Raw genomic sequence first — 72,089 nt, 5'->3', positions numbered from 1 at the left:
TATGCCAATAATTGACTCTCATTTTGAATGATAACTTCTGAATAATACTGAATAAGGTTTTATAAAAATATAAGAATACTTTGTCACTGGCCAATGAGTGTCAATAATTATTTTAAATATGTCGTATGTCACTTGAATGATGAAAACTGTTTTGTACTATTCAATACTTGCTATATGTTTTGTAACTGGCCAATGAGTGCCAATGATTACTATAACTAAGTGAATTATGTTAATACTATGCCATTCATTAGCTCCTCTTTCGAATGATGACTTCTGATGTTTTGTAACTGGCCAATGAGTGCCAATGATTACTATAACTAAGTGAATTATGTTAATACTATGCCATTCATTAGCTCCTGTTTTCAATGATGACTTCTGATGGTTTGTAACTGGCCAATGAGTGCCAATGTTCACTGTAATCAGATGATTTATGAACATTATTCTGTAATACTTCATACATGCTACAGAAATGTTCAGTAACTGGGCGATGAGTGCCACCAATTACTCAAATCAGTTGTTAGACTAGTGTAATTCTCAATGAAGACTAGTATGTGACTTAATGTCCTTCACCTTCTGACCTAATTACCAGAAATTACTGCAATATCCGTTTGTCCTGTCTATCCTCATGATCATGGAACACTATATTTGGTTTTTTGCACTAATTCTACGTTGGTGTACCTTACAAGAACGTGGTGTTGACACGACATGCTGTCCACCACCTTGAGCGATGGAGATGTTATTATGGTCCCACTGTTTGGTATACCTGATGTACTACCAAAATGATAACATCGAATATTACTACGACATTTCAGTGTCTTGGCTACACTGATTAATATTTTAAGGAAAAGAACTTCAGATTGTCTCACTTGGTGTTGTGCTTCTGTAGAAAGATATGGACTTTCAGTGCAGCTGCGTGCAACCTAAAGTGCTACAACCATGATGCAATCCTTCCCTTTCCTATCCTAGTTCTTGTTAAATAGTAAAAAAAAGTATATACAGTGTGTGTGCACTTTTTTCATTTTGTTAACATGATTTGTATTCATTGCATATACATTTGTGATTCCCTGATATGTTCAGTATTACAGTGCGTGTGCACTTTATGTCATTTGTTAATATGATTTGTACTCATTCTGTATACATTTTGTGATTTGCTGATATATTCTGAACTACAGTGCGTGTGCACTTTTGTCATTTGTTAATATGATTTGTACTCATTGCCTATACATTTGTGATTTCCTGATATGTTCAGTACTACAGTGCGTGTGCACTTTATGTTGATTTGTACTCATTCCGTATACATTTTGTGATTTCCTGATATGTTCAGTACTACAACGGGTGTGCACTTTATGTTATTTGCTAATATGATTTGTACTCATTGTGTATACATTTTGTCTTTGCTTGGTATGTTCTGTACTCAGTGCATGTGCACTATATTTTATTTCGTGTTCTGCACTTATATATATGTATATATTCTGTGATTGTAAACTTAGTTAATTAAGAAAAATTTGTTGCTCATGGCAAGTCCAATTGACTCACCATCGCTGCCAAATTTTTGCCCCCCCCCCAGTGGACGGTTATGTAAGACGTATGCGTTGCCGGCGATGGGCGAGGCATGGCAGAGTCTCTGACCAGAGAATAGTATGTAGTTAGTTGTTGCTTGTCGCTAGTCGGCAGTAGTCTTGAGTAGTCTGCAGTAGTCGACAGGAGTCGGCGCGTGCCTGCGCGTGTTGGCAGTCTGCTCTGGTCGGGATTTTGGAGGATGAGTATTATTGTTGAAGGTAAAGAAGCAGCCTTGCGCATATCTAGCAATGTATATTAACTGTCATTAATTTCTTTTTTAAAAAAATGCGTCAATAATAATTTTTATAATATAAAGTAATATTTTTTAAAAAAAGCATTCATTTCAATTTAAAGAATATTTCCAATCCATGATCATTCCTTCCAAGAATCAGAAAAAATATAGGCCAGCATTGCACGAAGCTGTGCCGAAAAATTTTTACGTAACAGCAGATATATTCGCAGTTTTTATTGAGGTAAGAATTTTTCCTTTTTTATTCAGAATACAGGGCCGAGGTGCAGCGCTGCTGTCGTCATAAAATTTACCAGGTTACTGAATTTTTTTATTATTTTGGTGCTTAGGAATTTTTCTGTTTCGAACTTAGCATTAAATGAGAAAAGAATTTTGTGGTTACATTAAATGTGAATGGATTTCTGCACGGAGACTATAAATGGGAACTAATTTTGTTCAGAGGTTACAATAATTATAAAAATCATTTAATTATTATTTTGTGCCGAGGTTACACTTGGTTCTTGGTTTCATATTTAAATTATTTTGCGTGGGGAGGTTACAAGCTGATTTGTATGACGTTGAGATTCGCCAAAAAATGTGTGTGTTCTTGCCGCTAATCATGAACAGTGTTTCAGTGCTCTTCTCGTTCTCCTCTCATAAGGTTTCCCTCAGCCCACTATAAATTGTTGAGGGTGGTGACAAGTAAAATCTCCTTCTGTGGTTGTATCAAAAGTATGATTCAACAGCTGGCGTTGAGGAAAGAAAGGATCTGCATAAGCAACAGGTTCAGTTTTTGTTTCTGCCCACCGACCCACAACTGTTGTTGTTTTGGTCTTCAATCCTGAGACTGGTTTGATGCAGCTCTCCATGCTACTCTATCCTGTGCAAGCTTCTTCATCTCCCAGTACTTACTGCAACCTATATCCTTCTGAATCTGCTTAGTGTATTCATCTCTGGTCTCCCTCTACGATTTTTGCCCTCCACGCTGCCCTCCAGTGCTAAATTTGTGATCCCTTGATGCCTCAGAACATGTCCTACCAACCGGTCCCTTCTTCTTGTCAAGTTGTGCCACAAACTCATCTTCTCCCCAATTCTATTCAATACGTCCTCATTAGTTATGTGATCTACCCATCTAATCTTCAGCATTCTTCTGTAGCACCACATTTCGGAAGCTTGTATTCTCTTCTTGTCCAAACTATTTATCGTCCATGTTTCACTTCCATAGATGGCTACACTCCACACAAATACTTTCAGAAAAGACTTCCTGACACTTAAATCTATACTCGATGTTAACAAATTTCTCTTCTTCAGAAACGCTTTCCTTGCCATTGCCAGTCCTCATTTTATATCCTCTCTACTTCGACCATCATCAGTTATTTTGCTCCCCAAATATCAAAACTCCTTTCTCCTTTAAGTGCCTCATTTCCTAATCTAATTCCCTCAGCATCACCCGACTTAATTCGACTACATTCCATGATCCTCGTTTTGCTTTTGTTGATCTTCATCTTATATCCTCCTTTCAAGACACTGTCCATTCCGTTCAACTGCTCTTCCAAGTACTTTGCTGTCTCTGACAGAATTACAATGTCATCGGCAAACCTCAAAGTTTTTATTTCTTCTCCATGGATTTTAATACCTACTCCGAATTTTTCTTTTGTTTCCTTTACTGCTTGCTCAATATACAGATATTCAGTTGCAGAGGGAACAAATTCAGCAGTTGCTGCAAGCCGTGACGCAGAGAACACAACAGCAGTATCTACAAGCAGCACAGAAGCTTCAGCCACAGCCTCCATCAGCCATTCCACCATTCTGCAGTTTCAACAAACAGCATGAGGACTGGTTGGAATACTTAGCTCCATTGATAAATCATATGGAGGCATGCCAGTTGCAAGGTACAAGTGCTAAGCATTTTTTCTTTCCACAGTGGGCGCGGAAGTTTACAGGATCATAGTGAAATTGTTTCCTTACAAACATCCAGAACAGTTAGTTTTAGACTTTAGATAGCAAGTTAACAACTTACTTTGATGACCAACCCTCATGGCTGCTGCGAGGTTCAAGTTTTTTCCGCCTTGATCAAATTCTTAAACAGTTTAACTATAGTACGTTTAAAATAAGTTGCGACTTTCGACGGTTCAGTACTGAACGAGTGGGGGGAAGCGTAGTTGCCAGCGCGTACTGGGCGCGTCGGTAGGTGACCACAGTGTAATAATGCCAGGCCTAATAGGAGCGGAACTTGCGATCGGTGTCAAACTTTTTGAAACATACTGTTCGATAATAAACTTTTACAGTTTAATTCGTCAGCTTCATGATGAACTGGCTATCATTTCGTTAATGGCCATGGTTATTGTGATATTTCGATAGTAGGTAAAGTACAGCGAGGAATTCTTAGTTTGTAGTGAAAAATATGCATAGCTTTGAATTTGTGTTTGGTGCGTGATAGGTTACATGCTGCTGCGTATTAAATGTAGATGATATATTGAATTATTCTTTAAACTTGTAAGGATGTCGCTGTCTGTTTCCAATTTCGAGAAAATTTAATGTACATAAAGCGCTCCGTGACGAATTAGTGCGTCAGTGAAAAAACTACAATAAAATATTCATAAATTCCTCGTATCTCATCCAAACAAGATTTTGGCAAATGACCTGACTAGCACTCAGTTGTTAGTTTAATAATACACTATATAAGGGCCGGCCGCGGTGGTCTAGCGGTTCTGGCGCTGCAGTACGGAACCACGGGACTGCTACGGTCGCAGGTTCGAATTCTGCCTCGGGCATGGGTGTGTGTGATGTCCTTAGGTTAGTTAGGTTTAAGTAGTTCTAAGTTCTAGGGGACTTATGACCTAAGATGTTGAGTCCCATAGTGCTCAGAGCCATTTGAACCACTATATAAGGATTCTGTCGCAGTTTCAACTGCATCAGAATGATAGTGAGAAGAATATTTCTAAACTCTGTTGTGTTTTGACAAAAGAAACAGATTTTAAACATGGCAATAAGAGAAGCTACGTATTAGTCAAAACTCGTCAAAGTCCTTCATGAATCAATGTCCCCTCAACTGCCTTCTCGGTATGGCTGACAAATCGAGACCAGTCCTGATTAACATTTTCAGTGGCTTCTTTTGTCAGCATTTCAGCCTTACTGAGCGTAACGTCTTGTTTTTTGCCACATTACTTTACGCCTATGCTTATATAATCTGACGGATTTAAATGAGCACGATACGGAGGAAGTCTGGTTAAACTATTGCCTTTACCGTTAGCCAGTTCGTCGACCCGGAAGCATGAAGTTTTGGCCTGTACGGTGCATCACCTAAAATTCTATAACCTTCATCTTATACATGCTAGGTTCACCTTTATCTCAGGGAACATTTCTTTACACCCGCAAAAAATCTGCTTTCCTTCACGGCATTGTTGGAGCTTTATGCATCACAACAGAGTGACAATCTATTTTGTCCATTACTGATGTAGAAGTCCGAGGAATGTTTTGCAGCAGAACTTGTCTCGGATGACTTTTTTAATTGGAAATCTAGTATTCAGATCACTGCACTGATAATGCAACACCAACATACAACTCTTGTTCACCATACCTCACGACTACAGAACACTTCATCATCTGAAAGTACAACGTTACAGCGAGAGTTGACACACGTTGATGAATCTAATGCGTGCTGTTTTATTTCTGGTGTGCCAACAGGGGCGCGTTTCCAGCCGATCCGCTGGAGGCGTGGTAGGGAAAGCCGACTCACCATTAGTGTTTCCAGGGCAACAGGACGTCCCCCTACGGTCAGCCAAACGTCAAAAGTCGCAACAAATTTGAATGCACTATAGGCCCTGCAAATTTTTGTGTCGCTGTGGACAATCATACAGTGATATCATGCTGTGTGACATGATAACTCAAAATATTTGTAACTGTAGAACTCGTGCTGCTATTTTGAAACAACCTGATACTTCTTTAGGTACAGTGTTACAGTTGCTTGAGGCTCAGGACACTTACGATTTAGCTAAGTATGAGATTCAAGTGTCAGATATTACCGAACTGCACAGTGGCAGTGGCAGTAGCGCTGTAGTACGTAAACAGTCCCATGCCCACACAACCGTGTTACACAGTGTGTGACGTCACGTAAAGAGATGAATAGTGTCTTGCGATGCCGGCAGAACGCAGGTAGACAGAAAAACACAGCAAAGTCTTGCCCAAAGTTTTTTAGTTGCCATGAGTTTGCTTGGTGTCCAAGTCGCGACGGTATTTGTTATTTTTGCAATGCAAAGATCATGTTCAGTCAGTCTGCATGAAAAGACCATGGACAGCAATTGTCACTACACCAGTTCCAATTATTAATATGTGTGCATCTGCACAGAAGAAGAAGATCATGGACGGTATTGCCAGAACTATATACTTATATGGATATGGTGTCTGTTCTTTCGGACATGTCTGAAAGAACAGACACCATTGATGACCTGGAGCTGTCTAGAACGAAATTAGAATTATATCAATACCTTCAGCTGCTGAAGAGCGTTGATATATATCAACAGGGACAGGTGAAAATGTGTGCCCCGACCGGGACTTAAGCCCAGGGTCTCCTGCTTACATGGCAAACGCTCTACCCATCTGAGCCACCGAGGGCACAGAGAACAATGCGACTGCAGGGACTATCTCTAGCACGCCTCCCGCGAGACCCACATTCTCACCTTATATGTCCACACACTACATTAGTAATGTCCCTACCCAACATGTCCGAAAGAACAGACACCATATCCATATAAGTATATAGTTCTGGAAATACCGGCCATGACCTCCTTCCTCTGTGCAGATGCACACATATTCCCCGAACTCTTACGGGACTTGGTAAGAATGTCTTCCACGGGTAATGAGTGTGTTGGGGTGGGACACTACGAATGTAGTGTGTGGAGATACAAGATGAGACTGTGGGTCTCGCTGGAGGCGTGCGCGAGATAATTCCTGCAGTCGCACTATCCTCTATGCCCTCGGTGGCTCAGATAGTTAGAGCGTCTGCCATGTAAGCAGGAGATCTGGGGTTCGAGTCCCGGTTGGGGCACACATTTTCACCTGTTCCCGTTGATATATATCAACACCCGTCAACTCCTCAAGGTATTAATATAATTCTAATTTCGTTCTAGATGGCTGCAGGTCATCAATGGTGTCTGTTCTATCCTGTCTGTCTATCCTGTCCTGTCTGTTATATCCATATAAATTATTAATGTTGTCACAGCACAGCCAGGCACGGAAAACACTGCGATCCGATGGCTGTAGTAAATGTAGTGAAACGTAGTCCAAGTACAAACCTTAGCAAACACCAGCTGGATGATTTTCACGTACCAAACAAGTCACAATGACGCAAACACAAATCCACTTCATCTGCCACGCGTTGTAGTTGCTTACAGCAACAGGCAGGAAGCGATAGTTTTCTCTTAGATGTGCAACAGAGTCGGTACAAGATGTTTGTTACTTTGACAGTAGCTAAGAAAGACGTCAAATAGCAACAGGACACTGATGCTTCAGTTTCACTTCTGAACAAACTTAGTTATGAACGATGAGGTTCACCAATACTGAGTCCAGCTACGCATGTGTTGTCACCTCATAATGGACAGAGGAGACTCAGAATCAGAATTATTATTGCCTCATAACACACAGAGTTTACTCACAAGATTTAATGTACAGGGGACTAGTCAATACTGCAATTACTATGTGATCACACCCTCAAAAACTGACGTTTTCCATATTAGGTGCATTGTGCTGCCACCTATTGCCAGGTACTCCATATCAGCGACGTCAGTAGTCATTAGACATCGCGAGAGAGGAGAATGGGGAGCTCTGCAGAACTTATGGACTTCGAACATGGTCAGCTGGTTGGGTGTCACTTGTGTCATAGCCTGTACGCGAAATTTCCAAGCTCCTAAACATTCCTAGGTCCACTGTTTCCGATGTGATAGTGAAGTGGAAATGTGAAGGGACATGTACAGCACGAAAGACTACAGGCCGCCCTCGTCTCTTGGCTGACAGAGACCGACAATTGAAGAGGGTCGTAATGTGTAATACACAGACATCTATCCAGACCATCACACAGGAAATAAAAACTGCATTAGAATCCACACCAAGTACTATGACAGGCGGGAGGTGAGAAAATTTGGATTTCATGGTTGAGCGGGTGCTCACAAGCCACACATCTCGCCGGTAAATGCCAAACGACACCTCGCTTGGTGTAAGGAACGTAAACATTGGACCATTGAAGAGTGGAAAAACGTGGTGTGGAGTGACAAATCACGGTAAACAATGTGGTGATCCGATGGCAGGCTGTGGGTATGGCCAATGCCTGGTGAACGTCATCTGCCAGCATGTTTAGTGCCAACAGTAAAATTCGGAGGCGGTAGTGTTATTGTGTGGTTGTGTTTTTCATGGAGGGGGCTTGCACCCCTTGCTGTTTCGCGTGGCACTATCACAGCACAGGCCTACATGATGTTGTAAGCATATTCTTGCTTCCCACTGTTGAACAGCAATTAGGGATGGCGACTGCAACTTTCAACACGATTGGGCACCTGTTCATAATGCACGGCCTGTGGCGGAGTGATTACATGACAATAACATCACTGTATTGGACTGGAATTCGAGAGTAGGAAAATGGAGAGAAGGAAACATAGTAGGTGAATATGGATGGGTTATGAACTGTAGATTAAAACTGAAGAAACTGCAAAGAGGTGGGAATTTAAGGAGATGGGACCGGGATAAACTGACTAAACCAGAGGTTGTACAGAGTTTCAGGGAGAGCATAAGGGAACAATATACAGGAATGGGGGAAAGAAATACAGTACATGAAGAATGGATAGCTCTGAGGGATGACGTAGTGAAGGCGGCAGAGGATCAAGTAGGTAAAAAGATGAGTGCTAGTAGAAATCTTTGGGTAACAGAAGAAATATTGAATTTAATTGATGGAAGGAGAAAATATAAAAATGCAGTAAATGCAGCAGGCAAAAAGGAATACAAACATCTCAAAAATGAGATCGACAGGAAGTGCAAAATGGCTAAGCAGGCTTATCTCACTAGGGGCACGATAGATACTGCCTACAGGAAAATTAAAGAGACCTTTGGAGGAAAGAGAGCCACTTGTATGAATATCAAGGGCTCAGATGGAAACCCAGTTCTAAGCAAAGAAGGGAATGCAGAAAGGTGGAAGGAGTATACAGAGGGTCTATACAAGGGCGATGTACTTTGTACTTGAGGACAATATTATGGAAATGGAAGAGGGTGTAGATGAAGATGAAATGGGAGATATGATACTGCGTGAAGAGTTTGACAGGGCACTGAAAGACCTGACTCGAAACAAGGCCCCGGGAGTAGACAACATTCCATTAGAATTACTGACGGCCTTGGGTAAGCCAGTCCTGACAAAACTGTACCATCTGGTGAGCAAGATGTATGATACAGGTGAAATACCCTCAGACTTCAAGAAGAAAATAATAATTCCAATCCCAAAGGAAGCAGGTGTTGACAGATGTGAAAATTACCCAACTATCAGTTTAATAAGTCACAGCTACAAAATACTAACGCAAATTCTTTACAGACGAATGCAAAAACTGGTAGAATCCGAACTCGGGGAAGACCAGTTTGGATTCTGTAGAAATTTTGGAACACGTGAGGCAATACTGACCTTACGGTTTATCTTAGAAGAAATATTAAGGAAAGGCAATCCTACGTTTCCAGCATTTGTAGACTTCGAGAAAGCTTTTGACAATATTGATTGGAATACTCTCTTTCACATTCTAAAGGTGTCAGGGGTAAAATATAGGGAGCGAAAGGCGACTTACAGTTTGTATAGAAACCAGATGGCAGTTATAAGAGTCAAGAGGCATGAAAGGGAACCAGTAGTTGTGAAGGGAGTGAGACAGGGTTGTAGCCCCCCCCCCCCCCCCCCCCCCCCGATGTTATTCAATCTGTATGTTGAGTACGCAGTAAAGGAAACAAAAGAAAAATTCGGAGTAGGTATTAAAATCCATGGAGAAGAAATAAAAACTTTGAGGTTCGCCGATGACATTGTAATTCTGTCAGAGACAGCAAAGGACTTGGAAGAGTAGTAGAACGGAATGGGCAATGTCTTGAAAGGAGGATATAAGATGAACATTAACAAAATCAAAACGAGGATAATGGAATATAGTCGAATTAAGTCGGGTGATGCTGAGGGAATTAGATTAGGAAATGAGACACTTAAAGTAGTAAAGGAGTTTTGATATTTGGGGAGCAAAATAACTGATGATGGTTGAAGTAGAGAGGACATAAAATATAGACTGGAAATGGTAAGGGAAGCGTTTCTGAAGAAGAGAAATTAGCTAACATCAAGTATAGATTTAAGTATTAGGAAGTCTTTTCTGAAAGTATTTGTATGGAGTGTAGCCATGTATGGAAGTGAAACATGGACGATAAATAGTATGGACAAGAAGAGAATACAAGCTTTCGAAATGTGGTGCTACAGAAGAATGCTGAAGATTAGATGGGTAGATCACATAACTAATGAGGACGTATTGAATAGAATTGGGGAGAAGATGAGTTTGTGGCACAACTTGACAAGAAGAAGGGGCCGGTTGGTAGGACATGTTCTGAGGCATCAGGGGATCACAGATTTAGCATTGGAGGGCAAAAATTGTAGTGGGAGACCAAGAGCTGCTTAGTGTACTAAGCAGATTCAGAAGGATGTAGGTTGCAATAAGTACTGGGAGATGAAGAAGCTTGCACAGGATAGAGTAGCATGGAGAGCTGCATCAAACCAGTCTCAGGACTGAAGACCACAACAGCAACATGAAGACCAGGACAGATTTTGGTCCAAATGCATGCATAAAAATTTAACACAGTCCGTTTATCCCAGTTCTTGGTTTCTATGACTAATGTTGAATTCTTTTACCTTACAGTTTGCAGTTTAAAACTGCAGCAAATGTGTTTTCTCAATATTCAATTTCAGCCCATTTAGCTGGAAACAGTTTTCCAAACTGTCTAATAGTTTTGTGACAGTTGAAGGAATTTGTTCAGGTTAATTGCTTTCACAAGGCCAGAAATAATGACAGCGAATACAATTGGTTGTGAATTTAGGTTCAGGGTTAGATCATTTATATAAAGTAAAAACAAAATTGGACCCAGAATTGAGTATTTTGGAATGCCTTGTGAAATAACCATCCATTCAGAGATAGAATCCTTTTATTTTCTGTTCGTGAGGTGTGACCTAAACCCTAAAACCCAACACCCAATTCCGTATCTTCCCATTTTATACAGGAGCAAGTGATGATTTACACGATCAAATGCTTTTGAGAGGTCATAGAATAATCCTGCAACTTCTCTTGACTTGTTTATTAGTAGTAGTAGTAGTAGTAGTAGTAGTAGTAGTAGTAGCTTTATTCAACGGTAGATCTCCTGTTGCAAGGATATAGGACATGTCACAGTATTTACAAGTTTAGATCAATTTAAAATAAGCTAATTCATATACACATATATTTACAGACTTCTAGCTAGAGACAATCATTAGATTTACTCCTGGTATACAATCCTCTCTTTACAAATAACTTATTAAATAATGTAATGCCACACTGTTCACTCATATCTCACTCTCAGTCACTGCACACACTATACACACATTGTTATTTTCTGTACCGCAACCTCCCATTTACTACCCTGAAAAACTGAGTCAGCATCCCTCCATAATGAGTGAGATGTTCGCTCAGAAAGAGGAAGAGGTGTTAGTATTGTGCTATGCATAGCTTGGGGTGAAGTATTTCTAGAAAGGAAGAAAGAAGGAAAAAAACACAAAGTGAAGGTGTTATGTGGAATGTTGGATGTTTTGTAATCATTGTTATTATTATTTATTGTATAACATTTTTTTATCAAACCCCTACTCTGTTTTATCTAAGTAATACTTCAATGTATAAAATGTATTCCATAACAGGTACTTTTTAGCTGCCTTTTTAAATAAGTGTACTTTTGCAATTTCTTTCATCTCTTTTGGTAATTTATTGTACAGTTTTATTCCTTGGTAGAAAATGCTGATTTGAGTTTTTTCTTAGTAAATGTAAGTCGAGCCTATCTCTTGTTGCATGGTCATGGACAGAGCTGTTTGTGCAGTAATTATCAATGTTATTGTTGATGAGTACAGGTGACTGGTAAATGTATTCACATGGAGCAGTTAAAATCCCCAGTGTTTTGAACAGATCTCTACAATGAGCTCGACTAGTATTTTTGGTTATTATTATTATCGCTCTTTTCTGGTGTTTGAAAACTGTGTTCATATTTCGTGGGTTTGTTCACCAAAAAAGAATGCCATAGCTAAGCATTCAATGTACATATGAATAATATGTAACTAAAAGACACTGTGATCCCGGGAGCGGAAAGACTTACCATAGGGGGAAAAAAGGACAGGTATACACTCGCACACACACACATATCCATCCACACATATACAGACACAAGCAGACATATGTCTGCTTGTGTCTGTATATGTGTGTGTGTGTGCGAGTGTATACCTGTACTTTTTCCCCCCTAAGGTAAGTCTTTCCGCTCCCGGGATTGGAATGACTCCTTACCCTCTCCCTTAAAACCCACATCCTTCCATCTTTCCCTCTCCTTCCCTCTTTTCTGACGAAGCAACTGTGGGTTGCGAAAGCTCGAAATTTTGTGTGTGTGTTTGTGTGTTTTTTTATTGTGCCTATATACCAGCGCTTTCCCGTTTGGTAAGTCATGGAATCTATGTTTTTAATATATTTTTCCCATGTGGAATGTTTCTTTCTATTTTATTTATAAAAGACACTGTGTGTAAGACACTGATCACAGGATTCTCAGGGCATAACATGCTGATGACATTCTGTTTGCAAGTACCTTTGTGTGTTCACACCACTTCAACTGAGAATCAATATTCATTCCTAGAAATTTTGCACTTGTTACACAGTCTATAGAGGTGCCGTCTACATTTAAATTAACATTGTCATTTTTGCTCTTCAAACTGAAATCCATGGCATTAGTTTTCTTTATCTTTGATATCACTTAATTGCTTATTGACCAATCATAAACTTCCCTGAGAGTTTCAGTTGCTTCTTGGCAAGGAGTGACTATAATATTGCTGGGATCAGCGAAGAGAATTTTTTCACCATATGTAACACTGTTGGAAAAGTCATTGATGTATATCAGGAATAGTATTGGTCCTAATACGCTACCTTGCAGAACCCCTATATTAATTTGGATTCTGGTAAGTGTTTTACTAAATGTTTAGATCTATTTGAAGTATGTACCCTATCTGATAGTTATGATCGAAACCAGTCATTAGCTACCCCTCTTACCCCTAATTTATTTACTAGAATCTTGTGATCGACTGTATCCAACACCTTAGAAAGATCCAAAAATATGCCTGTGACACACTCATCTTTATCAAGGTCATCAAGTACAACTTTTATGAATTCTACTATGGCTGACTCCGTATTTTTGGCACTTCAGAAACCAATCTGTGATCCCCTTAAAAGATAGTATTTATTCAAGTAATTCATTAATCTGTTGTTCAGTGTTGCTTCTGGTAGTTTTGAGAATGCTGACAGCAGGGAAATGGGCTGGTAATTTTTATGTCTTCTGCATTACCTTTCTTAAGCAAAGGTACAACTCCTACCTGTTTTAACTGCTCTGGAAATGTCCCTGATGTGAAGGATTCGTTTATTATATTTGTTAAGGGGCCTTGTATAATCCCTATGCATTATTTCAGTACACACATAGGTACTTCATCTAAGCCTACTGACTTTTTATTTTTTGAACAGTTTTATTGACTTCATTCTCTGTGGTTGGAAGTAACATCATTGTATTTAGTGCAACATTATTTACAGGTGTTATATTTGTTTTGGGGAATTTTTGCTGTAGCTTTTCTGCAATACTTGAAAATGCTCATTTACATAGTTTGCTAAGTGTTGTGGATCATTTATTAGCTTATCCCCCTCCCTTAGCAGTATGTTATTCTGCTTTTGTTTGCCTCTCCCCGTTTCCTTTTTTATAACATCCCAGACTGGATTGCTTTTATTCTCTGCATTATATATTACTTTGTCATTAAAGTACTTTTTTGCAGCAATCATCACCTTCCTATAGATCTTTTTGTATCTATGACAGAAATTTAAGAATTCTGGATCATTGCGAGTCTTTTTCATGGAACTGAGGTGTTGAAGTGTTTGGGAGTACTTCTTAATACCTGCTGTTATCCATCTGTTTTTGTGAGATGTTGACACAGACATGCATACTTTTGGAATTGCCTTCTCAAAGTTCAATTTAAACAATGCGGAGAATTTCATATTCGCATTGGTTTCTTTATACACTTTGTCCCAGCTTTGTTTTCTAGTTCTTTTGAAAAATCTTTTATTTTGATTTCTGATAGATGTCATTTGTAGGCTTGTAGTTTAGGGAATGATTTGATGCCTGATTTTACTGTTATTATTTGGCAGAGATGGTCTGATAGTCCGAGAGCTTTTACAGCTACATCACATTTTTCCCTGTCCATATTTGTGGCCACATGGTCAATTACTGATGCAGCCATTGAAGTAACCCTTGTTGCACTATTGACCAATAGGGACATGCCAAAACTTTGAAGGATGTTTATGAAGATGCTGCTGGATTCATTTACGACATTAGTGTTGATGTTAAGGGCCCCACACAGAATTATGTTGACCTTTCTACTTGAGACTTTATCTAGAACTTATGTTAATTTATTGAGAAAAGTGTCCACACTGCCACTGGGAGATCTATGATACGCCCGCTAAACCTGCTGGGCAGAACAGGTAATAGGATTGTGGAAAGGGCCAAGGGTTGAGGTCAGTTTCTGCTTCTAATTGTCATTTATTGTAATTTAGCAACTCTTTCATGGCTGAAAGCCTCCAACAAGAAATCTTACCAAGATAAAAATCCAATTAAGATATCAATAAAATAATTCAAAAAATAACATACGCAAAGTGCAATACAAATGGCTGAGGGCCACAATTAATTTCCAAAATTTTAGAATATATTACCATAGATCTTTAAAGGCGGAAGGCCAACAAGAAATCTCAAAAAAATAAAAAATTCATTTAAGATATCAATAAAATAATTTAAAACCCAAAAGGAAACATATTACAAGGTGCAACACAAATGGCTGAGGGCCACAATTAAATTTTAAAACTTCAGAATATATTACCATAGACCTTTAAAGGCAGAAGGCCAGCATGTTTAACAACAAGAAATCTTAAAAATCAACAAGATAAAAATCCAATTAAGATAGCAATAAAATAATTTGAAGAAACAACAAATGCAAGGTGCAATACCAATGGCTGAGGGCCACAATCAAACTTCGAAATTTCAAAATATATTACCATAATCTTTAAAGGCAGAAGGACGCAGTGTTTAAGCTTGAAAGATAAATTTAAAAAAAGTAAAGCTTTAAGAAACAAACAATAAACATAAGCCTAAAATTTAAAATAGCTGACAACAGATAATTAAACACTGGGGGCACTCAGAAGGCGTCCAGGGAGGTCGGTCTGCCCTCGCTCACTTCAGTGAGCCCAACTATACTTGATCCGTCGGAACCCAACCAGGGGGCAGCCACGGACTGACCGACACAACTACTTGCTTCCCGTCAATTAGTACACGGGAACCCCAACCAGCAATGTTACAAACATGATAATCCACAATGGAGTACGTATTATCTGTCAAAATTACACACCATGTTGGACAGTGACAACAGGTGAGGAAAGGACGAGGCCTGAAATTACATTAGTGGCCAGGGCAGGTAACCGGAACACTAATGGCCACTAGGCAGAAAATTCCACTGGTGCACTTGAGTTTGAAACATGGTAATAGTTAAACTCGCTCTAAAGAACACTGCCTGAATTTACTTCAGTGCCCAGAGCAAGTAACCAGAACACTAATGGCCACAAGACAGAAAATTCCATTGGTGCACTCAAATTGTAGTTGACCAAAATAGTTAATTGCACCACATGGCAGCTAAATCTCAGCAGTAGAACCACTCGGTGCTGCTCACCGGAAAACCTCCCCAACAGCAAACCACCGAAGCGAACCAGCACAACATGAATAGATGTGGCTTGGGTAGTTCAAACCACTACTCAACTTTGACGTCCTGAGTCAGCGAACCACGAAGCTCATAGCGATCGGACAGCTCCACACATGCTCCGACACTGCATAGGGACTGCCAGCGGCGCCAGCCAACTGTACCGCGCGATCTTCCCTTGTCCACAACAACCGACCGACCCCATCCAGACCCTCTTGCTGGAAACTATATGCACCAAACCAAATATGATACACGGTGCAAATATTGATACATATTACTGCTGCCACACGTAGAAGGAAGAAGAACCATGACATTACTGCGACAAGGGCAAGAAACCAAACACAAATAGACAGCGAAGTTGACGGAAATACATAGTTGGGAGAGAGCACGGTTCAATCTAAACACACACAAAATGATTAATTTCTTGGTGATATCAAGCCCTGTTAATTCGATAGCTGATATTTCAAAGTGTTTATCTTCACTTACAGTACTGAGGTCATGTCCTGATTTGAACATTGTTCCTTTTCTGATATAAATGCATGATCCTCCTTGAAGTAGTTCTGCAGTACGAGTTTGCCCTTTCTTACAGTGATAATACTACATGTTGGAGTTCTGTGTCTGTACACCAGTGCTCGGTATTACAAACTACTGTGCAGTTCAAAGGTTGGAGCCAAAATTTTTATTGATTGCATGTTTGGATGGAGGATTGTTAAGTCTGTGAAATGCCCCATGTTACTCTTTCCAATCGTCTGTTTTCCTTTGTGACATCTGGTATGTATGATATCTGAAGTGTTAAAAATCTGTCTTGTGAGTGATCGTTTCAGTATTTTTTAAACTGCTGGAGATACACTTTAGGCAGGGGAACCTGTTGTCTGGATTTATCCTAAAAAAGACCTGCTTTTCCTCCCTATGACATGTGTGCCCCGAGATCCACTCCCTATACTTTCATGAATCAGCTGTACCAGTCTTCCCTTCCCAGTCATGTTTAAGTGAAGGCCGTACCTAGTGAAACCCCATCTGTTGATAGAGTCCCAACTGGCACCAGAGAAACATGAGCAAAGTTGGCTGTCCTCGGAGCCATACCTAACCCTACATTGACTCACCACACAGCTCCATCAAGGTGTGGTCAATCATGACGCCGGAAGAGCTCAACTGATTTTTTCACAAAGTTATTAATAGTACCTACAATTTTTTACAAATGAAACTTTTTCCCTTCCTATTAAGGCGCAAACCATGTCTGGTATGGAATTCTCGGTCAGTGTCAGGAAAGAATGTGTTTTGGAAGGCTTGGAAAATTTATAATATTGCCTGTTGGCTTTCTCAGTATCCTTGTTTACACAGGAGAAACTTGGGAGGACGAATCTGTGTGGTATTTCCAAAACAATTGTTTGTTTCTTTAGTAGTGCACCAGTGTTTTTGTTAATAACTTTGTGGCTTATTTGAGTTCATTTTTATACATGTCGTTGGAGCCTGCAATTAATACCGTGCATCGTTCATTACTGGTATTAGGAGCAGTTCTTTATGATTTCACAGATGGATGCACTTGGTCTGACAAAAGTGGTTGTGTTTAGTGTTCAAATCATACAATTTCGGTGATTCCTCTCCCATGGCTGTCTGAATATACAGAGATCCCTGTTACTCTTATGTTCTTTAACTTCATTCATCTGGCTTACTGTAGGTGGAATAATTTCAGCTGTAATGACTATTTTGTGGCATGAGAGTTCATACATTTGTTACTTACCGCCACTGCTGTAATTCCGTTTTTAGTAACATTTAAAGTGTGCAAACTTTGTGTCTGTATTCACAAGCGTCCAAGGAAACTACAGTTCCTTCTCTATGAATGGTACAAGCATTGGAAGCATCTAGAAACTAAAATTCACCACACTGAAATCTTCCCAATGTTTCAATATGAGTGTAGCGGCTCTTCTCAATACATTCCTGTAACATGTTGATAGTCCCCCCCACTGGGGAAAGATGTCGGCAATTTTCACCTAAGTTATACCTCAAGGAGAAGTTGTCAGACTATACTCAAATTTATAGTGATGGCTCCAAAATGGATAGAGACTGTTATACAGGGTGCATTTCTTTCTACGCACAAACTGCTGATGAAAGGTAGTGCCAACTACCCCATGATGTCGGTTATTTCTCACTGAACCGTTCGCTGTTCTGCAGGCAGTAAAATAGGTAAGCTCTCTACCAATCTCAAAAGCAGTAATAATCGCTGACTAGCGAAGTGTTCAAAAATCTGTTACCAGAAAGCGAACAAAGGAATTGTAAATATATCCTGGACCTAGTAGATAAACATGGTCACATTGTTGAATTCACTTGGATCAAATCACATTCTGGCATTGCGCGTAACTACAAAGAAGACCAACTAGCAAGAGATGCAATTAGTAACAGAAGACCTTTGAACCTCAAATCCCCATACACAAACTACCTTTTGCAAATTAGTTGTTAATTCTTTCGTGGCAGGTGGAATGGCCTGATAGTCAACAACTACAAGGTAAATCTATGCCGGTACGTGGCCAAACATAGCGAGACGCCCACAGTTTGTATGGTTCGTTACAATCACAATTCTTCCCCACCCATTCACATCATCATATCGGCATGACAGGGACACATTGTCAGTGTGATGACATCCATTACATTCTCCTTCAGTGCAAGTGTTATGAGACCGACAGTTAAGTTTTTACAGAAACTACCAGGATTTAGTCACTGTTAAACCACTCAGTACTATCTCGGTTCTAGAAGATCCGTCCACTAATATGACACCACATATATTTTCACAGGTTTCCAGTATTGTAACTAAACAGGTCTCACCATTATATTCTGAACTCACATTTACAACTGTCTTCCCTCCTTAATGCAAATTATGTTACATTGATCTAATTGTCATTTTAATTAAATTCTCATGGCTAAATAGTGCTCTTATAGAAGCCAAAATTATAAAAAGAAAAAAAAATCCCTCGGAAATACTTTGTAAGATGAGGACTATTTCATTCTCAAATTCAGCCCAGATGAATCACTACAAAACAGGGGAAAGAACAAAAATTATTTGCAATTCAGGTATTTACAACAAACCTTATTCTTTGCGTAATCCTTAAATTTATAACATTCACTGGATGACACATACATTTTGCACATATTTTTACATTATGCACCTGGTTTTTATAGCAAAATGACTTAGACAATTCAGACAGAATGATGATCATGTTTCTGAGATCACAAATGGCTCATCAAGCCAATTTCAGCAAGAGCATTGAATCTGCTCAGAGCACTTACTCATATCAGGAAGCAGGGAAGGGGTGGAGGGAGAGAGAGGGGGAATAAAATGTTTTTCCTTAATTATGCAGTAAGGTATTGATAACCGAGACGTAACACACTATCTTTCTTCAAAGGAAATTTGAATACTCTGTATTGTGTATGAAGTCAAAACCAGGAAAGCTCTAGACAAGGATGTTCACTACCACTAATGACAACTATTTTGTACTTCGAAAATGGAGGCACATGACTTGTTTAACCCAACACCAAAGTAGCATATAATTGCTGATGCAGCAGCATTAACTCAAGGTCAACATGTATTGCATTTTGTACTAAATGCAATTGAACACATGTCAGCTATAATTTTAAAATATGCTCATTAAAGAAAAAAAAGTTTGTCAGATGACTTGCTAATGGATTTATGAGCTGTTACTTCTTGTTTCAAAGCATGTGAAAATTATGCTTGGTTTTCAATGGATTAAAATGAGTAATCTGCAAGGAAAATAATACGTACAATAGCCAAAAAGTGTCAAAGCACGTGCCAAATGCATTGATATAATTTAATTCCTTGTGAGCTTTTAACACATCCAGTAACAATTCATATAAAGACTTCAAAACCGATTCTGAATGACAATTATATATGCTACTGTGAACAGTTATGTATTACACTGCACAGGTTTTATTATATGTGGACATTAACAAGAGACTGACATTACTGTTCCAGAAATGTCATGCACAAACAGCATAGTCGGTTATAAGATAACCTCAACAGTACCACTGTCATGTTGGAGGACAAATCTTTTCAATTTGTTATGATCTCTGCAAAACTTTTTAAGTCATTCTATAGATCTTAACAATATCTTAAAAGAATTTATTTACATCAGTCATAAGTATGAATTTATGACTGCTACCAGTACCAAGAATTTTCAAGCAGAGAAATCTTACCTGAAAATCATTCATCCTAAACTGACAGGTACATAGATGTGCATGCTGTTGCTCCACTTTCTGTAGAGAAATTGTGTTGTATTTCCTCTTGACTAGAGGTACTGTCAGCCTGTGAATGTTCACCTCACTTATCTACTTAATACATAGCAACTTCAGATATGACAACAATCAAACCAGTATGAAAAGACAAGTTGACAACACTTGGAAGAGTAACCTGCACACAAAAAGTGTGTGTGTAAAAAAAAAGGATGATAGGTATCTATAGTTAACCCAGTTGCTGCCACCCTATTGCATTCCTAGAGTTGATCTGCACATTCATTAATAGAGGGTTGTTAAGCTCTACGAGAGGCTTTACCAGACAGAAATTTATTAGTTTCTTTTGGTCAATGTTTACATTTTGTAAACCGATATGCTACTGTTTCCATATGCAAACTTTTACCAGTGTTTACTTCCTCTTCTGCATTTTATTTATTGCATCTGTGATTTTGTAGCTTCTAAACTCAATACAAACTTCTGCATTCCAGCCACCCTCCAATTTGTTCTCAATTACGTTCTACCATTGTTAAGTAACTGCAAAATTCTTTATATTGGATCATGTTGGCTGACTAGTTCCATTTTCAAGAAGTGCATGTCGCAACTAAGCAAAAAAATTGCAAAAGTAAAAACATTGAGACTTTGCTGCTTGTGTAAACACTCATCTGCAAAAACGAAGTACACTTCTAAACACTTGGCACAAAATATACATAAAACTAATGCATATAAATACATAGAGTTAATTGACTCTGCACTGAATGCCATTCCCCATAATCCAAAATATAGTGAGTCTCACTAATGAATGTCAAGATATGAAGTCCTTGTCCTGGATTTTGAGAAACTTAAAAGGAACGTTCTTTGCCCTATACAAGGGCACAACTCCTTTATAAAAGCAAAAATGGTATGAACTTATGTGGTGGTGTGTCTCAAAAATTGCCAAGTTTGTCCTATTTTGTAAGCTGAAAGTAAACAACGTAACCTGTCAGTCTTTTAGCATGAACTCAATGATAGGCAGTACAGCTACGAGGTCCAAGTTATGTACAATTTGAACCAAACAAAACTGATCTGCACTGCAATACTCATTAGGGAAGTACCTGCTCATTCAATTGTATACATGATGTGCAATAAATAAGGATACCAAATTTAAAGGGCATTGTCAATAGAAACAACAATTATCAAATGTTAGAAATTTTATTATCAATAAATAATTACAATGTAACATGCACACAACTACGTAATGCCAAGTTTTGTATCAGTCGTGCACTACTACAGGAGTTAGTGTTTCAAACCAAACAAATTTTTATTCATAGCATTGGAAACAGAACACACATTTGAATGTACTACAATAAGAGAATCCTTTTATTTTGGAAAACAAAAATCTGTTAACAGTAAAAAAGAAAGAAGTTCTTGAGAAACAATTCTAAATTCTGCAAATCAGAGCAAAACCATTTTAAACTCTCAGATCAGTCTCCATAAATCGTTAATACTGTCAAAATAGCCATGGAATGTGTTTCTAGTATGATTTTATGAGAAACAAAATGGAAGTGAATAGTAACATGCTTCTCAATCAATATTTACAACCTATCAGCTAAATAAATATAGCAGAATCACAGTCATTTGAATTTTTGCAGGTAGCAACTAAAACAAGTTCATTTTTGTTGTACAGGCTGCAGTTGTGCAGAGTTGAGAAAGGACTGAAACTGTTGGTAAGGATTATTCAGCAAACTCTGGACATTGCACCTGTCCTTAACTGAAACAGGTTGTTTTCCAAGAGGTGGTGGTGGATGCTGAAATTGGTTTGCTGGTGCAGCATTCGGTGTTGATGTTAGGGGAACAAATACATTGTTTGACTTGGCACTGTAAGACGTATTAAAATTATTTGCCGCAGCACCCCCACTGAATCTGGATGGTTTTGACTGCCCATCAAATTTGTTTGAGTTGAAAGAATTAGAGCCGCTATTTTTGTTATCCCACTGTCTAGGTCCAGATGAAGCAAAATCTCTTGGTCCACTACGGAAACCATTCTCTCTCCCTCGACGACTGAAATTGTTGAAGCGCCCTGAAAAAAATAATTCATAGAAATTAGTTGTGCATATCTCTTGCAATATTACAAACTCTTGCAATATTACAAAATTTACAAATTCTTTTCTGAAAAAGAGACAATTTTGCTTACCCTTTCCTCCAAAGCCTCCTCCAAACCTTGCCATTTCACTAAGCTTTGGATTTATTACTTGGTTTGCTTCTTGCAGAACTGAAATCAGATCCCTTGCCTGACGGCTGTTGTTTTGTGTGAAAAATGCGTAAGATGTTCCAGTTTCTTGGCTACGGCCCGTACGTCCAATACGATGAATATAATCCTCAGACGAATTAGGATAATCATAGTTTATCACAAACCTTATTCCTTCAACATCTGGCAAAACAAAAAATATATCAGTACAAATACCTTGATCAGCATGTGCATAATTTCACCTTACTGCACAAGAACTTTCCATTACAAATAAGTGTGTCACTACTTACGTCTTTTACAAACCTGAAATCCAGCACTCGGAATAATTGCAACAAACATAGTTTCATCTTGAAATATAACTTGCTATGCACTGAAATGGACATCACAGCAGGGACTCCAGTGCCTCAAATCAGTTTAGGATAAATTAATTTGGTACTGACAGTTACAGGAATTTGGGAGTGGTATGTGGAGAAGAAACTATGGAGGTAACTTCATAGAATAAGGATAACTGGCACTGGAGTATGTAGTTTTTTGGGATATGTATGGCATCAAGCAGAGAATCTAACTGAACTGCGATAGTAGCATCATTCATCAATGTTACAAAAAAATTCACATAAGTTGTAGACTGCTCTCTAAAAATACTGCTTCCCAAGCAGAGGCACTGCCAGATTTCATTTACACAACTTTCACTATCTCGCATGTGCCTCTGAAACAAAAGACCAGACTGATTAATAAAACATCAGAAACAAACATGATGCTTCAAAAATAATCTCATTGATACTACTGTTTAAAACAAGAATTCCACTAATGTCTGAATGGAAAGCTGTAGCTAATAAGCTATCAGCTGAACATACAAACATTAACAAACACTTGTCATTTCACCGTAACTTCTGAACTGCATAACAGCATGCATATATACACACATTCAAATTAAAATAATTTTGACATCTCATTTCTGTGATACATGAAGCTTCTAAGTGAGTTATTACTCCATGTATTTCAAATGCACAAATCACAAAAACAAATGAAAGCCTTCTGGTATAAATGGATTCTAAAAGAACTTAGTCCTCAAAGGCAGAAAAAATATAAATGAAAACAAATAAAACAATGTGAGAAACAAATGGGATGTCCCTTAAGGTGGTGTTATTTTGTGCAAATATTGATGACCAGAAAGAAATGCAAATAAAGGAAATTGTATATATATGCAAAAAATTATACCGAACCATTACAGCTCAACGAATGCATAAAAGATTCAGCAGACAACAAGATCAACCAGTCTGGCTATATGAGCTACTATCACAATATTATCCCAAAATCAGTCTGCCCGTCCATCTCAGACTGTTTACATTACCATTTTACGTAGGAAAGTATGACTGACCTAAACCTCTTGCTGCAACATCTGTGGCGACCAAAATGGAGCACTTCCCACTTCTGAACTCTGGAAAAGAAAATACAGTAGTGACTTAACCATTGCCATGCAATACATTTTACAGTAACAACAGATTGTAATTCAATTAATTCAATTTACATCAGCTTCTAGCTAGTGAATAATTTCCACTCAGCTTGGGAAGACTTGTGTTACGTAGATCACAAAATTTACAACTGCATGGTAGTTCATGACTTGACTAAATTTCTCAGGAACACCAGCTATCAGATGTAAGTGAATTAATACAGGTTGCCCCTTTCAAGTGTCCATTGCACAGGCCCAAGAAAAAAAACCTATGAAGGGCATGACAATGATACTGCACCATATGATAGAGCATCTCAAAGAATTTGTAGTCTTACACCAGACATGCCTACTATTGTTACCACATTGCAGCAATATCAGAGTAAAAATGACACCACAGGAGTGCCACAAACAATACTGTTGTTTGCAGGAACAAAATCTGCTCATCACTATATAAAGAAATTTTAAATGAATGGATCTGATCCACCTGGTGTAGAAACAATTAATGAATGGTATTGTTTCAACTGACACTGCTCTGAAACATTCTGGCAGTGCACACCAATGTACCAGGAGACATCATGGAAGACAGACAAGAATGTCTCAGAAGCCCACATATGTTAATTCGACCAAGCAAATATGCTCTGTAGATTACCAGAACAAACCTGACAAACATTTGCTATGGTTATGCAACAGCATATTGACAAATGCCTGCTTCCCATAACCATGTTTATTCTAAGATGAGGCAACCTTTCATGTAGCAGGAAAATAATAGATGTTCAGGTTTCAGGCTCGCAAAATCTATAATCTGCACACTATCACTGCACATGTTCAGTTTCCCCAGTGAAATTCTCTGATTTCGAAACAAGTTTCAGCATTTTTCCTGGCATATTTTGAGATCCCAATGATAAGTAAAGACTTAAATGTAATAACTTCTGTATTACTAAACATGTGAGCAAAAACCTTACATACTAACATCAACATCTTTAGTAAGGATGTGTTTATAGATAAAGCAAGCCATATGGTATATGTGTTTAAGACCACTTATTTTATTTCAATGAAGCAAAACACATCTGATAAAAAATGCATTATGTGGGAGTCACAAGACAGATTTCAAATACCTTCTCTGCTTTCAGAAATAACCTAAGAAAAAGTAGGCCTCTCTAAAGAAATGTGTGAGGTGCAGGCTGAGTTGTGCAAACCAACACTATAGGTGACCACCAATAAAATGTTGGTTCCATGTTCATTGTTGTCTATTATTACCCACTATTTTATGTCTATTATTCTACCAGTACTGTGTGATTTTTGTTTCAGAAAGTACACATGTACATATCATACAAACTGCTAGTAACTGCCACAACTTTCTTCTTCGTATTATCCATACTTTCTGACAAACTACCTTAAAAGTGCCAAAATTTACTATAATAAATAAAGTGTGTATAAATGCTGCACAGTATAATGTACTTGCGGTATGACAGTTGCAATTCCTAAAATCCATCACCCGTGGCCTACTAAGGAGCACCATAGTCCTGGGTCCATGGATAAACCATGAAAATCCACAGCATTACACCACAGACAGACCCAGCCTGCAGTTTTGGCTTATCTCAGTCCTATTCACGTTTCGTATGCCATGTTAATGAAATGAGACTGCAGTGATTACCTGCACAACAGGGAACTTGCACAAATACTCAGAATCAACACTAATGAAGATAGGTAGCAGCTCACTGTAAAGTTTTGCTGAGCCAAAACAAGCACATAGAAAAGAATCACACTCTGAACTAAATTTTTGGCCATAGCCTTTTGTCAGGAAACGAGACTGCGCACACATTCACGCAATCACTTAAGACAACTCATGTACACATAACCATTGTCTCCAGCTGCAGCGTCAACAATCTGACAATCAGATCCAAGCAAAATACTACTCACACCTCCCATCAGCAGCTGCTAGGCTAGCAGCAAGTAAAGGTGGCAGCACTGACTGCAAAAGTGTGAGTAGGGGAGAAGCAATAAGAAAGGAAGCAACACACATACTCAACTGTGCCCAGCCAGCAACAAAGCACGACATCCCAGTAAAACAATTTCAGGCAACAGTCAAAAACAAGACATTTCCAGCGTTTTTTCTAATGTCCCCAACACGTTTGAAATTCCCTGATTTCCAGAACTTGTGACAACCCTGGAAACAGTGACAGAAGTTCTGTCACCAGTCATTGCTGACAGAAAACATGTTCTCCCAGTGTTGGCAGTAAACGCAGAAAATGTGAAATACAATTTTGCCAATGGGCATAGGAACAGTCAGTTAAATTAAACCATGGTAGTCCTTCAACCAAAGATTAGTTTGAAGCAAGTCTCCACAGATCTATCCTGTTCAAACCCCTGCACTATGTTTCCTTTATTTTCCATAACACCTTAACCTGCTCACTGTATTCAAGCCTTATTGTATGGAGCATAAATTTTATCATTGGTACCCAATGAAAATTTCAGCCAGCTACAGGGAGCAACAGAATTAAACCTGTTGTGGTACCAGTTCTAATAATTCACCAAAATTGTCAGTGCTTCAACTTTAACATTTGAATTGCTGACATACCTACACACACTACTAAGTGAACAAAGTAGTTAAGTAACATTCAAGAGTTTAGTTCCTAATAAAGCAAAGAGTAATACAGTTGGAAGTGTTGGAAAGAGGAAGGACACAGCCACATATCAAGCTCCCCAACCTTTACCTCTTTTCTCCAGGACACAGCTGTTCTGAAAACTAAGAACAGGCTTTTCTACTTTTAGAAGTTCTATAGACAGTTACTGGAACTTCACTTGCTATAACATGCTCACCAGCTACTCTTATAGCTAGTTTTAAGTGAATTATTTTCATGCAATTATCTATAGCAGATAAACTTGAGGATAATTCAATGTCCCACTGCCAAAAACTTCTAAATTAATACAGTGAAACCTCTTTATAACATTTCTCCATATAATGTTTTTCTCCATGTTACGTATGTTTTTTCAGTCCCAACTAAAAGCCCATATAAACATGTTAAATTTTCCTCTTTACTGCATTTCCTCTATATTACAGTTTCCTCGAAGTAACGCTCATTTTTGGAACCCTGGTCAATTATTTACCTCTTAAAACATTAAAGTGACTGGATGTAGACGCATCGTTTTCCGTTCTATGGATTCACAGTTTGCACCGGCTCAGAAAGCCCACACTCAGCGTGTTTCATATGTCAGCAGCAGATCCCGGTCACGTCACTTGTGATGCACATTCTGCTTGCTATCTTTTTGGCACCATTTCAGTCTATGGTTTGTATTTGTAGTATGTTGTGTGAGCTGAGCAGCTAACAGTTCATGTGTCTAGTAAGTGTGTGTGTGTGTGTGTGTGTGTGTGTGTGTGTGTGTGTGTGTGTGTGTTCGATATAACTTTTTTTAGCTTTTATCACTGGACATTAGTGAAAAGCAGAAGAACATTTCTCTGGAAGAGAATGTTTCTATTATTAATAAAGTGGAGGCATCTGTTGGTGAGAGTCTCATGGAGCTAGTGTAGCAATTTGAACAGCCCTTCAACAAAACTATTATGAAAAACATAGTCGATAATGGAAGGGTTTGAGAATTGTGGAAATTCGAAACTTATGTGTTTGAAACCATTGACTTACAACAAAATAGAGAAGTTTTGTTAACTTGGTTTCAACAAACACTTGCTGCAAACATTCCTATAAACTGAACTTTTTTGAAGGAGAAGGCACTTCAAATATCCCTGCAGTTAGGAATACAAAATGTTAAGGCTTGCAATGGATGGATTGATAAATTTCAACAGCATCATTGTGTTGTATACAAAGCGGAATGTGGAGAAAGTAAAAGTGTGGACGAACCAACTGTAGCTCAGTGGATGCAGACTCTCCCTAATCTGATACATGGCTACAAACTGCGTGACAACACTGACGAAACCGGCATGATTTTCAATTTAATGTCAGATAAGACATTTACCTTTCGTGGGGAAAATTGCCATGGTGGTAAGAAGAGCAAGAAACATCTTACCATTTTGTTGTGTACAAACACCGATGGCAGTGAAAAACAAACCTTTGGTTATTGGGAAGCCAAAAAATCGGAGGTGCTTCAAAAACATTTCCATGTTTTCTGTGCAAATATACAAACAATGCCAAGGCATGGATGACAAGTGATATACTTGTAAGTTTTCTCAGAGAATTTGACACCAAAATGGGGAGTGCTGCAAGGAAAGTGCTGCTGTTTGTGGATAGAGGTGTGGCACATCCACCAGACATACCCTTTCTGAGAAATGTGAAAGTAATTTTCCTGCCACCCAACTGCACCAGCCGTCTGCAACCTTTGGACTTGGGAATAATACACGGCCTTAAGGTTAAATATAGGACAGCCCTTGTAAAGAAAGGCCTAGAGTTTGATGGACCAAAGAAAACTGGGAGGCCAGCAAAGCTCACAACTGAAGCTGAATATTTTACAGGTAATGAATTTAATTGTGTACTCGTGGAGGGAAGTCAGTACTGAAACTATTAAAAACTTTCACAAAAGCAGGATTCTGTGAGAATGAGATGGCAGCTCCTGTGGAAGATGTTTTAAGTGATTTGCAAGAGTTTCACGAATTAATAGGCAGTGATTCTGTCACTTTTGAGGACTTTGTGGCTGTGGAAGACAATGTGGCAACCACAGGAGTATAAAGCATTGAGGAGCTGACTGCAGAGAGAAGCTTGGAGAATAATGGTGGTAATGAAAGTGACAAGGAAGATGACCCTGTGCCCTCATATACTGAAGAACGGGATACCACCTGTCAGCTTTGGGCAATGATGTCCATCTGAAGAATCTGTTGTAACTTTTTACAGTACAAACTGATCCATTTACATTCACCCATCCACCTACCAAGCCCCATGTTTTAATTAAAACAACTAATCAGTCAATACATTGATTATTAGCAATGAATATATGTTGTGAAAATTTAAAACGTCATCTATGGCACCATTTGTCAAACCCGATCTTCAGTAATTCCTTATAATTATTTGGAAGCCTTCCTCTTTATAGTGTTCAGAATTTGTGGTCCCTTGAGAAACTTACATAGGGGGTTTCACTGTAAATGAAGGACAGAGTTGATGAAGGACAATATCAATATCAGTAATTGCAGGTATTGAAATCAATGAGGTAAATTACCTTTAGGCTGAAAATGGGGATAAGTGAGGATCTTAAAACACATGCAACAAATGTGACTGGGAGGTAAATCTGGAAGTTCAATGGACATCGTCACCAAATGTAAAAATAAGCACGAGAGGCCTTCTAAAACTGTCACAAGGCAGAGTGAAACAGTTGTAAAGAAAAGGTCTTCCATGCTCAACCTCACACGCATCAGCGACATAGGTATGAGAGCATGCTTCCGTTATAATATGGACTTCCTGCAATTCAACAGGAATTATGTAAATTGCTTCCTTTCTATAGCAGTTTGATCACTGGTTGACCTTGTACAGAGGGTTACAAACTCTTCCTCCTAATCATTCATGTCTAGATGGGGTTGGGACAAATGACAGCAAATATTGTACTATCTGCAAAATCTTTATGGTTATTTGTAGTACGCAGATGTGCACACAGACTACAATCAAAGAATAAAATGTAGCAATGCTTCTCCTGATATGGAATGCAGATCCTCATCACAAGGTGGTAACTTTAGCAATGAAACAAATGAGAAACATCTTCAAAGTTTGAAGTACTGGAAACTTTGAACTTTAAAATGTAGAAACCATAAATGCTCAATTTTTTGTAACGAACTAACTAGTTTAGGTCATTATTCTTATACCTTTAGCACATCTATGTATGCTTATTTCCATCAACACGACATGGGACTTTTATGAAAGGACAACTTATTTTTAGAAGTATGTAGACATATTTATAGATATTTGAAGGTATTTTCACCCCCCTGAACTGTAAGAAGAGACTAACAACAATCCACAGAAGATTTTACTTCCATTACGAAGTCACGCAAATAGATAGTGCACAACTAGGATGACATATTTACACAATGCCGCCTTATTCCATACTACACTTATTTACACAATACTTTCTAGAGAAAGGGCAATTAATGCTTACCTCTCAACACATAATCTCTCTCTTGTTGAGATTTGTTTCCATGCATACATATGGCACGGAACCTGCAAAATGTAAGGGAAATATTACACTCATATATCGCGGAACTACGCACAAAACATTTCTCACAACAAAAAGACTGAGAACCTCAGCCAATTCAAGGAGAATAAAGCAAATTGTAACAAATACAAAAATAAATACCTAGTATTTACTACATCCTAGAAGGATCCCATAGGGGAATAGACAGGTCTTTGAAAGGCAAAATCTGGGCAGTTGCAACCCCATATTTCCATTCTAGCATGGAGTAAGATTTGCCTCACTAATTCCCATGTATTGAGAAAGAGTAACTTCCAAATGTATTGAGTCATAACTTAAACATGATTAATCGTTCAATATTTGTAGTTGTTAGGACTAAGTAGTTCAATTTAAACAAGATTCTAGGTCAGTTTTTAATTTGTTAGTTTACAGAAGACAATAAGGATTCCAGCTTACCCATAATTATTCAGATTCCTTGTGATATCTTCCACCTTCCTCTTAGTTTCAACGAAGATAATTGTCTTCGAGTCTCTTTCTGAACCTATTTCTTGTAATAGAACATTCAATCTGAAAAAAATTAAAATGGGACAGTTTAAGAAAATGCCTAGGATTTACAATTTGCAAGAAAGTACAACAATGAAGCACAGCACATAAGCTTTGTGTTTGAAGTTGTTATAGAACATTACAGGACTTAAAAATTTCAATAACTAGTACACGTAGGAAGTTGCTAGGGTTGGAAAATTAGAAGTAAGGATAAAATTGCAGAAGGAAACCAGCTGTGTAAGCAAATATCAACCTTACCTCTGATGTTAAAAAGAACACCTTCACAGCTACCAAAATATGACATATTACATGAACACCAAAGAGGTAATAGGTACACCATGCCTGAAGAGTTGTGTTATCCGAAAACTGAGTATTGAAATAATGACAGGCCACTCCATTTGCTGAAATATACTTCTAAGACTTGACAGATTTGGATCTACACTGAAACAAATCTGTAACTTATTGTTACTAGTTCAACAGTCTAACAAATCTGTTCAATGAACCATTCAATACAATTCGTGTTTTGATTTCTAAAATTACATCTCATATTCATTAAGGGAGCTTTCAGAATGATCAAGTTGCTTGAAGACTTTAAATTAATTCACATATTTAGGCCAGTTGTAATGTTACCTTATGAACTTTGCCATAAGGTGTGCCAGTGCAATCTTTCTTTGCTGTAATATAGCTGCTGTGTGCGCGCACGGGTGCATGCGTGTTTTGGAAGGAATCACTAGCAAAAGCCAAGACTTCAACTTATTTCCTTGTTTGTTCACGTACAATTTGTTTTGTGAACTGACTACATTCAAATACATCTTTATCAAGAATGTTAATATTTATAATGCATCAGTATGAGATGACAAAACCAATCAAATCTTAAATGCAATCCTTAGTTAGAAAGTGGACATTTTTAACAAATATCATTTATTACATAAACGAAGAGAATCATCATCACTGATAACAGTTTAGTACAAGAATATAATAATCCACTGCTGAGAAGTTGGTGTTTTTTGTAAACCTGATAGCAGCAGAACCCTTTAGTCAAGGCAACAGTATCTGAACTAAAACCAAGGTATTTATTGATTTAATTACCACTACAACTTAGGAATAGCATATCTGTAATCCCAATTTCCTACTGTAAACATTTATACATCAATTGATGCTGACAAAGAGCAAAAACTTGTGTAAATTATCCTCATGGCTACTGAATTGAGGAAACAGCATTGTTAGACTGTGCAGGCAGTTTTTAGGTGGACTGGGAAGTGTCATTGTTAATGCATTAATATGATATACATTAATGTTTTACATACCTGGAAAAACTGAACTTACATACGAAGTAAAGAAAGAATATGTAACACTATGCAGCTTGGAAGCAACATCAGATAATAGCAAAACTGAGTAATTTTGAAAGTTATGCCCAATGATATTACACAAAATATATCAGTCACACTACACATTAAGAGCTGCAGTTTCCAATTACTTATGAATGGCCTGGATTTTTATTAAGGTCAAAACCAGCTTAAGTACTCATCAGGAGCTGGAGTGACCTATCATCAATCCTAATTATCAGTACTCTAGAATAAAAATTTCTCCATCACGACACACAAATGTTTCGCCAGCTGATTTTAGTAACTACATAAACATGGTCTGAAAACTTTCAGTAGTCACTTTTGAGCAAAAACTGAATTTCAGAATTAGCATTTGGAAATTATGGTAAATTTGTTACCCAATGGGCACTATTTGGAGTGACTATGACAAGAAATTGTATTTGTTTTATGTCCACCACAGATTAATCAGTGTATTATGGAGCCACCCAATTCTCATATTCCATTGCAAAACAAACTGTTTTACAAGATTTTTGAATCTTCACTGACGAGTCCCACAGACTAAATGCAGTGTAAAATTTCAGAGCAGGCATCACTGCCAATCCAATGCTAACAGTTTCACTGCATCTATACAGCAAACATGTAAATTAAAAACTGTGCAGCTGTATTCACTAATCATGCAGACTAGTAACAAAACTCAAACTGCAAGTGTGTAGCAGTTTTAGTTTAATTTATGCACTCTTCACAAAAAGCTGTGCACACATACTGAAATGTAATAAAGGACAAAACCTCAGATGACCATAACCAACTGGAGTAATAGGACAAAATAATTAGTCAATTTCAAACAGTTGGGTCAATCCATAGCAAGTGGTCCAAGAAAAAGGAACTATTAAAAATATATTAAAGAACACATTCAGCTAAGTGATAATGATGTTAATTTGCAGTCCAGAATGTGTTAAAGTAAATGCATTTTATCTTAAAGGCTTAGCACAATCCACTACTGAATAACTGTAAAAAGTAGGTGCTTGCAAATATGAAAAAAGCATGCAGCCTGGAACAAAAATGGCCACCATGTCAAAATCAAACAAATTTTTAAAAAATATTGTTGCGACTATTAAACATTGAGGAATTCACCCAGAAAATATAATTTTTTGCAATGGTTTAAGCAACCAGTGCCGGACCACTTTGGCCCTTTCTGCGTGGGCAAAGAACGCAGCTGTTATCAGTCAGTGAGGATGGTGCAAAGTATATACAAAAACTTCAAAGGTTTAATCCAACTGTATTTAAGTGAAACAGCTCAGAACTGAAGAGTTGGTGATCTCATCTAGAAGATCTAGTTAGTATTCAAAATACCAATTTCAATATTTACAAAAACTAGTGTTCATCACTGGAACCTTATATTTTCTCTTAACTATTTTCTATTTGCTTTTGTTGAGCCAATCTTGCTCCCTGGTCAAATTTGAGGACAAGTGTTTTTATGTACATAAAGATGGGCTAACATACCAGAGCTGGATGTCAGTACACCAAACTGTGTGTATTGCTACAAACAAATGTCTCTAAGCTAAATAATAAACAAGCAACGATTTCAAAACCACTACAAAAGACAATGGAACATGTAACGTGTTTCAGATAATTTACGTTCCATCCAGGATTTTAAATTTACGTGGTAAATGTATGTACCATATCAACAAGGAAAAGTCAACCAAAATTTCAAGACTGCAAAGCAAACTGCATCAGCAAATAATAAAGTGCTTACTTTTGCTCCTTTTCATGCTCCTGGCACACATCAACAATTTGCATTATGTTATGGTTTGCTGACAGCTGCAGAGAACCAATGTTGACCTGAATGTAGTTTGTGAGGAATTCTTCTGCCAAATTTCTGACTTCCTTCGGCCATGTAGCAGACCACATAAGTGTTTGTCGATCAGGCTGAAAATACACCAAGGGTAAGTGCTAGTACATGAATTAAATGCCTGTAATATGGAGAAACCATACCATCAACAAAGCTTGATTACTTGATTCCTTTTTCTAGCAGTAACACTGATAATCTACAGTATTTTCACTTACACACAAAGTAAATGTTATTGCCTTGCTAACAACTAAAAATTATAAAATGCAAGTAAATTGTTACAGTTAGATAAATACTCAGAATTTACTGAGATAAGCACACTAAAAATTGCTCAGGTAAGTCTGGAACCCACTAATAAGAACTTTAGACATTCATCTTGAAAGGGCAACAGATAATAGGTCCATGTTTAATGGAGATGCTTTTTAAGCCCTGACACCACAAATATCACCCCCCCCCCCCCACACACACACACACTTTCTTACAACTTACACGAATTTGGCTTATAATCTTTCTAATCTGTGGTTCAAATCCCATGTCCAGCATACGGTCTGCCTCATCCAAAACCAAGTAAGTGCATCTTCGTAAATTAGTAGTTCCACGTTCTAGGAAGTCCAGCAGACGACCAGGAGTTGCAATGACTATTTCAACACCGCGCTCCAAATCCCGGGCCTGTACAAAACATAAAATGAATCAAATTGTTTTCCAGGTGGGTTAAGATATAAGCTGACAACACCCTGTTTAACAAACAAGCTTATGTGGTAGAAATAATTACCTGAGGGCCTTTCGGTGCACCGCCAAATATACAGGTATTACGGATGTACGATGATGAAGCAAAATCTCTGGCTACTGTCTGAATCTGTTGTGCCAATTCCCGAGTGGGTGCTAATACAAGCACAATAGGGCCATCACCCCTACTCAATCTTGGCTGATTTTTGATGTGCACAGTTGCTGGCAAAATATACTGAAAAAAAAAAAAAAGCCATTAACATGATGTAACTGGTAGCAATGTTATGCTAGGCACAAAACAACAACTTATACTCACTGCCAAAGTTTTTCCAGAGCCTGTCTGCGCAATGCCAACCATGTCTCTACCACTCATTGCAATGGGCCAGCCTTGGGCCTGAATTGATGTAGGTGCTGCAAAGCCAGATCTCCTGCAATTATGAACACATGATAAATAATCTCAATAGGCCATCTAATGATCTAATGCATTTCTAGAATTAAATGTAAACCTACCTGATCTCATCCACAATGTAATCAGGAAAATTTCCTTCTTCAAAACTTTGTATCGGCCTTGGAGTTTCATGGCCTCTAACAGTTATCTGCTGTTCTGAACGATAGGCTTCCACTTCATAAATGGGCCTAAAAATGTTTAAAATTAAGTAACAGAAAAATACAGATGAACAAAACATTTAAAGAAAATCCACCTACCTGTCATTAATTTTATCATGTGGTGTATAGAAATCTTTAGAAAATGGTGTTAGCAAAGTATTCTCCCATTGTGGCTTCCTTAGACTACTTCCTAATTCACTTCCTACACCCTGATTCTGGGGTGAATCAAATCTGCTGGGTCTTCGGTCTCCAAAATTTGGTCTGCCACCACCAGATGCTCTCCCATTTCTATCTCCACCAAATCCACCCTGCTTCCTTTCTCCTCCAAAGCCATTTGGTTTTCTGTCAGTACCAAATCCTCCCACACCCTTGTTGTTTCCAAATCCACCTCTATTGCCACTGAAATTACTTCCACGCACTGACCTGAAATACAGAAAAATGTCTTCAGTTACTGAAAACATTCACACAAACTCAGCAACATTTAATTTCTAGAGAGAGAGAGAGAGAGAGAGAGAGAGAGAGAGAGAGAGAGAGAGAGAGAGAGAGGGGGAGGTGTGTCAAAATACATGCCAAGTGTGTGTTATTAACACAGATGCAAATGACTCTTAACCCCAAAAATGAATTCTGTGACTAGAAACAAAGTGCAACAGATACATGATGAAATCACCATGAAAAAAAAAAGACTGCAAATTTCTCTTATCCAGAGGCCCTGAAACGCATGCAGCACTACATATGGATACCTAAAAAAAACAAGCCAAATATTTCATTGGCAATATCACTGTTGCCCATCTCAATGGAGAAGATTCCTCAAAGCCATTAGTTGCTGCAAAGTGAACTTCACAACTAACAGAACAATTGTTAATGTACTAATGGAACAAATCTTAATGTAATGTTACAGAAATTCAAGAACAGGAAGTTCTTGTTATGTACTCTTAGGGAGACCGAAGAACAATATTTTTATGGATGACAACACCCCACGTCACCAGGCCACAGCCATCCACTATTGCTTTGAAGATGATGCAAGACAATTCGAGGGAATGGTTTAGCCACATAGATCACCTAACAAGAAAACTATCAAATGTTTATGGGGCATTCATGGACAACTGTAGGGACAGCACTGCTTAATGTTTTTGCAGAGGACTACCAATAACTCACCAAGCCAATGCCACATCAAGAGGTATCTCTTGACTTGTCACCTCAATGTACATCAAGGTTGCAGAGTGTCAACTGAATCAAAGTATTTGTCAACACTCTCACAATTTCCGTATTTTCCCAGTGAACTACATTTTCCAGTATAATACTGTATTTTCCAGAGAAATCACCTTTCTACATTTTCAAAAACCCGGTGAAAGATACAAAATGAAAATTATTAGCATTCTCTACTTGGTTGATTTTGTGTACCTAATTGCATACAGGCTCGAGGAACAAATCTGCCAGCTGCAGTTCACATATTATAAGATGAAAATGATGGAATGGAACCATTTCCATTTTTATAAGTACAATATATGTAAATAATATGCATTTCATCAGGAACTTTCATAAACACGGGCTTTCTGAATTTGTTATTTTAGGTACAACAAACAGTACTTAAAATAGGAGGCAAGCTTAAACATTAGGCTATGCTACAAGTGAATATTACAACCTTTGGCACCCACATTTGTTGACTTAGGGGTCACAATACCACAACTCAGCTAGTTTTCTTGAAGCCGAACCCAATCAGGACAAATACTCCGTCTACATCCAACTTTGGTTGTTTGTTTTGGGAGCTTGACACCACTCAAAACTACTTCTAGTACAAATGGTGATTTCTACAAGTTTCCAGCATGGAAACTTGTTTCCATGGAAACATTTCCTCATGTAAACCACATCTCATTTATGTAAACTTATTAACATATCTTCTGCCTCAGCAAATGAATTTAAGGTTAAGAGTCAGTGTCCCCATTGAAATTATGGTTGTAGAACCACATAAGGTGGCAATTTTCAACACCTGGAGATTTGCTTAAGAAACAAAGGTGAGATGAAAAACACAGGCAACAAGGAAATTAGGTGCTACCTGTATGAACCTAATACCTCACTAACTTTATTCACTGATAGGAAATTCTGAGAGTATGCAACCTAAAGCCAGTGGTTCCCAACCTTTCTTAGACCATTACCCCCCGAGTGCAATCACATTAGCTATTACACCTGCCACCCATTGCCACCCCCCTCCCCTCACCACCCATTACGTTTGTTTAAGCAGTTACCACAAAGCGCCAGATAACAGGCTGTACTGCGCATGCGCAGCTACGATGACTTAGGCAGCCTGTGCTTGCTCTGCTCATACGCTTTTCATCTTATTTCTGGTGGACTTTAGTGCGTGGTGGGGCATCACGTGACCATGTGCAGCCCTGCGGCATGTTGTTGAGAGGACATACTGAGTTGTACTTAGAGCAATTGTTTTATCATATCTCACACAGATAAAGGATGGAAATAAGGAAGCAGTTCTTGGCAAAATATCATTTCAAAATTAGACTCCACAGCTCGAATTACCATATAATTTAGCTAAGGGGTGACTGACTTTAATTCGTTCTCTGCAATATTGTTATGTAGCATTTCCAACAGGTTTACATCTACACAGCACTGCAAAAAGCTAGTAGGATGGAATACAAATTTCTTGGGGGAAAAAAAGACAGTTTCTTGTGTAGCTTACACCAGAATAAAGGACAAATTTCATTACTTTCAAAATGTGAAAAAATTAACATGGTTGTCTGTGAGGCGAAGAAACTACAACTGACAGCTTATATTCTACTCTAGGAATAAATATGAAGCCATGTGGGGAGTTAAAACGATAAAAAACAGTATGCTGCCAGTCTACAATTTACCACAGAATGTCATTCTATAATTTTAAGACGTAAACACAAATTTAAGAAATAACTTCAGGCCTAGAGGAAGTACTAGACAAGTGCCTTGTGATCAAAAAACACTCACAGAAGGCAGATTTGTAAAATTCTGCTACAGCTGTCATTATATTTGAAACAAAATATTTAGTTCAAAACTACTGACCAAATTTGCCTACTTAGTCAGCTTCAAGTAAATGTTTACATATGATCATACACATAAAGCATTAAGAGATCTTACAATGTCATAAAAGGCACAGGACATCAGAGACTACTCTAGCCAGCATGGGAATTTCATAAACCACAGTACAATGCTTCATTCCACTCTTAATTGCACATTTCTATGTCCAGATGCAGTCTGAAGTACCCGATATTCAGCTTTTCATGTGGTCTTCGTGATACCAGTTCTCGGAGGTCCAGTACTGTATTCTCATGTTTGGTTCTTTATTATAGTATAATGTCATTCGTCCCAGAAAATGAAAATTTGCACTTGAAATTTAACGAAGTTGAAAGTAACCAATAGTGTGGAATGAAAACACTTCGTTCCAAATAAACTGAAGATAGAATCAAATTTCTCTACAAGACAGAAAGCTTCGTTAAGACATTAATGGTTGCTTACTAATCACGTGGAATATAAAATCATAAAATTGAAACTACTAACTTATTTTGGTCTTTCATGGTTATGAGAATGTATATTAATTCACCTGATGGCTCCCAGTCAGAGAAATCTTATTTTGATTTCATTGGACATGGGAGCTGTAAACGAAGAGAGCAGCAATATTTCGAAGAAACGAAACATATACACGGGTCACATGGGGAAGGATCACCCCCACTGTAACTCAACTTGCTCTGCGCATGCGCGAATCTGGCAGCTTGGGCGCGCCAGAAAAATTTTTCCAGGCAGCATCTGGCTACTACTGCTCATACGGCAAACAGCCACGTTTCAAGTAGCCAGAAGCGGGAGGAAGGCACTGCTCATACGTGTATTCAGCTCTGCGCATGCGCACGAGCCCGCTAGCAACTGCTCATACGAACCGATTACCATTAACACTAAGCTGTATAATCAAATGCTTTTCTCAGAACACTTGTTTTTAAAATGATGAAAGACGCAGTGTGTGTGTGTTTTGCTTAGGAAGTGCTATCTGTAAACAACTCCTCAAAGACAGTCAAGTATCTCCAAAACATGCTTCCCCTGCACTACTACTCCCCACTGTGGCACTTGCTTCACCTGCATACCAACCCCATTTAAAATCCAATGAGTCCAGTTGAGTGCACTACACTTACTGTTCTTAATTACTTCATTGCTGCAGTCCTTACTTCTGAACTGGTAGAAATTTGTTGACTTCAGGCTGTTAATATACAGCATTGTAGTAGCCCTTAGGTAGTGACTGCTGCATCCTGCTGTTAATTCATTTATCTGCTTCAAAGCAAGTAATTAAGCAATTTCTTGACTACTGCAGGTACTATCTAACTTTGACATTTTCCTGAGATATTTAAACATTTCTTACAGATATATCTCACTTATCAGCAATGTACAGGACAAAGCACATGTGGAAAGGGTGGGCATGTGAGCAGCTCATAACCACTGCAAATTGAGAAAGTATTTATTGATAACTTATACAATCAATATTAGTGTCAGTAAAGTTAACAGTAAAGATCTTTTATTAAAATAATTTTAGTTTCGTGACAGTGTCAAATCTTTCAGCTTTTATCCCTCAGATAATTTAACTATCCTGAAGGTTCCCAGCTTACAATTTTGGTTATCAAAACCACTGATGTAAACCTGAGCACACAACTTAGATTGCTGCAAGCAAACTTTGTTTAAGAAGCAAAAAAAATTACTAGCCAAACTATCATTCGCTATCTACATCTGACATTGCCGTGTCTTCCCGTGCAAACTCAAACGGCAGCGTGCAATCGATAATTCTACCAGCATCAAAAGTGCACCTCTATTCATTAGGCTGCAGGCCAAGTTACAGCTTGTCACTCACTGGATTCTAAAGTACAGCTACTTGAACCACCAGTCCTGAAAGCATTTTTCTGAAATTGTTCGGCTTGCTAATGGAAGACAATCCACACATGTAGCAATGGCCAAGAATCAACACAGGAGAACCTGGCTTTATACTGTGTGATGTGGAATAGAATTAAAATTCCCAGGAAGGAGTAATAACCACGATTATGTCACTAACATTTACATGCAACATCTTGCAAAAGCTAACAACCAAATTTTGGAAACTTTTTCGTTGTGTTTACATAAGGTCTGAAGTGGATTTGTTAGCCCAGTTAAATATAGCAAATGGCAAACTGTTACAATTTCTGATTTAGTTAGCACAATCGATATTTCTCTTTAATTAGACGAGATGTGAACAGCAACAGTTCAAAATTTCCACTTCACTGTACAAAAAGCCACTCCATACCAGCCAAAATTTTTTTTGAAAACAAGAGTAAGCCCAACAGCCCAAGAACTTTTTAAAATATGTTGCATTTATATGGTAGCGAAAATCTATCGCAGAACTGGAAAACCAGAAACGCAAATTTCCAGGCCCAATTTTGAAGTGATTACATGATCACTCAGAAATGTCATTGCAAAATCTGTTTACAAAATCCTGTTTTGGGTGAAAAGTCATTGTGAACCCAACCCATACAAAATATTTATAACAGCAACACTTATTTTCAACATATGCTTATGTTTCCTACAAGTAGGAAAGAATGTATGTGTTGGCAAAGCCAATGTATGTGAATCAAATGTAGCATTCAGTGGTATAGCACTCACAGTTATGCTGTTGGTCCACATTTACCCCAATACTACACTGCTGTATATGTAAGAAGGAAAGTGACTGTTCTGCACAGAAACTTAGAATGGTGATGCATTGCCTTCATCCCATTCCAGTCCCTTTAGCTGTTTACTACCCTGTCAACTGAAAAATTTAGTTTCCTGTCCACATTTGTCTAACTTACAGACTTGTCACATTTAACCTCAATTCCAAAATACCTGGAAAGATTTTTTCTATAGTGTGATTGGCACCAATGCAGACAGCATTACTTACAGAGAGGGGGCTGATCAAAGTAGTCCAGGGAATGTGTGAAACAAATATACCTGTGAAAATCTAAGTTCATTGGAATACCACAGCATGGATACACTTAAAACATAACAGCCTTTTTATAATTGTCAGCACTTTTTATACCCATATACTCTCTTAAACTGAAGTTCCCAAACTTATGTTAATCCCCGAAAGAAAAAAACCTCCCAGAAAAACAAATGGTACCTTTTCTAATTACCTGTCAATATTCCTCTGAAATACAATGTCGGATAACGCTGCCTCAAATAACGATTAAGTTTGAGTAACTGTCAGTACTAGTCAGCACCACAATTTGTCACTATCTGCTTCTAGTACACAAATTTCAGAATAGAGCGACAAACACTGCTCACAGAACAGCCAGCCATAACACGAGGAAGACTAAACAGTTTAGTTTATCAAACAAAATGACATGGCAAACTATTAGAAATATATACAGTTACACCAAATAAAAGTAATAAACTATCTTAGTCTGATTTAGGAATTGAACTTTTGACAAGATTCGAGCCTACAACCTGCTGCACATCAGATTTATACTCCAACTGCTGCACTATCGCAAAAATTGCGTTAAACAGTTCCAGCCACAACAAAGAATTCCAGCCTTAAAAAATTCGCCTTCACACGATACCGTGTGTGTGTGTGTGTGTGTGTGTGTGTGTGTGTGTGTGTGTGTGTGTGTGTGTGTCTCTCTCTCTCTCTCTCTCTCTCTCTCACACATGATCAAAGCACCACACCCATGACTGGGGACCTCAGCCCATCAAGCAACCTGGCAAGGAATTTGAAGTGAACCGACCACTTGCAGTTTTTTAACAACAAATAGCTCAGGTGCGACAACACACTGGAGGAAACCAGCCCCAAGGCATTTCAACTATCAGGTAATTTTAATCGGATTATACTTTAAAGTTTTGAAAAACTAGCCTATATTCCCTCAACACAAGGTACAGTTTATGAATGAAACTGCCAAGTCCAACTCATTTGAAAGAGAATTTCTTTGAGCATTTAATTGACACCTACAGCCCACCTATGGAAATGAGAGGAATAACTTTCAATAGTTAAAATTTTTAAGTTACATACTACAGCCCCTAGCATTTTTCCGTATCACACCAACATTAGGCTCTCATTGCTTCCAGTCAATCTTTTAGAAAATTGACACACTCTCAACTCAACAGGAATTTAAGAAGAGTTACAAATCACAAAAGAATAGTTCTGCAATAGAAAGTTATTCTACCATCCCTCAAAGAGGAAATTAACCTACATTCATGAAGGAGATTTCATTCTACAAATACAAAGCAGGATGGTACTCCAAAGAACCAAATTTTTAAAGATCTGAACTTGAGGATAACAGCTTACATGGGATATCCATCCTTAGATTATCTGTCAGAATAATGTAATCAAAGCTAAATCCAGTTTGCTGCTGTAATGACAGCAAAGGCACTGCCAGATCTGCAGCAGCAACCAGAAATCAACTTAGAAGTCTACCTCTGAATATAAGGTGGCTACTCAACATTGAACAAAGGAGGGGGTTTGTTTATGGAAATCCCTGATAATTCCTGGTGTGAAGAGGAATGGTTTCATGAGAAGCTCCAGGTAAATTTACAGTGAAGGGGGTGGGTGGAGATTACAATATGGACTTAAAACGACAATACTCAAACATTGACAATTTGTAAGTAATATTATACATATAGTTAACGCACTTAGAAATACTGAGAATTTCGAAATTTGTGAAAGAGAGTTGAATTTCAGTGCTACAGGTAATAGAAGACTAATAACTTATTCCCTGAGAATTTTTGGTTTCGCAGAATTGGCACCCCATCTTTCGTAATTTGTGGATATCTAGACATTGGGTAACAATATACTATATTCAGTTTCGACGAGGGTGCAGTAAGAGGACTTTTGAGTACGCGGGGGGGGGGGGGGGGGGGGGGGGGGGTTGGTAAAACTTATCCTCGACAGCAATGACATTAGAAATACTTTAACTTCTACTCCAGGAGAACAATGAAAACATTACACGCTATTTTGTCTCCATCGAGATTCGGAGAGCACTTTTCATCTCGCGTGTACAATGCAGTCAAAGATTCCATACGGAAACCTACGACAAGCTCCCATATACAATGGGGAAAGAAATAATTTGATCGCATTAGTTATTAGATTATTCTCAAAACTTTGAAATATTGGCACTGCCAACCCCCCCCCACCCCCCCTCACCAGGCCTTCTGACGGATGAACTGATTTTCGGTACTTTAGATAGAACTCAATGTTTTCAACTTCCACAGTACATCTGGTGACAAATTCAAGTTTCCGTGAAACGAAATTAGAATAGATTGAACAGCGTCATGGTTTAGCACGTTCACCTTCACCATACACGTCTAATAGAATCTGTCAAATTCCGAATGAAAACGAAACTATCGGATATTCACATAACCGTATAACACAATATTCACTCCATGGTCACTAAATTTACTGAAAATAACAAATACTCGCAACACGGGAAAGATTTTCAATAAAAACGGGGCATTTCCGCGAAACTTACATGTTAGACGAGGTTTGGCTGACGATTGGAACTGAATACCAATTAAAACCTGAAATAAAATGAAAAATATTAGTAATTATTAATCACATAAGTTAAATGTCATTAACAGTAATGTAATAAACAAAAATTTACTGTTATTTCACAGTTTAGACCCAAAATATCTCAGCACAAGACAGAGGCACTCCTTACCTTCTAACGACAAGATGGCGAAAGGACAGATATATTGCGCATTGATTGCAAATTGCCGTCGGCGTCATTGCAACCGCCAGATGGCAGAAGGCTAGCCCAGACATACATGTTATTTTGGCGCCAGTTTATAGAGTCTGCTAATTTGTATGTAGAAATGCTCCAATTTTTCAAATACTAGGCTGTTAAAATTATTCAAACCTACATAATAATTCATATTAATAAAGAGCATAATCTAGCTAAGCAATTTCAATTCATTGTCCCTCATAGGGTGCCAGAATGGCATATTTCGGCTATTTTCAATCTCTTGCCACATACGGAATAATATTTTGGGGTTCCACAACAGGGCGCCTAAAACAAATTTTTTTGTTGCAGAAGAGGGCCATCCGAATAATAACTCACAGTCATCCACAGACACACTGCAAACCCATATTCAAAAAGCTTATATATTCATTATACATATACAAATGTGTACTGTATGTCAGGACGCACATTGCAGATTTTCAGACAAATGCCGACTTTCATAACTACAATACCCGTAATAGCGCAGCACTCCATACTCAGCGAACAAAAAGAACGAATACACAAAGGCATGTGAGCCATATTGGTGCAAAACTGTACAACGCACTGCCAGTCAACATCAGGCAGTTAGAAGATGATAACAAATTTAAAACAGAATTTAAAAAATTTCTAGTAGAACAATGTTTTCATTCTGTAAATGACTATGTAGGTCAATAAATTTTTTCTGATGATATTTATAAAGGCAAAATGGAAAATACTCTATCTGTACCTAATCATTCATTACCTAATCATTCATTACATTTACATACTTAAAGGACAGCCGTTGTGTGATGTAAATATATACTTAAGCAGTGTTGTGTATATAAGGACTTGCCATTTAGGGAGGACAAAACTAAAGCCTTATTAAAAACAGACTATGCATTTAAAATAACAAGCAGGGATGTATATAGGCTATATTAATTTCATTGTATTATTATTAACTTCATTGTATTATTTTGTTTTGTACTTTTTTACGTATATATTGTTCGTGTCCCATTTCTTTGCAATGGCTTACATGTACCCTTGACAACATCCATACAATATTTATTGTCAATGGATGGATAAATAAAGTAAATAAATAAATAATAAATAAACTGCACATTAACCAGCGTTTTCAAATCCATGAATAAATATCTCCTGACTGGTGCTGAAGGGAAGGTGACAGCTTCCAGCAACGAAGATGCCAGTTGATAAGTTATTATGCTGAGAGGCGTAGAGCTCTGTTGCAACTCGCACTGACAATCAAAACCAACTTTCTAACAGGAACTGAAGTGGCGCCATTCACAGGACTTTCAAGTGGAAACTCTCAGATTCCATTGGCTTTAGTCGACTGATGACATTTTGGCAATATACAGCATGAAGAGTTAGCAGGGTCGCGTGGTTGGGTTGTTTGGGGAAGGAGACCAAGGAGACCAGACAGCGAGGTCATCGGTCTCATCGGGTTAGGGAAGGATGGGGAAGGAAGTCGGCCGTGCCCTTTCAGAGGAACCATCCTGGCATTTACCTGGAGTGATTTAGGGAAATCACGGAAAACCTAAATCAGGACGGCCGGACGCGGGATTGAACCGTCGTCCTCCTGAATGCGAGTCCAGTGTCTAACCACTGCGCCACCTCGCTCGGTCAGAGTCGCGGCATATGGATCTGCTAGTGCTCGCGACGGGAGCAACCGACATGGGAGTTACATAGTCAATGGAGTGCCCGTCAGCGGGGCTTGCAAGAAGACATTGACGTCATCAACAGAAGCCTGACATTGCTTGTGGAACTCGTAAACACTCTCTTTCTACCCATACCTTGCTCCAGCTGCAGCAGCAGCAATAGAAGTAGCAGTAGTAGTATGAAACGACCTTAAACGCTCCGCATAAGAATGATGAAACCCAGCTACGTCCACAAGCAACAACCATTACCAAACACACGAAGACACCGAGGACGATTGTCGCCCCAACAATCGCATCTGAAGAGAAAACTGCATCTTTCATTGAAGATGGATTTATAAACTTCTCGCTGTCATAGGACAAGAGCAGTATAACTGAAAGTGGATGAACCACCTGTCAGCGCTAACAATGCACGCATCACACTAGGTCAACAAAGAACGGACTTTAGAAGAACTGGCACTAACCTCCAATGAGCTTTTACCGCCGCGGATTGTTATCGAGTGCCCGGGCAACTACATGGAGTTCCAGAACATAGCGAAAGCAGTTCACAATTCACGTTATTGGTAGTTGAATGGGACATCCTGAAGGTACGTGTTCGAAATGTTCTTGAATACACAGCAGTTGTTGATAGCAAGTAGTAGGAGATACCCCTACTACTCACTTAACACCATGCCTCAGAAGCTACTGAAAATGTGCATCCAGGATGTACATTTGAACATCAAACTCACTGACGTCAAAGAACACATGGAATCAGAAGGTTCTAGAGCTTGTGAAGGCAACAAAGACGTCCATATGGACGCTTCTAGCGAATGTGATTCTCACTTATAACCTCTTTCAATAGAAATTGAAGCAAAAAGAGCCCTCTACATTGGTTTTTTACGTCAGGGATTCATATATGTTGTCAAGTACTGCAACATGGCCATAACACGTACCAAATGTGTAACAGATTATAACTCCAGGGAGTGTTCAAAGGGGAAGATAGAGCTAGCTGTCATTAGTACAAACTGTGGCGAAAAACATGTTGCCAGCTGTTGTCGACGTCAGCCTTCAAAAGGGCTGTTTCCAAGTAGAAGGGATAACAAATGCTGCCCAAATCAACTGCCACCACATTACGGAAGAGTATGAGCTGTGCTGTAGCACTTATTGGACAAAAGCTCAACGAGCCCACAACTATCCAGCCACAACGGCTTTGCAAGCAACAACAACCACATTGCAGCTAAGGATGTACCACTGACACCACAATCTACAATGGCAGCTACACATGATACCCATCTGGAGCAGCAACCCAGAAGGCCTAGCAGGATTACCACGTAAACCTACAGAAGAAGAAGGAGCAAAATCCATCCACAGATGTCAGTCCATGCACACACACACCAACAAAGGCCAAGATCATCAACAGCCTGACTGACATCTCCGGAATTAGTGAGAGGAGCAACTGAATGAAAGCAATGAATTCAGATGGTTGCTGTTTTACCTGTCGCTTGGATTATTATTTGTTGATTTCTTTCGAGTGAAACTGGCCTGTGGGAGCAACTGAATAAAAACAACTGACACAGACTATTTTAGTTGGCAAAGTCACTGAATTATTTATTTTTTCTTTATAATCGTACACAGTCTGCATTTTTTCTGTCAGATAAACCACATACTGCTCATGTAAACTAAGTTGGCATTCAGTGTGGTGGCTGATGGAATTGTCCATAAAGGCGTTTCCATTTATGTTCATGACTATCAGCCAGTGCACCGAGTGTCAACTTAGTTTGCGAGAATGGTATTCGTTCTTCAACTAAAACCAATTTTTAGAGTGTTAGTTGTCTGAGATATCCATTCATTCTTCTGACTGAAACCAGTTTGTAGTACTTTCATTGGTTGAACTAAAGCAGTGGTATGCAATTAGGGTACACATACTACTGGAGGACAGACCAACCCCCAGGGTACATGAAGATATCCCATGGGACACATCAAAGTTATAATAAGCATATATTCATTTAATTATGCACTGAACTGGTAATACTTATGTTGTTTAGAACAGATTAATACACTGATGTGCATTAAATTGTTACAGATGCAATTGACATGTGACCAATAAGCTCATGTATTGTTGAGGCTACAAAGCTTAACATAAAAGTTCCATTAGGGGCACATGAAGGAGAAAGGAACATTGTCAAATTTTAAGGACTGTTTGTAATCAATTTTACTGAAAAAAGTGTGACAATGCTCATCAATTAAAAATCATTTAATTTAGCACTTAAACACTTATTCAGACATTTATTTGTTTGGAAGGAAAATATATTGTGCAGAAAATTACATTACTAAATATGTATGTACAAATCATACCTGTGCACACGAACCGGTTTACATTTCACAGCCTTTAAAAAGTAGCATGTATAGTAATTCACGAGTATCAAGAGTTGCTATTCGCATTCACACATTGGTGCTACAATTTCAGAGTTAAGACCACAGTGTAACATAACAGTCATGACACTCACGGCTGTAAAGGTTGTTAGCGTTTGACAGATGGCGCGACACTAGCACTCCAAGCGGCGAGTAAGGTGAACGTCAGACGCGTCGTAAGCGTAATGTTTGTTTTACATCAATTTTCTACGTAATTTACGTAATATTTGAGTTATTTACTTGCCTCCAAGGCTTTGTGTAGTATCAGAAGGCATATATGTTTCTAAAAACGATTCTAAAATAAGCGCAAGTATGGACAAAAACAATGAATCGAGTGGCAAGCTACAACACATTCCTGAAGAAACACTTGTGACGTTGGATAGAATTGCAGCTTACAACGTTCATATCAAAAGAATACAAACACACAGATTCACACGTAAGAAGCACAGAAATGTACCTCTGCACTCAAAAGCGATCGACAGCTCATTTATCGTTCTGCAGGTCTACTGTGTTTGTTATTGTCGCCTGTTGCCACAAGTACGACCTTCATATTTATATTATTTTAAGTGGGACAAGCAACTGCCAAATAGTGGGAGAAATATGTTGAAAACATTATAATGAGCTGATTACATTACATTTCACGCAAAACCAAATATTTGAATAATTTTCAAACGATCTGTCAGTGAACAAGGTGCTAACAAAATAATGTCATCATACGAAGGAAGCAAGGAAAATTAAGGGACTAACAACGGAAGGGAATGAAATACGTACCAGACATTACGTGTTTGTAAGACATGAATAATTGCAGTTAATCTAACCACTTAATCATCAAAGCTAGGTCTGTGTTGACGATTCACACGTATCCGGCACTGATTTGAACTGGCTGCTTGTGTGTCATAGGACTGTTTTGCAGCTTTAGATTGATTGTCGAATCTTTGTGGCAATTTCCTGTTCATCATCAGTTGAGGTGGCTTATTTGGGATGTCAAACAGCATGGGTACTGCATTCCACACGTCTTTATTATTGTCTGTGTTCATTAACTGGTTTTGTTAGAAATGTAGCGAACAAAACCTAATTTTATTATACAGGTAAACTGGGTCTTTTTTCATAAGGTCTTCTCATCTGCTCTTAAGTAGCCATTTTCTGCTCCTAAATTTTTTTTTCCTTTATTGTGATTTCATTCCCCTGCCCTATATGGGCAGGGGAGGGCTGTCAGTGGCACAATCCGCCGCTCTTCAGCCGAGTAACATGACAAAATGAGAATAAAATGTTACATACATAAGGCGAGAAAGGGGAACTTAAAACAGAATAATGGGAGAAAATGGAGGTAAAAATAGACTAACACGGAGATGTTCATGGAGGACAGTTAAAAGTCACCAGAAAGTTAAAAACCACAGTTGGCGAGTCTTCAAAACTCAGAAGATACTGAATGGACATGCGCAAGTTAAAAGTCGGCCACAGTGGTAAAAACACTCTGGAACAACACACTTAAAACCCACTTGGAGCACACACGATGAAGAATAAAACTGCCAGATGGGACCTGCCGAGGGAAAGGACAAAGAGGATGGAAAAGGAGGGGAGAGCATGGGGCGGCAGGGGAAGCGGCGGGATGAAGAGAGGAGGGGCATCAGTGGGTACCCGAAAGGGCAGGCGATACGTGGGGCGGGAGATGAAGAGGGAAGACAGGGCAGGAGGGAGCGCAGAGACACTGAAAGGAGGCACAAGAGATGGAGAGGGATCTGATCCTAAAACGAAACATTAATCATTAATACACATGAAGTTTGCAAGTGAATCCTAACGATACAGTTTAGTAATATGATAGTATATACCTCTCAGGATCCTTAGGAAACCTAAAAAAGGCAGCTATGGTGTCTTCCTCCTGTTGTTGCTGCAAATTATGGCACTACAAATGCTCCCGTTTGTAAAAACCTTTGTAGAAATCAAAATAAACAACCACTATTCGCTTTAACGATCGCGCCGAACTCACAGTTTAAGTTACTGGCCGCTTGGGGGGCTGCTGGCGCTGTAGGCAACAAAATCTAGGCGAAGTGTTGCGACTGTTATGTTAGACTTTGGCTAAGACCATCTCTGTAAACATCCGTACCCCTCTGGACGACTGGGAGCATCAATTACTAGAGTTGCCTGAGCTCCTGTGCACTCAGAAGGAGGGGCCACGACATTGGGATCAGGGAATTAGTGCAAACTCTGTACACCTTTAGCAGGCCAGTAAAACAACATAATAATGTGAAAATAGTAAGGTGCACTACTCTGGTAATTCTGAGGAAATCGCAAGAGATGTTTTACCCACCTATCATGAAATGATGTGCCTGTGAGAAGGTGGTAGCTGAAAGAGGTTGTTGTGGTCATGTGGCTAGCGATCGCACTTGGTGACAGGGTTGCAGACGAGGCGGTGGATCGAATCTTGTGTAACACTTATCTTTAATTCAACATTTTTTTCATCATTGGTCATATTATTTAATTTATATGACATTTGAGAGGTAATACAATGAAAAAACTTCGTATATTTGCATGAAGTATTTGCATGACGTTTTAATTTATGTTTTCCATGTCTATATGACAAATAACATCCTGCAACATGTGATGTCGATAGCACATCTGACGAGTAATTGTACATTACTCTCGTGGTCTGGCACATTGTAACTTACTGTATTACTGATTGCGAATAACGTCATTGGCATCATTATTTATCGAGGTTTTACTTGGACTTTCCAGGCCTGTCCCTCAGCCTTGAAAATTTACAAACAGTAACTAGTCAAATAACATACGAAATTCACTACAACTTCATGAAAATGCACATGGTTTTATTCATTATATTACCTCTTAAATTTCATATAAATTAACTAATGTGACCAGTGATGAAAGAAACGTAGATTTAAAAATGCGTTAGCAGGATTCGAATTGTTGCCTTATCCAAGACCCCCCTCCAGGGAAGTGCGAACGCTAACCACGTGACCACAACTACTTTCAGCAGCTACTTTCTTCACATAGGTACATCATTTACGTAATAAACGTGTAAAAATTCTTTTGTGATTTTCTCGGAATAGCCAGAGTAGTGCACCTTACTACTTCCACATAATGTTGTTTTAATGGCCTGCTAAAGTGTAAAAAGTCTGAAGTAAATCTGTGATTCCAACGTCATCGCCTCGCCTTGCCAGCTGGGTGGAAACATTCAATCATTTTGACATAGTTAAGTCAGTATTAGTGATGGGCTATACTGCGATTTTACGATATCAGTGATTTCTGTGAATGCTACTTTTCAGTATCTGTTATTCTTAACTGTGATTTGTCGCAGTTAAGAGTCGCAGTTAAGGAACATTGGTCGTGTATCCCTCCGCCACTGCTATTTCTGCGATTTCTGCTACTTCCGCGATTTCTGCTACTTCTGCGATTTCTGTGACTTCTGCTACTTCTGCGATTTCTGTGACTTATGCTTTTTCTGCGATTTCTGTGATTCCTGCGATTTCTGCGACTTACCACCGTATGAAAAAGTTACATCTGTCAACACAGAAAATTGCATCTCAACAAACCTGTCATTGGCAAGTATGTTTTACGTTTTTTCTTCCGTTGGCTTTAATTTTGTATTAAAGAAACAACTGTGAAAATATTAATAGTGTAATTAATATGTAAGTAGCCGTACAGTACCGTAATTGTTCGTATTTAGAAAATGAATTCTAACATATTGTTATGTTCACAGGTACCTGAACTACATTTAGTCACTCAGTAAAGTGATAACTCAAAATATCATTGTCAACAGATCTGAAGAAATTGCCACTGCGTCTTTAGACCGTTTTCGTCAGACGAGAGGTTAGTTTCTAAGCGTTTCGATGGACTTAATTACTTCAGTGAGATCGTTCTTGCAAATGTGATATTCATTATAGCAAATATTAGCAATCTACTCTGTCAGTTATATTGCTAGTAATTAATGACAGCAAAAATTGTTTAATAATCCTTGTGTTTTTGCAGACACAGTTCTGACTCTGATTACTGGTTGCTGTACGTATCTATCCACATCAAGGCTGTTTTTGAGAGAGACTCGTGAAGATTCAAGACAGCTGTTAGAGGATTTGCAGTTTAAAAGTGAAATAATTGTGAAATAAGTGTGTGAATGATTAAACTGTGTTTTATTGAAGTTGTTGTGCGATTTTAAAGGAATAATAAATGTCAAATACAGTGAGTGAATAATAAAAAATCTCATATTCCACGTGTTTAAGCCGTCCTATACCCATAATTTTCCGCCACTTACTTATTGGTAAACACTTGTTGGAGAGTGACATGCCGCCCCCCCCCCCCCTTTCTCCACAATCTTGGTGTGACACTGACCTGTAACATATCCCGAAGTCTACAATATGAGTTTTGAGGCTGTTGATACGAAAGTGGGAAGTACAGATCTTCCAGTTAAATCAGGAATAGCTTAAGTGCATTACTTGAAAGTAACACAGGAAAAGCTTACTTATGTAGGTGGTAGTAGTGTCGGCAAAAAGTTCTTGTGTGTGAAGTTGCCATGTAGAACACCAGGTGTAAAACTTTTCTCCCAAGTCTTGAACTGTGTCGGAACAAAAGTGAGGCTTCATATGACTGTTTTCATTTCTCTACAGTTATACAGATGTCTGAGTTCTGCTGTGTTAACACTGCAAAGTCCTGTAGGCATGTGGAGTATTAACCAAAACTGTCATATTGGAAGCAGAATCAAACACATTTGTTACGTTACTTGACATTTTCAGGAGAAAAAGGCAATGTCGCTTCTTATTAATATAATACATTCAGAGTCACAGCAGTATTTGACCAACCATAACTGATGCTGAATGTGCATGTCGTCATATAATATGAAGGGCTTATTTCAATAGTGGTACAAGTCCATTACCTCCACTTTTCTGTCTATAATGCTTCTGAAATTAGTGATCCAAACATAAATAAAGGTTCATCTCTAGCAAGAAGCCATATGCTTGAATATTTCTGGTATCTCAAATGCAGATTTGTCAGCGTTCATTTAACTTTACGACTCTGTATCTCTAAATGAACAAAAATGGACTTGTACCACTATTGAAATAAGCCCTTCATATGCACACACAGCACATCGATCTCGTGAGGCACAAGGCACTCATAACGAAGTACGTACGTCGGTCAACAGATGACACTAGGAAAAGTATGTTAACTGCGCTTTTTAGTTGCTACTTGCGACTCTTAGTTGCGATTTGTCACGGAAATCGCAGTTTGACTCGGTAGCGAATAGCGTAGTATGAACTTTGCTCAACAGATGGCAGTGCTAACTGCGCTTTTTAGTTGCTACTTGCGACTCTTAGTTGCGACTTGTCACGGAAATCGCAGTTGGACTCCATAGCGTACCGCAGAGATGGACGTAGTACGAACTTTGGCCAACAGATGCCACTGTTAACCGCGCTTTTTAGTTGCTACTGATTTTCGGTACTTTAGATAGAACTCAATGTTTTCAACTTCCACAGTACATCTGGTGACAAATTCAAGTTTCCGTGAAACGAAATTAGAATAGATTGAACAGCGTCATGGTTTAGCACGTTCACCTTCACCATACACGTCTAATAGAATCTGTCAAATTCCGAATGAAAACGAAACTATCGGATATTCACATAACCGTATAACACAACATTCATTCCATGGTCACTAAATTTACTGAAAATAACAAATACTCGCAACACGGGAAAGATTTTCAATAAAAACGGGGCATTTCCGCGAAACTTACATGTTAGACGAGGTTTGGCTGACGATTGGAACTGAATACCAATTAAAACCTGAAATAAAATGAAAAATATTAGTAATTATTAATCACATAAGTTAAATGTCATTAACAGTAATGTAATAAACAAAAATTTACTGTTATTTCACAGTTTAGACCCAAAATATCTCAGCACAAGACAGAGGCACTCCTTACCTTCTAACGACAAGATGGCGAAAGGACAGATATATTGCGCATTGATTGCAAATTGCCGTCGGCGTCATTGCAACCGCCAGATGGCAGAAGGCTAGCCCAGACATGCATGTTATTTTGGCGCCAGTTTATAGAGTCTGCTAATTTGTATGTAGAAATGCTCCAATTTTTCAAATACTAGGCTGTTAAAATTATTCAAACCTACATAATAATTCATATTAATAAAGAGCATAATCTAGCTAAGCAATTTCAATTCATTGTCCCTCATAGGGTGCCAGAATGGCATATTTCGGCTATTTTCAATCTCTTGCCACATACGGAATAATATTTTGGGGTTCCACAACAGGGCGCCTAAAACAAATTTTTTTGTTGCAGAAGAGGGCCATCCGAATAATAACTCACAGTCATCCACAGACACACTGCAAACCCATATTCAAAAAGCTTATATATTCATTATACATATACAAATGTGTACTGTATGTCAGGACGCACATTGCAGATTTTCAGACAAATGCCGACTTTCATAACTACAATACCCGTAATAGCGCAGCACTCCATACTCAGCGAACAAAAAGAACGAATACACAAAGGCATGTGAGCCATATTGGTGCAAAACTGTACAACGCACTGCCAGTCAACATCAGGCAGTTAGAAGATGATGACAAATTTAAAACAGAATTTAAAAAATTTCTAGTAGAACAATGTTTTCATTCTGTAAATGACTATGTAGGTCAATAAATTTTTTCTGATGATATTTATAAAGGGAAAATGGAAAATACTCTATCTGTACCTAATATTTCATTACTTAATCATTCATTACATTTACATACTTAAAGGACAGCCGTTGTGTGATGTAAATATATACTTAAGCAGTGTTGTGTATATAAGGACTTGCCATTTAGGGAGGACAAAACTAAAGCCTTATTAAAAACAGACTATGCATTTAAAATAACAAGCAGGGATGTATATAGGCTATATTAATTTCATTGTATTATTATTAACTTCATTGTATTATTTTGTTTTGTACTTTTTTACGTATATATTGTTCGTGTCCCATTTCTTTGCAATGGCTTACATGTACCCTTGACAACATCCATACAATATTTATTGTCAATGGATGGATAAATAAAGTAAATAAATAAATAATAAATAAACTGCACATTAACCAGCGTTTTCAAATCCATGAATAAATATCTCCTGACTGGTGCTGAAGGGAAGGTGACAGCTTCCAGCAACGAAGATGCCAGTTGATAAGTTATTATGCTGAGAGGCGTAGAGCTCTGTTGCAACTCGCACTGACAATCAAAACCAACTTTCTAACAGGAACTGAAGTGGCGCCATTCACAGGACTTTCAAGTGGAAACTCTCAGATTCCATTGGCTTTAGTCGACTGATGACATTTTGGCAATATACAGCATGAAGAGTTAGCAGGGTCGCGTGGTTGGGTTGTTTGGGGAAGGAGACCAAGGAGACCAGACAGCGAGGTCATCGGTCTCATCGGGTTAGGGAAGGATGGGGAAGGAAGTCGGCCGTGCCCTTTCAGAGGAACCATCCTGGCATTTACCTGGAGTGATTTAGGGAAATCACGGAAAACCTAAATCAGGACGGCCGGACGCGGGATTGAACCGTCGTCCTCCTGAATGCGAGTCCAGTGTCTAACCACTGCGCCACCTCGCTCGGTCAGAGTCGCGGCATATGGATCTGCTAGTGCTCGCGACGGGAGCAACCGACATGGGAGTTACATAGTCAATGGAGTGCCCGTCAGCGGGGCTTGCAAGAAGACATTGACGTCATCAACAGAAGCCTGACATTGCTTGTGGAACTCGTAAACACTCTCTTTCTACCCATACCTTGCTCCAGCTGCAGCAGCAGCAATAGAAGTAGCAGTAGTAGTATGAAACGACCTTAAACGCTCCGCATAAGAATGATGAAACCCAGCTACGTCCACAAGCAACAACCATTACCAAACACACGAAGACACCGAGGACGATCGTCGCCCCAACAATCGCATCTGAAGAGAAAACTGCATCTTTCATTGAAGATGGATTTATAAACTTCTCGCTGTCATAGGACAAGAGCAGTATAACTGAGAGTGGATGAACCACCTGTCAGCGCTAACAATGCACGCATCACACTAGGTCAACAAAGAACGGACTTTAGAAGAACTGGTACTAACCTCCAATGAGCTTTTACCGCCGCGGATTGTTATCGAGTGCCCGGGCAACTACATGGAGTTCCAGAACATAGCGAAAGCAGTTCACAATTCACGTTATTGGTAGTTGAATGGGACATCCTGAAGGTACGTGTTCGAAATGTTCTTGAATACACAGCAGTTGTTGATAGCAAGTAGTAGGAGATACCCCTACTACTCACTTAACACCATGCCTCAGAAGCTACTGAAAATGTGCATCCAGGATGTACATTTGAACATCAAACTCACTGACGTCAAAGAACACATGGAATCAGAAGGTTCTAGAGCTTGTGAAGGCAACAAAGACGTCCATATGGACGCTTCTAGCGAATGTGATTCTCACTTATAACCTCTTTCAATAGAAATTGAAGCAAAAAGAGCCCTCCACATTGGTTTTTTACGTCAGGGATTCATACATGTTGTCAAGTACTGCAACATGGCCATAACACGTACCAAATGTGTAACAGATTATAACTCCAGGGAGTGTTCAAAGGGGAAGATAGAGCTAGCTGTCATTAGTACAAACTGTGGCGAAAAACATGTTGCCAGCTGTTGTCGACGTCAGCCTTCAAAAGGGCTGTTTCCAAGTAGAAGGGATAACAAATGCTGCCCAAATCAACTGCCACCACATTACGGAAGAGTATGAGCTGTGCTGTAGCACTTATTGGACAAAAGCTCAACGAGCCCACAACTATCCAGCCACAACGGCTTTGCAAGCAACAACAACCACATTGCAGCTAAGGATGTACCACTGACACCACAATCTACAATGGCAACTACACATGATACCCATCTGGAGCAGCAACCCAGAAGGCCTAGCAGGATTACCACGTAAACCTACAGAAGAAGAAGGAGCAAAATCCATCCACAGATGTCAGTCCATGCACACACACACCAACAAAGGCCAAGATCATCAACAGCCTGACTGACATCTCCGGAATTAGTGAGAGGAGCAACTGAATGAAAGCAATGAATTCAGATGGTTGCTGTTTTACCTGTCGCTTGGATTATTATTTGTTGATTTCTTTCGAGTGAAACTGGCCTGTGGGAGCAACTGAATAAAAACAACTGAGACAGACTATTTTAGTTGGCAAAGTCACTGAATTATTTATTTTTTCTTTATAATCGTACACAGTCTGCATTTTTTCTGTCAGATAAACCACATACTGCTCATGTAAACTAAGTTGGCATTCAGTGTGGTGGCTGATGGAATTGTCCATAAAGGCGTTTCCATTTATGTTCATGACTATCAGCCAGTGCACCGAGTGTCAACTTAGTTTGCAAGAATGGTATTCGTTCTTCAACTAAAACCAATTTTTAGAGTGTTAGTTGTCTGAGATATCCATTCATTCTTCTGACTGAAACCAGTTTGTAGTACTTTCATTGGTTGAACTAAAGCAGTGGTATGCAATTAGGGTACACATACTACTGGAGGACAGACCAACCCCCAGGGTACATGAAGATATCCCATGGGACACATCAAAGTTATAATAAGCATATATTCATTTAATTATGCACTGAACTGGTAATACTTATGTTGTTTAGAACAGATTAATACACTGATGTGCATTAAATTGTTACAGATGCAATTGACATGTGACCAATAAGCTCATGTATTGTTGAGGCTACAAAGCTTAACATAAAAGTTCCATTAGGGGCACATGAAGGAGAAAGGAACATTGTCAAATTTTAAGGACTGTTTGTAATCAATTTTACTGAAAAAAGTGTGACAATGCTCATCAATTAAAAATCATTTAATTTAGCACTTAAACACTTATTCAGACATTTATTTGTTTGGAAGGAAAATATATTGTGCAGAAAATTACATTACTAAATATGTATGTACAAATCATACCTGTGCACACGAACCGGTTTACATTTCACAGCCTTTAAAAAGTAGCATGTATAGTAATTCACGAGTATCAAGAGTTGCTATTCACATTCACACATTGGTGCTACAATTTCAGAGTTAAGACCACAGTGTAACATAACAGTCATGACACTCACGGCTGTAAAGGTTGTTAGCGTTTGACAGATGGCGCGACACTAGCACTCCAAGCGGCGAGTAAGGTGAACGTCAGACGCGTCGTAAGCGTAATGTTTGTTTTACATCAATTTTCTACGTAATTTACGTAATATTTGAGTTATTTACTTGCCTCCAAGGCTTTGTGTAGTATCAGAAGGCATATATGTTTCTAAAAACGATTCTAAAATAAGCGCAAGTATGGACAAAAACAATGAATCGAGTGGCAAGCTACAACACATTCCTGAAGAAACACTTGTGACGTTGGATAGAATTGCAGCTTACAACGTTCATATCAAAAGAATACAAACACACAGATTCACACGTAAGAAGCACAGAAATGTACCTCTGCACTCAAAAGCGATTGACAGCTCATTTATCGTTCTGCAGGTCTACTGTGTTTGTCATTGTCGCCTGTTGCCACAAGTACGACCTTCATATTTATATTATTTTAAGTGGGACAAGCAACTGCCAAATAGTGGGAGAAATATGTTGAAAACATTATAATGAGCTGATTACATTACATTTCACGCAAAACCAAATATTTGAATAATTTTCAAACGATCTGTCAGTGAACAAGGTGCTAACAAAATAATGTCATCATACGAAGGAAGCAAGGAAAATTAAGGGACTAACAACGGAAGGGAATGAAATACGTACCAGACATTACGTGTTTGTAAGACATGAATAATTGCAGTTAATCTAACCACTTAATCATCAAAGCTAGGTCTGTGTTGACGATTCACACGTATCCGGCACTGATTTGAACTGGCTGCTTGTGTGTCATAGGACTGTTTTGCAGCTTTAGATTGATTGTCGAATCTTTGTGGCAATTTCCTGTTCATCATCAGTTGAGGTGGCTTATTTGGGATGTCAAACAGCATGGGTACTGCATTCCACACGTCTTTATTATTGTCTGTGTTCATTAACTGGTTTTGTTAGAAATGTAGCGAACAAAACCTAATTTTATTATACAGGTAAACTGGGTCTTTTTTCATAAGGTCTTCTCATCTGCTCTTAAGTAGCCATTTTCTGCTCCTAAATTTTTTTTTCCTTTATTGTGATTTCATTCCCCTGCCCTATATGGGCAGGGGAGGGCTGTCAGTGGCACAATCCGCCGCTCTTCAGCCGAGTAACATGACAAAATGAGAATAAAATGTTACATACATAAGGCGAGAAAGGGGAACTTAAAACAGAATAATGGGAGAAAATGGAGGTAAAAATAGACTAACACGGAGATGTTCATGGAGGACAGTTAAAAGTCACCAGAAAGTTAAAAACCACAGTTGGCGAGTCTTCAAAACTCAGAAGATACTGAATGGACATGCGCAAGTTAAAAGTCGGCCACAGTGGTAAAAACACTCTGGAACAACACACTTAAAACCCACTTGGAGCACACACGATGAAGAATAAAACTGCCAGATGGGACCTGCCGAGGGAAAGGACAAAGAGGATGGAAAAGGAGGGGAGAGCATGGGGCGGCAGGGGAAGCGGCGGGATGAAGAGAGGAGGGGCATCAGTGGGTACCCGAAAGGGCAGGCGATACGTGGGGCGGGAGATGAAGAGGGAAGACAGGGCAGGAGGGAGCGCAGAGACACTGAAAGGAGGCACAAGAGATGGAGAGGGATCTGATCCTAAAACGAAACATTAATCATTAATACATATGAAGTTTGCAAGTGAATCCTAACGATACAGTTTAGTAATATGATAGTATATACCCCTCAGGATCCTTAGGAAACCTAAAAAAGGCAGCTATGGTGTCTTCCTCCTGTTGTTGCTGCAATTTATGGCACTACAAATGCTCCCGTTTGTAAAAACCTTTGTAGAAATCAAAATAAACAACCACTATTCGCTTTAACGATCGCGCCGAACTCACAGTTTAAGTTACTGGCCGCTTGGGGGGCTGCTGGCGCTGTAGGCAACAAAATCTAGGCGAAGTGTCGCGACTGTTATGTTAGACTTTGGTTAAGACCATCTCTGTAAACATCCGTACCCCTCTGGACGACTGGGAGCATCAATTACTAGAGTTGCCCGAGCTCCTGTGCACTCAGAAGGAGGGGCCACGACATTGGGATCAGGGAATTAGTGCAAACTCTGTACACCTTTAGCAGGCCAGTAAAACAACATAATAATGTGAAAATAGTAAGGTGCACTACTCTGGTAATTCTGAGGAAATCGCAAGAGATGTTTTACCCACCTATCATGAAATGATGTGCCTGTGAGAAGGTGGTAGCTGAAAGAGGTTGTTGTGGTCATGTGGCTAGCGATCGCACTTGGTGACAGGGTTGCAGACGAGGCGGTGGATCGAATCTTGTGTAACACTTATCTTTAATTCAACATTTTTTTCATCATTGGTCATATTATTTAATTTATATGACATTTGAGAGGTAATACAATGGAAAAACTTCGTATATTTGCATGAAGTATTTGCATGAAGTTTTAATTTATGTTTTCCATGTCTATATGACAAATAACATCCTGCAACATGTGATGTCGATAGCACATCTGACGAGTAATTGTACATTACTCTCGTGGTCTGGCACATTGTAACTTACTGTATTACTGATTGCGAATAACGTCATTGGCATCATTATTTATCGAGGTTTTACTTGGACTTTCCAGGCCTGTCCCTCAGCCTTGAAAATTTACAAACAGTAACTAGTCAAATAACATACGAAATTCACTACAACTTCATGAAAATGCACATGGTTTTATTCATTATATTACCTCTTAAATTTCATATAAATTAACTAACGTGACCAGTGATGAAAGAAACGTAGATTTAAAAATGCGTTAGCAGGATTCGAATTGTTGCCTTATCCAAGACCCCCCTCCAGGGTAGTGCGAACGCTAACCACGTGACCACAACTACTTTCAGCAGCTACTTTCTTCACACAGGTACATCATTTACGTAATAAACGTGTAAAAATTCTTTTGTGATTTTCTCGGAATAGCCAGAGTAGTGCACCTTACTACTTCCACATAATGTTGTTTTAATGGCCTGCTAAAGTGTAAAAAGTCTGAAGTAAATCTGTGATTCCAACGTCATCGCCTCGCCTTGCCAGCTGGGTGGAAACATTCAATCATTTTGACATAGTTAAGTCAGTATTAGTGATGGGCTATACTGCGATTTTACGATATCAGTGATTTCTGTGAATGCTACTTTTCAGTATCTGTTATTCTTAACTGTGATTTGTCGCAGTTAAGAGTCGCAGTTAAGGAACATTGGTCGTGTATCCCTCCGCCACTGCTATTTCTGCGATTTCTTCTACTTCCGCGATTTCTGCTACTTCTGCGATTTCTGTGACTTCTGCTACTTCTGCGATTTCTGTGACTTATGCTTTTTCTGCGATTTCTGTGATTCCTGCGATTTCTGCGACTTACCACCGTATGAAAAAGTTACATCTGTCAACACAGAAAATTGCATCTCAACAAACCTGTCATTGGCAAGTATGTTTTACGTTTTTTCTTCCGTTGGCTTTAATTTTGTATTAAAGAAACAACTGTGAAAATATTAATAGTGTAATTAATATGTAAGTAGCCGTACAGTACCGTAATAGTTCGTATTTAGAAAATGAATTCTAACATATTGTTATGTTCACAGGTACCTGAACTACATTTAGTCACTCAGTAAAGTGATAACTCAAAATATCATTGTCAACAGATCTGAAGAAATTGCCACTGCGTCTTTAGACCGTTTTCGTCAGACGAGAGGTTAGTTTCTAAGCGTTTCGATGGACTTAATTACTTCAGTGAGATCGTTCTTGCAAATGTGATATTCATTATAGCAAATATTAGCAATCTACTCTGTCAGTTATATTGCTAGTAATTAATGACAGCAAAAATTGTTTAATAATCCTTGTGTTTTTGCAGACACAGTTCTGACTCTGATTACTGGTTGCTGTACGTATCTATCCACATCAAGGCTGTTTTTGAGAGAGACTCGTGAAGATTCAAGACAGCTGTTAGAGGATTTGCAGTTTAAAAGTGAAATAATTGTGAAATAAGTGTGTGAATGATTAAACTGTGTTTTATTGAAGTTGTTGTGCGATTTTAAAGGAATAATAAATGTCAAATACAGTGAGTGAATAATAAAAATCTCATTTTCCACGAGTTTAAGCCGTCCTATACCCATAATTTTCCGCCACTTACTTATTGGTAAACACTTGTTGGAGAGTGACATGCCGCCCCCCCCCCCTTTCTCCACAATCTTGGTGTGACACTGACCTGTAACATATCCCGAAGTCTACAATATGAGTTTTGAGGCTGTTGATACGAAAGTGGGAAGTACAGATCTTCCAGTTAAATCAGGAATAGCTTAAGTGCATTACTTGAAAGTAACACAGGAAAAGCTTACTTATGTAGGTGGTAGTAGTGTCGGCAAAAAGTTCTTGTGTGTGAAGTTGCCATGTAGAACACCAGGTGTAAAACTTTTCTCCCAAGTCTTGAACTGTGTCGGAACAAAAGTGAGGCTTCATATGACTGTTTTCATTTCTCTACAGTTATACAGATGTCTGAGTTCTGCTGTGTTAACACTGCAAAGTCCTGTAGGCATGTGGAGTATTAACCAAAACTGTCATATTGGAAGCAGAATCAAACACATTTGTTACGTTACTTGACATTTTCAGGAGAAAAAGGCAATGTCGCTTCTTATTAATATAATACATTCAGAGTCACAGCAGTATTTGACCAACCATAACTGATGCTGAATGTGCATGTCGTCATATAATATGAAGGGCTTATTTCAATAGTGGTACAAGTCCATTACCTCCACTTTTCTGTCTATAATGCTTCTGAAATTAGTGATCCAAACATAAATAAAGGTTCATCTCTAGCAAGAAGCCATATGCTTGAATATTTCTGGTATCTCAAATGCAGATTTGTCAGCGTTCATTTAACTTTACGACTCTGTATCTCTAAATGAACAAAAATGGACTTGTACCACTATTGAAATAAGCCCTTCATATGCACACACAGCACATCGATCTCGTGAGGCACAAGGCACTCATAACGAAGTACGTACGTCGGTCAACAGATGACACTAGGAAAAGTATGTTAACTGCGCTTTTTAGTTGCTACTTGCGACTCTTAGTTGCGATTTGTCACGGAAATCGCAGTTTGACTCGGTAGCGAATAGCGTAGTATGAACTTTGCTCAACAGATGGCAGTGCTAACTGCGCTTTTTAGTTGCTACTTGCGACTCTTAGTTGCGACTTGTCACGGAAATCGCAGTTGGACTCCATAGCGTACCGCAGAGATGGACGTAGTACGAACTTTGGCCAACAGATGCCACTGTTAACCGCGCTTTTTAGTTGCTACTTGCGACTCTTAGTTGCGACTTGTCACTGAAATCGCAGAAAGCAGTGCTAAATTCGACCAATAGATGGCTCACGTCTTTGAATATGAAATACTACTTGCGACTGCTAACTGTGACTGAAATCGCAGTTAGATTCTGTAAAGTTGCTACTGTGATATCTGTGACTTCTCAGTCACTGTGATTTCTAACAGATACGCGATTTCCTGCCCACCACTAGTCAGTATTGTTGACAGCACTCTGTTATCACATGTGAACAGTGTTAACAATGATTCAGAAATTTGCATTTTATTGAGTGCCAATAAGAAGCTTTTATAACTTCTTGGGCATCAGTGGCTAGAGTCAGTTGAGGTAAAAGGTTTCTGAGTATCATATTGCGCCTTAATGTGCAAAATTATACCGAAAAAAGAAAATAAATCAGTAAATGAAACAGAATATTTGAAATGTTGTAGGTGCTTACATCAATAAGGACCTGAATTTGAGAGTCACATGTTACAGATTTTCTTAAATGTCTAATCTCTGTAATTTTCGCATTATGTATTACAAGAGTATTGTGGAGATGAAAATATGAGAAATGTCATATGGTATCGTAGGCTGGAGTAGCTCACTATTGAGGATAAAAGTGTTTACTGTACAAATGCATGTAACGAGGGTGTCCACTGTAGGACCTCCAATAGACAGCCCTTTAGAACTTTTGGTAATACTGACAACAGCTTCACAATACCTCTACTCACTTACAGAGTTTGTTGTTAACGATCAGTCACAACATTCGTAATAAATACCGAACTCTCAGATCATTATGGAGTGTTCCCTCTGTACAACTATTCAGCTCTGAGGATTGGGATGCTTACGACAAAAGACCCAGACAGCATTTTTTGGCTTTTGGTGTGACAGACTCAAATTTGTGCAGAGCCTTCTTCCTCTTGCGAATTTAATCTAAGATATATTACTTACTGTGTCAACTTCCTCCTTTACAAGAACCAGCAGCTCTTAGTTTTGATCAAATGTGCAGGTTATTGTTCAACTACTATCGCAAACGAATGGATGTCACAACAGCATGAATTGAATTCTACCGATGCCACAAGAAACCAATGCAGTCATACAGAGCCTGGGCAGCCGAAGTTCATGGCCTTAGCAGTAAGTGTCAGTCAATTACTGGTGCCCATAATGATTATTATGCAGACTCTGTGGTGCGTGATGCAATTACCTGCTTAGCTCCAGACAAGCAAGTGCAGCAGAAGGCTTTATCCTGCGAAAACACTCCACTGGCTGAAGTTTTGTAAACAGCATAATCTTTAAAGTTTCTTGGGCAGTGGTGCCCAAATTGAAGCATGATGTAATGTGGCAGTAGTGTCACACGATGTGCCCACTAGGACGACATATAGCTTGCACAAAGAAGCGGCAGTGGTGGTGGTAAACATGCTGGCCTAGTGCCAAGGTGACCAAAACTGGGCAAAGCAACTGCCACCGCCGCAGTGCCAGCACCAGCGTTTTCAATTTCCGTCTTGTCCTCCTTGTTTTGTCCAGCATGAGCGTTTGGCACGACCTAAGCGCTGGGCTACTTGTAATGTGCCCACTAGGACGACAGATGGCTTGCAGAAAGAAGCGGCAGTGGTGGTGGTAAACATACAGGCCCAGTGCCAACAAAGGCCACATCGCTTCCGTATTTCGGTCACCAACGGTTCCTCATGATATGGACGTGGACGTAAACTGTGTGACTAGTGCTTGTGACTTCTCCCAAGTTGTTTATTGAGTTAAGTGTTTTTCGCCTGTTGGTCTGGCTACAAGTTGACACAGGTGCAGTAGTAATGTTATTGAATTGTTAAACCTATGTGAGTTTAGGCTTGCTGGCATTGACACTGGTTACGTGGAAGCTGGTCAGTTACAACAAACTGAACCGTGCACTGTTGGGACAATTTACGGCATCTGCCTCTTTACAAGTCAGTGGTTCACCCCGCTACATGCTAAGGGGTTGCTAATGCCGGTGTTGAGAACTTGTTTGGGACAGATGCATTTCAGGCATTTGGAACTGACACAGTTCATGTAGTGTCTGATCAGGTACTGTATTCTCAATTCTAGAGACTGTGTGAAGAGTTTCTGGACTTGTTTTTCGAAGGTATAGGGTGCGCTAAGATTTTTTCTTCCCACATTTCTGTGAAATCCATGTCTCTTCCTCTTTTTTGTCATGCTCGTCCTATTTCTGTCACCCTGAAAGATCAAGTGAAAGCAGAATTAGACAGACTACAATTTGTAGGGGTGGTGTAACCTAGTGAATGCTGTCTCTGCTCATTGTAGCTTGGAAATCGTTTGAGAAACTTCGCCTCTGTAGTGACTTCAGGACTACTCTCAATGTAGACACATATCCTCTTCCATGCCATGAGGTTGGTGAAATTATTGGATGGCCAGTGCTTTTCTAAAACTGATTTGTCTGAAGTGTATCTGCAGGTTCTTCTGGATGAAGAGTCTCAGCAAGTTCTGGTCTTGAGTACTCCTTCTGGACTCTATAAATATCTGAACTTTCCTTTTGGTGTGTCTAGCGCCCCTGCTGTTTTCCAACGATTCTTAGAGCAATTGACTATGCCTGTCCCAGGTTGCATTAATTACTTAAATGATATTCTTGTTACATGCTCCTCCACAGCAGAACACTTGCAAAATTTGCGCACTTCATTTTGTGTGTTACAGTCCATGGGCTTACAATGTGAACTTGGGAAATCTCAGTTTTTTCAACCTTCTGTTATTTATTTAGCGTTCAAGGTCTCCTGGGATGGGGTTCACTCTCTGCTGCGCCACATTTCTGCTGTGGCATCTGTGCCTGACCCCCATCTACGGAGGAACTTCAGGCCTTCCAAGGGATGATAGTGGGGCACTGCCACCTTGGCCTACCCGTTGCATGCCTTTTATGCAAGAATGTACTTTCCTGCTGGAGCCTGGATTGTGAACAAGCTTTTCAAATGTTGAAATCCAAATTAGCCTTGGCCCCTTGTTTAGCTACGTTCTTTCCAGACCAGCACATGAGTTTGGAGGCTGAGACTTCACAGTATGGCCTTGGCATGGTCCTCGTGCACTGGTATCCCAATGCTGCTCAACGAACTGTTGCTCTCGCCTCTAAATCTCTCAATCGAGCCCAGCAGCATTACTCTCAGGTGGAAAAAGAGGCTCTTGCCATCGTCAAGAAGTTTCATGTTTTTTGTACGGCTTCAAGTCTCACCTTATCACTGACCATAAGCTCCTGGTTTCCTTGTTTAACCCTCACACTTCCTTGCCTGACAGGGAAGCACATCACCTCCAACGCTGGGTGCTATTCTCGTCTCTGTATAATTACGAAATCCATTTGAACATGTCAATATGGACACCTTGTCCCATCTCCCTGTGAGTCCTTTTTCCGACTTTGATTGTGAAGAAGTGCTTTGCTTCCATCTTGCTACTGAAATGCAGGCTGCTGCAGTCAAGGGTTTCCCAATTATGAGCTCATGCATAGCAACAGCCATTGCTGTTGACCCAGTTTTCTGTCAGGTGGTTCGGTTTGTTCGACAGGGCTGGTCAGATAAACCAGCAGGATGGGCTTTGGACCCACTGTATAACTATTTTTCCTTATGATATCGGCTCTCTGTGTTTGGTGGTATTTAGCTGTTGTTTACAGAAGACCTCTCTCCCAGTGTAGCCATTCCCACAGCATTATGGCGCAAGGTTCTATGCCTTCTCCAACAGGGCCATTGGCGCATTTTGCACACCATACTGTTAGCGTGGTGAAATGGTTTTTGGACAGGAATTGGTGGTAAAATTGTACGTTTTTCAAGGCCTGTGAGCAGTGTGCCCGACATCAAGTGGCACCCAGGACATCTTTGTCCCACTGGCCCGATCCACACCAGCCATGGAAATGGATTCATGTAGATTCTGTGAGTTTCTTCTTGAATTCCTATTGCCTCTTGGCTGAGGATGCATTTTTTTGGTTTCCTTACATTCTCCAGTGCGCAACAACATTGGCTGAGGTCACACTTTGTACGCTTTTGAAGGTTTTTTCTACAGAGGGACTGCCTAATACCTTAGTTTCCATTAAAGGGTCCCAGTTCTCATATCTTTCAATGGTTTTGTTCCTGTCACAGCATTTGTCATGTTATGGCTCTGCCATTCCATCCTCAATCAAATGGTGAGGCAGAATGCATACTGTGTATGCTCAAGTTCCAAAGGAAAAAAAGACTGTTGTGGATTCTTCGCTAAATGATTCCCTTCTCTGTTTTCTGGGCACCTATCACTTCATGCCTACAGGGGAGCAGAGCTGGGCTGAGTTGCGTCATGGCTGGCAACCAACATAGTCCTCCAGCTTCTGTGACCTGTGCCACACCTGCTTCGTCAGGCTGCTTTGCGGTGGGATCAGTGATGTGGGCATGAGAGTTTGGTCACTGGCCCAAGTGGATACTGGCTACAGTGTTTCCCCAGCAGAATAACCATCTCTGTGACCTCCATATGGCCAATGGGCTGGCAATATGCCACTTTGATCAGTTGCTCCCCAGCTTGCTGCTGGAGGCTACTGGTTCATGGGTATAGCCCCTGTTGACACAGCCCACCCCACCCCACTGCCCTCCATGTCAAGCCCTATTGGCTGCCTCCTTCATGTGCAGTACCCTGGGGTTGCAGCTTCCAGTGCCTGTGTCTGATCCATCTCTGGCCTTGGGTCCATTGCTGCAGCCTGCTGTTCCGGTCGGGCTGCCTCCACTGGACCCCTCTCCATCATCACATCAGCCATTGTCACTGGTGAGTCCAGCCCTACTGCTTTTGCACTGGTACCTGTCTGCTGATGACAGCATAATTCTCTCCAGTACTGTCATCATGTGCCATGTGGACCCACTGCGCTGGGCGAGCTCCTGTCCCCGCCATGTTCTGGCCCTATGCTTTGGTGCCCATCTGGCACATTGTCCCACCCTCTGCCATTGCACCAGACCCAATGGATGTGTCTCTCATCAGTCAACCAGTGTTTCCTCCACTGCCCGGGCATCCACTTTGCACAAGGAAGAGGTGTGTCATATCCTGCAACTAGTGCATGTAGACTGAGAGTGATGTTGCTGCACATACATGTTCGAATCAGCTGCTAACTGTATCAGCATGGTCTGCCTGCTGGAGGCTGCCTGTGGGAGTTGTGCATGCGGCGAGGCCTCCACTGCGCCACCTACCAGTGAGTGACTCATGCATTTATATCTGCAGAGCAGTGCTAACCAGCCGTCTTGTATGTCTTTCCAGTGTGCTGTTCAATTCAGTGTAGTGTGTCGTTTTACGTGTGGGTTCACAGGAGTTTATGCTTCATTTTAGTTGAGTGCTTTGTGAATAAAGGCATATTTGGATTAATTTGGACTGGTCTCGTGCACTACATAGTTACAAAAACATAAATGCTGCTTGCATGTTCGTAACCAGAAATATAAATATGGGAAATACTAAGAAATGGATCACATCAGACATTATAAGATTAGAGGATGGTCAAAAACAGTCATATGAAAATTAGTTGATAAACGAAACTACTGACAGCATTGACACTTATAAGGAGAAGAAACAAGCCTACAAAAGAAAAATAAATGTGGTTTTTACCACAATGATGTTTCAGCCTTCAAAACCATTTATAAGACTGCATGATCCCACATAAATCAATTTAGAAAAGGTTCTGACAGGAGAGATGAGAGTAATATAATTTTAGAGAAAGATAGGAAGGAATGTAGGGATTCAATGATGTCAGTAATATTATTAATCAATGTTATGTTGGAGTAGTGGAAAAACTCATAAAAGACATCAATACCTCCTAAAAATCAAGGAATATTAATAACATATAACGTCATAGATTGTATTGGTCACTGAGACCTCTGACTGATTTGATAAGCACAGCTATGGAAATTGAGATATTTCCTTAATGTCTCATAAAAAGAAAGTTTGTGCCCATTTCCATTGGTGTTGATAAGAAACTACTGCAAACCATAGCTCAATTTCTATCACACCTGTCTTACCTAAGCCACTGAAACTGTCTTGAAAGACAGATTCTTGAATTTCATAGAGAAGAATAACATACTCAATGATTCACAGGATGGTTTTAAAAAATGTAGGTTTAATACCACAGCCACAGCTAACTTTGTAGCTCATGTTATTGAGGTGTCAGATGAGCAAAGAAAAGTCTGTGCAGTTTACCTTAACTTTTGAAAGGCATTTGACTTTGTACATCACAACAGACTAATACTTGATAGAATGCTGTCATATCAGGGGCAAGGCAGCTGACATAAAATCATCATTTGTGGATAACAGAGAGCACTGTGAACAAGCAAAGTATAAAATAAGTGACGCTTTTGTTAATGTGCGCTGTAATTTTCATCTAGTAGAGCTTGGTGTGCTTTAGTAGTTGGTACTGAGACCCTTTTATATTCTGTGTGTAAATAATATGACATCAGCAATAGCTGATAATGTATTTATTGATTATTTATTTACTTTATTTATCCATCCATTGACAATAAATATTGTATGGATGTTGTCAAGGGTACATGTAAGCCATTGCAAAGAAATGGGACACGAACAATATATACGTAAAAAAGTACAAAACAAAATAATGCAATGAAGTTAATAATAATACAATGAAATTAATATAGCCTATATACATCCCTGCTTGTTATTTTAAATGCATAGTCTGTTTTTAATAAGGCTTTAGTTTTGTCCTCCCTAAATGGCAAGTCCTTATATACACAACACTGCTTAAGTATATATTTACATCACACAACGGCTGTCCTTTAAGTATGTAAATGTAATGAATGATTAGGTAATGAATGATTAGGTACAGATAGAGTATTTTCCATTTTGCCTTTATAAATATCATCAGAAAAAATTTATTGACCTACATAGTCATTTACAGAATGAAAACATTGTTCTACTAGAAATTTTTTAAATTCTGTTTTAAATTTGTTATCATCTTCTAACTGCCTGATGTTGACTGGCAGTGCGTTGTACAGTTTTGAACCAATATGGCTCACATGCCTTTGTGTATTCGTTCTTTTTGTTCGCTGAGTATGGAGTGCTGCGCTATTACGGGTACTGTAGTTATGAAAGTCGGCATTTGTCTGAAAATCTGCAATGTGCGTCCTGACATACAGTACACATTTGTATATGTATAATGAATATATAAGCTTTTTGAATATGGGTTTGTAGTGTGTCTGTGGATGACTGTGAGTTATTATTCGGATGGCCCTCTTCTGCAACAAAAAAATTTGTTTTAGGCGCCCTGTTGTGGAACCCCAAAATATTATTCCGTATGTGGCAAGAGATTGAAAATTGCCATTCTGGCACCCTCTGAGGTACAAACATTTGCAATAATTCTGAGGGCAAAACAGGCTGAATTAAGTTTCTGTGCAAGTTTTATTACGTGGTCATTAAAATTTAAATTTTCATCCACGTGAATCCCCAGCAATTTTGTGGACATCAATCTGTCTAAGGCTTTGTCACCCCACACCAGATCAAGATTTACATTTTGACATCTTTTCCCAAACTGCATATAATTTGTTTTATTTACATTCAATGTCAACCTCTTTGCATTGAACCAAGAGTGGATGTAATTTAGGACTTTATCAGCAGTTGTTGGTAGCAATTGCTTTGGCGCACTGATCACATGAGTATCATCTGCAAATATTATTGCTTTGGCTGCGTCATCTGAGGTGTGAAAATAATTTATATAGACAAGAAACAATATGGGCCCTAGGATACTGCCTTGTGGTACTCCTATTTCTACATTTTTTGCCTCTGATACTGAATTTATTTTGTGGTTGGAGTCAGTTGATGTCAGTCCTACAACCTGTGTTCCATTTTTTTTAGGTATGATTCAAACTATTTTTTTCCTATCCCATGTATACCCAACGCTTCCAATTTTTCTAAAAGAATGTCCTGGTTCACAGTGTCAAAAGCTTTGGAGAGGTCTAAATTTACTCCTACTACACTATAATCTTTTTCTAGATTTTTGATTATTTGTTGAGTGTAGCACATTACTGCTGTTTCGGTATTTTTACGTGCTTGGAAGCCATGCTGATTTCTGTTTAGTAAATTATGGTCATTTAGATATTTGTTGATTCGGTGCTTCATCAGTTTTTCTAATATTTTTGAAAATGCTGGGAGGAGAGATATTGGGTGATAGTTTTTTACCTTATACTTGTCACTGTTTTTAAATAATGGCTTCACCTTTGAAATTTTCAGCCTTTCTGGAAAAATTCCTTTACTGAATGATAAATTGGCTGTGTGTGCAAAGGGCTTTGCAATTTGTGGTGCTGTCCTTGTTATGATTGACACAGGCACCTCATCTATGCCAGCTGACATTTTGGGTTTCAAGCTTTGTATCACTTTCAACACTTCACCCTCATTTGTTGACTCTACCCTCATCGTACAAGCTGTTTTTGGATATTCAGCTTTTTCTTTGTTTGTAAATTTTAAGCGTAATGAAGTTGTTGCATTTATGAAATAATTGTTGATATAATTTGGCAAATCTTGCTTATTAATATTGACATTTTAAAAATTTTTTAGGCTAACGTCCTGGTTTTCACAACTCTACCCCGTTTCAGTCTTCACAGTACCCCGTATGGCTTTTGATTTGTTTTCAGACTGTCTTATAAAACTATCATTACTCATGAATTTTGCTTTAGCAATTACTTTTCTTTATACCCTCTTGTAATTCCTGACATATTCTATGAATTGTGGGTCTGTGGATGTTTTCATTTTAGAAATTAGTTTCTTTAGAGTTCCACAGGAAGTTTTGATGCCAGCTGTGATCCAAGAACTTGGCTTTGTATTGCCATGTGACCTGATTTTTGACAGCTTTTTTGGAAAATACATTTCAAAATATTCCATGAAAATGGAAGAAAATGTGTTACATGCATCATTTGTATTTGTTAGGGATAGTACTTCTGCCTAAGCCTCATTAGTTAGCATATTTATGAATTATA

At 39.0% G+C, this 72,089-nt stretch overlaps 1 protein-coding gene across 6 annotated transcripts; it reads right to left on the bottom strand.

Moving 5' to 3' along the window:
- Window positions 1-21,247: 21,247 nt before the first annotated feature.
- On the bottom strand, window positions 21,248-53,709 carry LOC126175857 (uncharacterized). 6 transcript variants are annotated; one of them, XM_049922865.1, is made up of 13 exons: window positions 53,617-53,709; window positions 53,428-53,476; window positions 35,018-35,341; window positions 34,823-34,948; window positions 34,629-34,740; window positions 34,359-34,547; window positions 34,076-34,255; window positions 33,494-33,666; window positions 30,329-30,439; window positions 29,840-29,901; window positions 23,681-23,740; window positions 22,249-22,485; window positions 21,248-22,134 (listed from the first exon to the last, which is right to left on the bottom strand). In XM_049922865.1, coding segments are annotated over exons 2-13 (1,986 nt in total). In that variant the 5' UTR covers window positions 53,430-53,476; window positions 53,617-53,709; the 3' UTR covers window positions 21,248-21,724. The 6 variants fall into 6 exon arrangements, with proteins under 6 accessions (XP_049778822.1, XP_049778823.1, XP_049778826.1 ...); XM_049922866.1 differs by lacking the exon at window positions 53,428-53,476 and adding an exon at window positions 43,402-43,450; XM_049922869.1 differs by lacking the exon at window positions 53,617-53,709 and adding an exon at window positions 53,560-53,583.
- Window positions 53,710-72,089: the final 18,380 nt, after the last annotated feature.

The sequence above is a fragment of the Schistocerca cancellata genome, chromosome 3, assembly GCF_023864275.1.
Source record: "Schistocerca cancellata isolate TAMUIC-IGC-003103 chromosome 3, iqSchCanc2.1, whole genome shotgun sequence".
Taxonomy (NCBI): Eukaryota; Metazoa; Arthropoda; class Insecta; order Orthoptera; family Acrididae; genus Schistocerca; species Schistocerca cancellata.
This window is presented reverse-complemented; position numbering and strand designations above follow the sequence as displayed.

Bases quoted from the DNA above. Each gene is read 5' to 3' on its own strand.
- LOC126175857 (XM_049922865.1), bottom strand. The intron at 34,256-34,358 runs GTAATTATTTCT...TGTTTTGTACAG, and splicing joins GTGCACCGAAAGGCCCTCAG to GCCCGGGATTTGGAGCGCGG. The intron at 22,486-23,680 runs GTCAGTCATACT...TTGTTTTGCCAG, and splicing joins TGTTGCAGCAAGAGGTTTAG to ATGTTGAAGGAATAAGGTTT.